The sequence below is a fragment of the Gossypium raimondii genome, chromosome 12, assembly GCF_025698545.1.
Source record: "Gossypium raimondii isolate GPD5lz chromosome 12, ASM2569854v1, whole genome shotgun sequence".
Classification (NCBI taxonomy): Eukaryota; Viridiplantae; Streptophyta; class Magnoliopsida; order Malvales; family Malvaceae; genus Gossypium; species Gossypium raimondii.
In genome coordinates, this window is record NC_068576.1 from 20,231,802 (window position 1) to 20,303,890 (window position 72,089).

The window sequence follows — 72,089 nt, forward strand, 5'->3', positions numbered from 1 at the left end:
AAAATTTTAAGTAAAATTATAGTTATTCATTTAAGCAAACCTATTAATTATTAATTATTAATGAAAATGATCTTAATTAAAATATTATTTTAATAAAATGATTAAATTTAATGTGAAGAAATATATTAATCATATTTTATTAACTGAAAATAATCTTCAATAAGTGGAATTAAATATATCAATTCAAGAAACTATTAAGTTTCCTAATTCAATATTTTACTATGAATTTGGAACATCATAAACTTAGAAATTGATTACTTGGATTTAGTAAATCATTATAAATTAATTTAAATTGATAACTCATATTGACTAACTGAACTTGTTAGATTTATGAACTTTATAATTAATCATATGAAAGAATGTAAAATAAAATATGCATAAGAGCAATAATACATGCACCTATTATCGTTTTTTAATTTTGCTAATTTGATTCCCATTTTCTTTCTTTTGGAATATAATTCTCCTTTCTTTATTTTATGAAAATTCATTATATGAATTCTATGGTAAGCTTACAACAATTATCACTCTATAACAACATGTTGTTATAGGAGTATAACAACCACCTCTCAATAACAAGCAAAACCTTGGCAAACAAATGGATTGTTATAGAAAGGATTGACTGTAGTATCTTCCAATTTTACTTTTTGTTTACACAAGTGAAATAAGATATGAGAAATGTTATCTTATACCATTATTTAGACAATTTAGTTTTTATTGTAATACATGCATTCTTTACATGTATGATTATTCATTTGGGTTTTATGAGATTCATGTTGAAAAAAAAATCTGGTTCGAAACCAGTTTTCTTGCACAGCAGAAAATTAAAATTTTGAAAACCGAGTTGGTTTGTGATATTTATAGCAATAAACTTTACCAGAAATCGCACATGTGTTTTTGGCTAGACGAATCCTTTTCATTCCTGGCTTTCAACCAAATGACCTTCTTCGCTATTCTCTTACTAGGGATTACTTCGAATGTGGGCTTAAACGAATTTGAATCAAACACAATAAAAAATTATTTACTTTACTTTCAGTGAGAAAACAAAAATCTCTCTTTAATAGAAATTCGTAGAATTGTTATTTTGAAAAATAGAATTTATACTTAAAAACAAATTCTCACTATTTTCGGGCATAATAACAATATCTCAAAGTTTGTGTAAAACTTATTATGTATTTAGCCTTACTAGTTCCATTTATTTATAGGAAGAAGAAGTGAAACCCTTGTTAAATTAGAAGAAATCTATTTAATAGAAAATAACTTCCTAGTTGAACTAGAAAAGAGAGGGGTTAAAATGGTGTGCTTCTCCTCATATGTATTATGATGGAGATTCGGGCTTTTCTTGTATTAAGTCCAATTACAAGTGCTTCCTAAACTTTTAACTCAACATTTTATAATTTAATCCAATTCAATACATGTTTTTCCAATTTCCAAAATAAACATAATAAGTTAATTTAAATAAATAAATAAATAAATTTCTCAATTAAATAATTTTCAACCCGATTCTTATTCATTAATATCATGACAACTTTACCATCAAAGAATCTATGAGAAAATATATTTAATTTTCTACATTCAACGGATTCATAATGACCGATTAATTTAATTCCATTTTGAACTTTAATTAATTAATTAATAATTCAAAGAATTATAAATTAATTAATTAACTAATAATTTTAAAAATTATAAATTAATTCTCAAGTCATTACTTTACCTAGTTAGAAAACCACATTCATTTTCGAATGTTTCCCATTTCTCTAATTGTACCCATTTCTATCTATTTTTGTTCATTTAATTTAACATGCAATTCATTTTTTTGTTTCAATTACCTAGCGGAGGGACCAATTGGACATATGTGTGACCTGCAACAATTTGTTGTGGCAAATTAGACTATTTCTAGCACTTAACGAGCTTGTTTTTAGGCCATTTTATATTATTTTAATACATTTTCAGTTTTAGTAACTTAGATTTAATTTCTAGCAAAATAAGCATTTTTATACATAATTTAAATTTAGTTGACCTAATGGGCCTATACATGCCTAAGGTAGTTTTAACGAGCTTAATTGAGTGTGCAGTACACCTATTTTCAGGCCTAGGAGCATTAAGAACGACAACCAGGTCGCAACACGAGCTTCTAGGGTCAAAACATAGTAGAATGAGCTCTAGAGTTTAGGTTCGAAGTTGTGTGTCGCGACACAGCTGTGATAAGGGCCAGAAATTAAGCAATGGTGTTTTTGTCTGCACAATGGATTTTTATTAGAATTAAGGCCTGTAATTGACCTAATTAGAGCAACTAATCTTGCCTATAAATAGCAAGGCATATGCTAAGCTATGGGAGACTTTTTTTAGAAGAGCTAGAAGGCCATTAGTTTTTAATTAGGTTTTTAATTCAGTTTTAAAATAGTTTATTTTCTTGTTTCAAACTTGGATTCGATTTGAGTCTAAGCCTTCATTAATTTATTATTCAATATTTTTCTTTTACTTTTCTCTTGCAATCGTCGATATCTCTCTAGTTGCTAAAGGAATTTTCGCAACCAAGGACATCCAACATCTTAAACGGATCGATTTCTATTCTCCTCTCGTTTTAGTTTAATTTGTGTGTTTTGCATGATTAGATTATTTTTAGGGAAAATGGCGTTTAGATTCATAAGTAACTAATTCCTTTAGGAAGATTAATGAGTGGATGTGAAAGTAATTAATGAGAAAACGAGGGTTTATGTCATAATTAGTTGGCTTAAATTGTCTGTGCTTAAACCCTAGGATTAACAACCCTAGGGAGTAATTTAGGTAGATAGGCTGAGAGGATTAGTCTATCAAGCACCTCATAATTTATCTCGATTTTAAACTGTGAGGTTGAAAGATAAGTGAGTTTTATCGATTAATTAATCAATTAGAAGCCGAACGGTAATAATTGGCTAGTTATTAGCTAATTCACTAAAACCCAAGTTTTAAAGTTAATTACAAACACTAAAACGAGTTAATCTTCTGCCTGTTATTCGAGATTTCATTAATATTTAATTTCTTTTCAGTGAATTTATTTTATTTTATGATATTAAATTTTGCTGTTATTTGTCGTAATATAATTTTCAGTTGTTATTATTTAGACATGTTACTGTAGAAGATAATATTAAGTTTAATCCATCCTCCCTTAGGTACGATCTCAGAGTACTTCATTTACCCTGTTGTACAATACTATATTAAAATTTGACCCATATACTTGCTGACACTGTTGCTTTAATTTCATATCTTTCTGTTACAATATTTCCAATCCAAACGTTTGCACGTTTGGCAATGGTCAATGTGAATAGTTTTTAAAACAAACAGAATGCCAAAATGATATTGATTTTTATATGAGTATCGATACTTTTCTTAAAATATCGATACCAAAAAAAAATGTCGATACCCTTGTTTTGCATAACAAACAAAATTGTGATTTGGTATTGTTATTTAAATATGGTATCGATACAGTATCGATACCCAACAATTAAATATTGATACCAACTTTAAAATTTTAAAACTTTGAAATTTTAAAAATCAATCCTATTTCATGCCTGAATATCACAATTAAGTCCTTGTCTTCAATTTATTACATTGCAATGTATGTGAATGATATTTATATAAATTGTATGCAATTGTCTTCATTTTGCGTGTAACATCCTATTTTTCGAGTTCAACGATTGGACCGGGTAAGAGGTGTTGCATTTCACCTCTGCTTTCATAATTGCTACCGAATCGGTCACCATTGAACCTTATAGATTGTATAGGTTGTCTAATTTCTGCCCTCTCATAAAAACAAGAGCTCTATAAGATGCTTTGAAGTTATTTGACTCGATGACAATCTTGCAACCATTTGAGTCTAGAATACTCAAAGAGGCGAGATTCTTTTTTAAACCAGGCACATGTCGGACATCTGATAATGTTCTGGTTATGTCGTCATGCATCCTAATCTGAATGGTGCCAATGCTGGTTATTTTGTAGGGTGAGTTATTTCTTATAAGCACAACTCCACCTTCAACCAAATTGTATGCGAAAAACCAGCTTTTGTTGGGATACATATGGTAGGAACACCCTGAATCCAAGATCCACTCGGATGTAAACTTAGACTTTCGGTCATTGGCACTAGAAATAAATCATCACCTCTATCCTCAGCTGCATCAGCTCTCTGCTTCCCTTTCACGTCGTTTTCAGCGGCCCTCTTATTTTTACTGAAGTTTGTAACTTTTTTCCTTAATGTGACCCATCTTTTTACAATAGCCACATTGCTTGTCGCGATTTCTTAATTTCGATCTCGCCTTAAATCTTCTTTGACCTAAATCCTTAGATTGTTACCTTCCTCTAGCAACCAATACCGAGGCTTGCCCATCTGATTTTTCCTTTGAACCTAACTCATTGTTAAGTTTATCCTCGCTTAATAAGTTTCCCTTTACGTCCTCAAATGAGAGTCTCTCTTTACCATAAATCAAGGTTTCCCTGGAAGTTTTGTATGAAAGGGGCAAAAAATAAAACAATTGCATAATCTGATCTTCATCGCCTATGTTGGCCTCGAATTCTTCAGGTCATTAAGTAGAGTAACAAATTCACTGATGTGAGCCTTAATAGACTCACTTTCTGCCATACGAAACGTGTATAATTGTTGTTTCAATACCAAGCGATTTGCGAGAGATTTTGTTATGTAAAAGGTTTCCAATTTCCTCTACAAGGCTGATGTCGTTTTCTCTTTAAGTACCTTCTACAATACATTGTTCGTGAGGCACAACTGAATTGTTGACAGTGTCTTCTTATCAAGCCCCTCCTATTTGTTCTGATTCGCATTCATGGGCCTTTGCCTTGTAACGACCTTCTTTAGACTGTTCTGAACTAGAATTGTCATCATTTGAACTTGCCACAAACTGAAATTTGTGATCCCATTGAACTTCTTGATATCGTACTTCATTGCCATCTCTGAACGAGTTGAATGCAAAAACTGAACCAAGCTTTGGTACCAGTTTGTTAGGGTAAACCCGAGTTATGTGACGAACAAGAATGAAAAATGAGAAAATTGGACACAAATATTTACGTGGAAAACCCTCTTCGAAGAGGACAAAAAACCACGAGCAAAGAAAACTTCAATAAAACGACAAGAACCGAAAATGAGTACAAGATGGAGAAACAAACAAACTCGAACCCGAAAATACAAAGTTCTCGCAAAATTCCCACAAAGCTCTCTTTTAATTTTGTTGTTGAATCAAACTCTATAGGATTGCTGAAAGCCCTATTTATAGTCTAAAATCCGTAACTAATCTGATTAGAACATCCTAGAGTTATTAGTGTTCAACTGGGAAAAGATAACAGAGTTTAACTAGAAAAAGAAACCCGATTCAGTAGGGAACACGTTGGCACGTTGAGATGTCATTCATCGCGTTGTCGGGACGTGGCGATTCTTCTCGTTGAGACGTCGACTCTGTTTCATCCGAAATGGGAGACACTCCACAATTAAAATAATTAAAATTGACAACTCGTGCATATTATTATCATTATTAACAATTATATTAAATGACTGGATAATTATTTTATTAAAGCTATCAACTAATCAAATTTTTTATTCATATTTTTTTGGTCATGCGCCCCCATAAAGAATGCTTTATTTTCTGTAAAATTCCTCTATGGAGTCTTACTTAACAACTTCATTAATTTACATAGCATTGATGCAATTTTCCCAATTGTCTCATCCACCTACAATACATATTTTAAAATAAAAAAAATAGAGATGGAATTGGCCGCCGTGTAAACAGCTTGGGCCATCATGTTCCTTTAAATGTTTTGAAGAAAATTGAATGAAGCAAAGCAAACCCTATCAAAAGAGATCCTTATTTATTCTTCACCAAAATCATTCTCACATCCTTTCGATAATAGACAATCCTTAGTGGGTTTTCAGTGGTCTTATCCCAACACTTGGAAGATGATGCTTTTACTTGATTAGGCATTTGAAATTATTGGAATAAAATATCATTTTTGGTTATTAATATTTTTAACGCCAAATTTTATGGTGTATACCCTTGGTAAATAATTTTAATATATATTTTGTTTTTAAATTTGTCCATTCTATTTATTTCATTTTTTATTTAGTTGATATCATATGAACTTATATTGCATGTGTATTTATTTGATTTTTATTTTTTAATTAGTTGATATCATCCGAACTTATATTCATCACACAATTTAGTACATTCGTATTTGTTTGATTTTTATTTTATTTAGTTGATATCATTTGAACTTATATTTTGTCACGTGTAATTTAGTACATTTGCACTAACACTGCTATTTGTGTTGACATGATCTTGATAGTCAATATGGTGGTAACATATGACATCCTCCAAAATATCACATGTCAAACATAAATAAAAATAAATAAATATTTATTTATTTATTTACATTTTAGATGTGTTTTTAGTAATTGTAATATTTATATATTTTCTATAAATTTATAAAATACATATTATACATTTTATAAATTAATAATTTTATATTTTATATATTTTTCAAAATAATTATAACCTAAATAAAATGACTAAAAACACATCTAGAATGAATCTGGACAAATAGTTATACTGGGTTTAGCGAAAAAGCTGTATTTTTATTGATTCAAAGATTTTAAAGATTTTTTATTTATGTTTGATACATGGTATTTTGAGAGGCTATCACTATCAGGATGGCTATCAAACTAACGAATACCAAATTGTGAAGCGAAATTCAAGTTTAAATAAAAAGAAAAAAAGAAAAGATTTTAAAAAAATCCTGGAGAAAAACCGTCATATCATATGGCGAGTTCATTGTATGTTGACACATGTTATTTTGGAAGAAAGAAAAATCACAAGAAATGTTGGCTGGCATGATATTTTCTGTAATCACGAGAGACTGACATGTGTTTTGAAACAAGAATGATACATACTTATTATTATTAAAGTTGAACTGGACCATTTAAAAAAAAAAAAAAGAATTTGGGAGGGCTTTAATGATAATTACGCAAAAGAAAATCTTTTGAGTCTTCGACTAATCAATAACATTACAAGGTTATTATTTTTATTTTAATCATTGTAAAAAGCAATCTTTTGATTGAAAAAGAACACACCCTTAAACTTTCTTTTAAAATGTCTTAATCAGGCTTAAATAAAATAATATTTTCTTCATTTTCCCTACTATACATTTAATTGCCCATTACTGTAAGTTGTATTTTGTGATGTTCATGTAATCAATGAATTTACAACAACATTTTTGAAACTCTATCATTTTAATTTATAAACTTTTATGATTTTATTACACTTAAATAATTCTTTAAATTTTAATCTTTAATTGAATTAATATATATATATATATATATAAAATTCAATTTTATTTCTTTATGACCCTTTATTAAATTTAAAAAATTTGTGCTTTTGGCCCTTTCAAAAATAATAATATTTTTTACCTTTTCTTCTCCTTTTTCTTAATTTTATTTTGGCCCAATAAAATTCTCAGTTTCACCCCTAAAATAATAGGCTCTTTTAAAAGTATAAAATTATAAATTAGTACAATAATAAAATTACACTTTATCTCTCAAAAATTATAATTCAATTTTCCTCTAAAATAATTTTCTAACTTCACCCTACATAAAATAATATAAATTTTATCCAATAAGCTCCAATACTTTGATTTACATTTACATTAACTCTTATTTCAAATGAAATATTGATTTATATTAAGAATTTTATTTTGATATAAATAAAAATTAAAAGCTTATTTAAATACAAATTAAAGATTAAGAACTTATTTGAGCGTCAATTAAATTTTAAGGGTTCATTTGAATATCAATTAAAATTTAAGAGTTTATTTGAATATTTTAAGTATAAAACTTATGTAAATAAAGTGATCATAAAGTCCAAGAGCTTATTACAATACTCAATATCAAAATTGTCGCTACATATAAGTTTATGACTATATTACAAATACATAATAATTTTTTTCCTCCAATTTTTTTTTAAAAAAAATCATTTTACTTATTCATTTAATTTTTTTTCTCTTTTACCCCTTAAACTTGCATTGTTTGTCAAATCACCCCAAAATGATTTGAAAAGTTAATGTCTATTACCTTTGCTGACGTGGCATCCACGTGTATGCCACATATATCCCACGTCAACAATTAATTTTTTATTTTTTTAAAATTTTTTTATATCTTTTTGAAATTTTAATATTTTTTTAAATTCTTTTTGAAGTTTTAAATATTAAAATTAATTATTTGTTGAATATGCCACATCAAAATTAACATACATTAACTTTTCAATCAATTTTGGGTGAATTGACAACAATACAAGTTGAAGGACTAAAAGAGACAAGAAATTAAATGAAAGACTAAAATAATTTTTTTTTATAAAATTGGAGGGCCAAATAAATCATTATGCCTATTTAAAATTGTGATAAATTTGTTACTATCATTTTTGTTTAATCTACCATTTAGCAAGAAAACCTAAACCAATGAAATAATTTATGCAACGTATGTAGAGGTGTCCGTGGGCTGGGCCCAACCAAAATTTTAGCCCCATTTGCTAGGTTTGGGCCCGGCTTGACTCGAAAGATGGACATAACATTTTGCCTAAGCCTGACTCGGATAAAATTGTTAAAACCTAGACCTGGTCTAATCGTATTAAATTTTTTATATTATTTAGTATATAAATTAAAAAATATAATACATCAAAAATACTAAAACAGTAAAAGAAACGTTTCCCAACAAATTGAAAATAATTTTTTTTAAAAATATGCATACTTAAATAACACTTAGATTGATACAATTTAACAAGTAAATACATCTAGAAAACAACATTTTTTTTTACATATTCAGGCTGGGCTCAAGCTGAAAAAACATTACCCGAGGCGTGACTCATTTTTCTAAACAGACATTTTTTTGTCCAAATCTATTTTTCAAGTCTATATTTTTATTCAAACCCTCTAACTTTTCATATCAACCTTCACCCTACCGACCATGAGCAGGCTGCATGCTATACATCTTCATTATTATTATTATTTTATATCAGAGATCTCTAAAATATAAATAATGTTTAGCCACATTATCAAACTGAAAAGGGAGAAGAGAATGCCCCCAAATGAAGTCATGAATGGTTAGGTTTTGGCTGCAAACTCTTGAAGGTGATGTTGATAGTGGGGTTCCAAAAGCACAATGTTGCTCAGCAAAATCAATCAATCAAGCACAGCTAGCTGCATACATGAAGACTTGTTGTTATAGTGGAAATCCCTATGAAAAGTTAGGTACGAAATTAAATTTATTTTATTTTATATCGCGTTTAAAATTATCCAAATTTATGCAAACATCTTTTCCTTTTTCTTTTCTTCATGTTCCTTCAATTTTCATGGCATAGACAAGTGGATTAGCTAAATCAAGGCTTTTGGTTCACCTAAAATTTTACTCAAAAACCACTCAAATTGGCTTCACATGTCAGCCTGGAGGATACACTAATATCTTATAGTGACCATTAGGTTGATGGTTAGATTAATACAAACAATTTTGATGTAAGGGTAAAGCTTTTCAAGTGGTCACCCAATCATTGTCATCTTCTGCAGCTTTTGATCAAATGCTTGTTTATTATATTAATATGCTGTTGCAGGCAAAATGAATCATCATCGTTTCAAGTTGCATTGTCCACGTTCCATCGTCGGTTGGTTGGTTCAATTAAGTAATTATTAATTATAAGAATGATACATACTTGATTTTGGTATTAATGTGATAGATAAATAAAATTATATTTCTAAGAAATTGTATTTTTAAAGTTAATAATAAAGTTTGTTCGGAATAAGTAAAAGTGTTATTTCACTTACTTCAAGTTTGGTCGGGAGGAATAGAATAAGGTTGTAATGAAATAGAATTGTAATGTAATAGAAATCTAATCAGTATTTCAGTTGTTTGGTTGAATGGAATGGAATAGAAGAGAGTTGTAATAATATTCTTTTGTTTGGTTGAATGAAAGAGATATTGTAATAACATAAGGAAAAAGACTTGAATAACCAAAGTACCCTTAGCAAATTTTTGTAGTAGATGATTATTGTTATTGTTATTAAGTTTTAATAAGATTATTATTATATATAATTTAATAAAATAATAACAAATAATTTAATAATATTTTAACATAATTATTATTAAATACAATATAATAAAATAATATATAATTTAATAAAATTCTTAATATAATTATTATTAAAATATGAATTAATAAAATCATAATATATAATATTATAAAATAATATATAACCTACTTTATTATTTTTAAACTGCAATGCATATTAAATGTGCTAAAATATCATTTTTATAAACATATCATTTATATTTTTATATAGTTAAATTAAAACACTTGTTCCCTTGTCAAATAACTGTAAGGAAAGTCACTCCAAGCCAATGTGCTATACTATAAACAAGCATCAAAAGAGCACATAAAATATATATTTCAAAGTTTCATCTCATATTGGATTATCCTCCATGTTCATGCAAGCATTGCAAACGACACACACATCTACATACATAGTTCATTGTAAATACCATTCAATTTGATAGTACTAAAGAGACATCACACAATTCATTGTTGTAGAAGAGGAGGATTAGATACTTTTGCCAACGATAATCACCATCAATTTAAACAAATAAACCTTCAATGATCAAATATGAGAAGCAAAGAAAAATAACTAATTTGTTATTTTGATTGTATCTTTTCTGCATTTTGGCTACAACCATTCTTACAAGTCTCAAAACTCCAATTATCAAAGCCAACTTCATCTATACACCACATAACAATATACATTCAATTCCTAATCACTTTCATAAAGAAATCAAATAATATCAAACATCTGAACCTAATCAATAAAAATGAATTTATATGGGGGTGATTATCTTATATTTTGTTCTTTTTGTGAAGTGCAACCCTTAATCCCTATAGTCCTTGGTATGCATTTTCATGTTGGTTTGATTCACAAATTGAACTTGTGTAAACAAACTCTTATTTCAAGTATATACTACAAATCTCATCTAAACAGTTCTATCCTCTAAATCTAACAAGAACATAAGATATGTCATCTTTACTCTCTCTTTTAACTGCTTTCGCAATTAGTTGTTTCAAAGCCTTCTGTGGGTCTTTAAATTTTTTTGCAATATCAACAGCCTATTGATTAATCATCACTTGGATTAAGCATAAGCAAAAGGAAAAATAATAAGTCCTATAAAACTATTTCCAGCTCAACAAGGAGACATCAAAGTAAAGTGTTTTAACTTTCAAAGACCATCACTTGTAAAAATTAAAATATTTGTACTCTTATCTATGTTGGTCCATTGAATGTCAGGATCTGATCGTAGATGCGATTTAAGGCTCTTATCATCGAAAGTACATGAAACTGCCAGTTGTCCATTAACTCTAGGGACATCTCCTGATAGTATGCACAAACAACAAATTTAACAAACAACAAATTTAACAATCTCATCATTTTAGAAAATTAGAAATGCAAGGTCGTATTTTACACAAGGAATATGATGCATATAAATCAACCAAATTAGAACCAAGACCTTAATACCACTCAATAGTAGAAGCCTGAAGTTTTCAAGCATCGATTTCTTTCTTAGTATCTTTATCATGTAGGGCCAACAAACAAGAATCAAAATGATAAAACATAATGGCGATCGACAATTTTCTTTTTGGTCGGCAAGACCAAGATTCTGAATGCAATGGAACATGACATTTCAAATTTGTAGTGACTTTAACATGCCTGATGCATTTGTACTTCATAACCAACACAAAGACATACCTTAAGAGACCACTAAGTTGTTATACAACAAGGAACAAAAACATAAAACAGAGTGCAGAACTTCACAAGTGATTGATATGTGAAAAAGGAAAGACAAAACACTTTATAGTTTACTACAAGGTTAAAAAAACTAATAGAGATGATCTCTCGCTATGATTGCAAAGAGGCTAACAGCTAAATACAAGCATTAAGTATTAGAAGCTGCAAGACCACTTAAAAACACTTAGCAAATATGACCAAAAACATTCGTTGAGTTATTAACTTATATGAGTAGATGTGAACGAGCTCAAAGAATTAACTTCTAAAAATTGGAAGTAGTAGAAGACCTGACATATTTGAGACAAATCCACATCTGTTCTCAATTCTGCCTCATTCAGTGTTGGGTTCATGATTTATCATCATCTCTATTGCCTGACCCACTCTACAAAGAAAAACATGTGAATCTCCTACACTTTCCACCCATAGTTTTATTCCATTTATCAATATTGCAGTTACAATAGTGGATCCACCACGCAACCCAAAACTCTTCCTATAATAAGTGAGAAAATGTAAGCATATGATGTCCTAAAAATAATAAAAGCAAACCATTTGAAAACGATATGACACATCCCACCTCCTTTAGGATATTGGCAAACAAATGCTTCTATAGGTAGGACGGTATAGTATCTCCTAAATGACCATCGTAGATAACAAAAAGCTCTATCTCGTGCTGTTGAATTTACATGAACTTAGCCACATGATAATCCTCCATAAGATGACTAGCTTTCCTTTTTACTAGGCTGAAACCAAATTTTATTATACCCTCATGGCTTTTCCCCTTACCAGAAGTCGAATACAAATGTCTTTCTCCAAACTAAAATAAGGCCCAATTAACCTTCTAAATAGAAATCAAAGATCAATGGATTAAAAATCCTACAAAACCTTGGTTCAAAATCAAGCCTAAACACACCCGAAAAATTGGCAGAGTAAAAGAAAATGAAAACCTCGGCTATGACAACTCTACTAAGAGAAAGAAAAGGAAATCAGAAAAAGAGCAAAGAGTAAAGAAAGAGGGCAGAAAAAATGATAGAGAGGAAAATGAAAGGAACGGAGGGAGAAAATGTTTACCTGAAGAACGTTGTGATGAAGGGAATAAGTGGTATGGTCAGAGTTGAAGGAAGCAAAGGAGTGGTTGTCTGGCTGAGTAAGAGAGTTTTTGAGGTGAAAAAGGGTAAAATAGAAATAGCGCAAGCACTGAATCAGTAATCAGTGAGGAGGAGACGGTATAAAAACGACACCATTTCTATGCATAAGCCCATAATGGAATAAACCCATAATAGGGCATTCCACTGAACCAAATAACTGTTTGTGGTGGGCTCGCGGAATAGACTTGTAATGCCTATGCCATTACATTGAACCAAACAGGGTGTTAATCTCTTTTTGAAGAACAACATTTGTTTATAATAGTTGTTCAAAACATTTTTTGTTCGATAATAGCTATGTTTGGAACGACTATGTACATAACAAGATTTAGTTTAGAACTGTTGAGATCTAGTGTCCTTAGTGCAGTAATTTCATCAATATATACTTGTATTTTTCGAACAAACAGGTTTTATAAAATGTTATTGATTACATTAATATTTTTTTTGTATATTTTCCTTAACGGTTTTTACACGCAAAGAAAATATTAAAACAAATATTGACTCATTGGTTATCTAAGATTTAACTAATACTAAGCGGTATTACGTGGTTGGATCATCATACAGAAATACAACTTATATTAGTAGATAATCTAAACACTTAGCCTAAACGAAAATGAGCAAATTGATTGAAAGACTAACATGTCGTCTATCATGTCTAATTAGGAAGATACTTTGTCTTGAGCATCGGAGCAGATGACTCCCAAAAGATAGATACCTCAATATGATTGACTAGACGAACAATACATCAGATAAGACCTAAGTAGAATAGATCCTAAATTTTTTTATGGATTTATTGACTTGTGACATTGATTGTGTGGCACACCTTAATCCTGAGTGGATGATAGGCTATTTATGGGTGACTCGTATACTTTTATGTAAGTGAAAGCTTGAGTTCTAATATGTAAGAAATTGAAAGATGGTATGTTGGGTATATGACTTTTGTAGTAAGTACCATCATTCTAAAATAGTGGAATTCATAGCCCAACTAAAGGGTAAATGATATCATCTCATCGGTATTACATGATAGATGAAAGGTAAACATGGCCACGGGTCATTTGTCTTTGTGATAAATGATTTGATTACTATTCGATAGTAATTGACTTTTCATAAAAGAAGGCGTAATGGTTACCATGAGATAAAATAGGATCATATTAGGAGAACAAATTTATCCCAAAGAGATTAATGATATCCTATGAGGGAAACACACTTATGATAAGGTCATTAGACGAGCACTTATGAAGTAGCTTTCATAATGGTATATAATAAGGGAGAGCTCAGTGATGATACTTTAGTGGAATGACTTCGTGACTAAATAAGTTTTTAATTAATAGACGAAAATTCAAAACTTAATTATAAATTATTTAAGCCCTAATCATATATGTCCAATCGGTCCCTCTGTTATCTAATTGAAACCGAAAATGAATTGCATGTATAATTAGATGAATAGAAATAAATGAAAATAATGAACTAAGAGAAATAGATCGTATTTGTAATGAATGAATTTTCTTGCTACGTACAAAAATGACTTGAGAATTAATTTAAGGTTTGTTAAATTTTATTTAATTAATTATAATTAAATAATTGAGGTTAAAAGATAGAATTAAATTAATTAGTCATCATGAATTTGTTGAATAAGAAAATTATATATATTTTCTCATAGATTCTATTACGGTAAAATTGTTATGACTTTAACATAATTGAAATTGGGTTGAGAAAATTATTTAATTGAAATTTTCATTAATTTGATTAATTAAATTAATTAATTAAATATTATTTAGTTTTGAAAATAGAAAATAAATATTGAGTTACTTTAAATTATAAAGTGTTGGGTCAAAAAGTCAGGAAACACATATAATTGGACTCAATACATGAAAGACTCAAACTTGTTCCTCATGCAACATGAGGGGTGACAAACCTAATAAATATACTAGGGTGTGCAATTCATTTCCAATTTCAATGAGATAACGGATGAAAAGATTGAGCATGTATGATAAGGGCTCAAATAATTTATAATTAAGTTTCTGATTTTTGCCTATTAATTATAAACTTATTTTGTCACTAAGTCATTCCACTAAAGTATCGTGACTGAGCTCTCCTTTATTGTATACCATTATGAAAATTACTTTATAAGTGCTTGTCCAATGACCTTATCATAAGTGTTTTTCCCTCATAGGATATTTTTAAATAATATTATTTATCAAGGACTTATTCAACCAGGATTCTTGTATGACTCATTCTAAATAAAGAATACTAGTTGACCTAAAAAAACACTTCATACAATAATGAGATATTGTTATTCTACCATAAAGTAGTGGTAATTTATTTATTTAGAATAAATTTTATTTTTTGAAAATTACGATCTTTATCGGTTTTTATAGAGAGAACTTACTTTCCTACTAAAAGTAAGTAAATCGTTTTCTTTTTTGTGTTTTGGTTTGTGTTGCTCGAGCCCACACTCGACGCAATTCGTGGTATGAAGATAGTGGATAAGGTCGTTCGGTTGAAACCCAAGATCGGCTAAATCCATCTCGCACAAAGAACAAGTACTATTTGATTTAGAATTTATTGCTATAATTATCATAAATGGCTCGATTTTTGAAAAATTTTAAACCTTCCGCTGTAACAGTTAAAACTATTTCGATAACTAATTTATCCAACAAGAACAACTATTATTTAAGAGCAACTCTTATTGAGAAAAACTAAAGTTCGAAATAATGCTTGTTTGCTCAGACCAAGCCAGAATAACCCTTGTTCAAGAACAACCCTCATCTTACATTCTAAGAGATGTTCTATGAAAGTTGTTTTACAGTACCACTTCACCAAAGTATAACAAGTTAAAATATCCCCAATGTAACACCCCTCACCTGTCTCGACATACAGTGTGACTAGGAGGTGCTACTGGAGTGCTTTGCAAACCATGGTAAAATTTTATTTTAATAAAACACCATTTGGTAACATTATAAATGTTCTTTAACAAAAGTTCTCAACATTCAAGAAAGTGTAATATACAATTTTGAAATCATTTTAGGTCATTGAATACATATTAGGACCCATTTAGATCAAAAATCAAATGTTTAAGGCCTATCAACTTAAATTAGGGTCTTTTGAGTTGAGAGAAATGTGAGTTTTACTGAGATTGAAACTTTAAAACATTTTTATAAAATCATAAACCCAAGTTTAGGACAATTAAAAGAATTTAGAGACAGTTTAAATTCATTTTGAAGATGCTCGGGGGTGGTCAAAGGTGCTCTTGACCCAAAATGATTCCCGAAAAACCGAAACAACTAAAACAATGTAGTTGCTTAAGGTTGGGGGCACTTTTTGCGGTAGAAGTGCTTAGATGTACTGATACAAGTGCTCCATGCAACACATGGAGGCATTTTGCCTCACTTATGCTGATACCTCTAAGCCCAAGTTTCGAAACCACAATCTTTAGAGCCAAAAATAGACCAAAAAACACTTTAAAACAATACAAATAAACATTATCATATCATCTCAACATGAATCAAAACAATACAAATAAACATTTAAACCCACTTGGGCATAAAAACTTTGCATAAATACATTCAAACTGGAATGACGAGAATTTTTGCTAAACAAAATTTTAAAAAAAATCTAAACCATGTTATTCACATTACAATCTTTATATTCAATATGAGAATATATATTCCACTAACCTTTTACAAATTACACTTTAACATTTGAAAAACAACTTTAAAGGATTGTCTAGTGATGTGATGCTCCGTAGAAATCATAGCAACTTCTCGACAAGTCCATACCTACGCGTTTTAAACAACTAACGTGTGAGCTATAAAGCTCAATGAGTTAAAAGGAAAATCAAACTTTATCCTAAGTCTTTATTAACCTTAAGCCATTTATATGAATCATCGTTTTAAATTTATTTAAGCCACATTGTTATTATTTTAACCTTTACATGTGAGTTTGCAAGTTAAGCCTCAACTTATAGTTTGATGATTTATTAACAATTCCCATTAAGCATTTGTTCCTAGTTTTGACATTTGATTCATTTATGAATCTCACCATTTAATTTCAATTTTCATCTCTAATGATTTGCACAATTATTAACTCACCTTAATAATGTATTAAGGGTTTCAATTAGACCATAATTTTTTAGATGTTTTATTACACCACTTTCTTGAAGGCTTACTTTTCCATTCAATTTATTTACAGTTAATACTCATTAAAATAAAAATTTAGACTTTATACAATGGTTTATAAAACATTTAAAAGTAGCGCTAATAGTATCTATTCAATGATTCAGAAAAGAAAAAGCAATTTAGTTCCATAAAGGTCATAATTAAACAATAACATCTGACAGTTTATATAATGACGAAATCAGTTTAAAATCAGCCCTCAGTAAGCCTAGAAAAATAAAGACTGGATACTAGGGATGAATTATCCAGAACTACAATAACTAGGATTGCAGCGAAGCACGAGGAATAGGAGCACTTAAGTGCTTGCAATAGGAGTACTGAAGTACAAAACAAGAGTCCCCTATTAGCATGCCAATTGTATCCTAACTATTTATCTAAGCTACCAAAGTCTTGTTTCAAGATTTTCAAAATATCAGTAAACTCATTTATTAAATCAAATTACAGCTCAATATCAGTATTCATGGCGTAAACCACCATAATTTATATCAATAATTTAAATCATAGTTGTAACACCCCTAACCCGTATCCTTCACCGGAATAGGGTTACGGAGCATTACCGGAGTTTACGTTTCAAAACTATAATAAAATTAATCATTTAATAATTCAACATCAATCATAGTAAAGTCAAACAATAAAATACATATGGTTTCTTATACGAGCCCTCAAGGCCCTAAAAACACATTAGAAACAAGTCAGGATTAAATCAGAAACTCAGGGAATTTTTCAGGAAATAAGGAAAATTTTCAAAATTGCAGGGGTCACAAGGCCAAAAGACACACCCGTGTCTTAGGTTGTGTGGACATTCGAAGCAGGGACACACGGCCGTGTCCCAGCCCATGTCCGCGCCCGTGTAACTCACTAACTTGGGTCACATGACCAAACCACACGCCCATATGCCAGGCCATGTACCCATCGAAATAACCCCACACGCCCGTGTGCTAGGTCGTGTAACAGCCTAACTTGCAACCTTTAGAAAGCTATAGGGGACACACGGCCGTGTCACCTGGCTGTGTGTCACACACGGCTGAGACACACGCTCGTTTTTACGAAAATAGGCCATTTAACAAGCCATTTTTCTCACCCAACATTCTATAAACCTACAACCAAAATTTCATATAGGTACAAGCCATAACAAGGCACCAAATTCAAGCATAATCAAGCTATAAACTTAAGGTATACAAACATACAACAAATATGCCCATGGAGCACCTCAAACTCAATATTTAATCTAGTGTAAATATAGCCTCAATTTGACTAAAATGTTCAACTAAACTTAAACTAATCTTACATCAACAGCCAACCATTGAGTTCACCTATTAAACATACTAATTGGTACCAAAATTTCCATTCAACAATTAGCACCAAAGTGTACATTTATTTCATATAAAACAAGGTACCAATTCATCACATTTCCAACACATCACAAAACATTTATAGCTTCCATTTTAGACTACCATTTCATCCTTAATCATCCAAGCATCATGATCAAAGGTAACAACCACTTTAAGACTAAATATTTACATAACAAACTAAGTTCACATTAATACACAAAATCCTTAATACAAGCCAAGCATATGGCAACTTCAACAACCAAAAAGCCTATACATGCCATTATAATTGAACTTAAAAACATCCATAGGTACCGATATAGCCGATGGATAGTGTGATGGATTCCTGACTAGCTTCCAGCTCGATTGAGCTTTCGTTAATCTGTAAAGTAAGAGAAAGACAACCACGTAAGCAATGAAAGCTCAGTAAGCTCGCATAAACTTTAAACATAACATTTCATTTCAAATATGAACTTTATATGTCATGAATAAACCTATATTAATGCTCCAAGATTTACCAATCTATATAAATATCATCTAGCAAATGAATAAGTCAATTAATAACCTGAACACTTTCGATTTATAACATAATAACGTCTCATACATTGAATTACATAATCATCTCCCTTTTCTTAAAACGGGAATCCATTTTATTTACTTACTTTACATTTCATTCGCCTATTCTCAATCATTTAATTTGTATAACACACAAGACATGAGCATAAACATCAATTATAACCACAAACTAGTGCATTTAAGTATGACTCTTTTAAAATCAACTATACAATAAACCAGTTCATAAGAAATTGAATACTTCGATTCTTACCACCCTTTCATGCACCTAAGCATCTTTTCATTTGGTCAATTACCATTTCAATGTATTTCTTTAAAACTAATATAATACAATCCAACCAATAGTTCGACACAATCCTAAGTATCTCAACAACACATGTTAGTTCATTTAAACATGATTCATATGAATTTGACCTCGATAACTATTACACTTAAACATGATTCAGTTGAATTTATTATTCTTCATAACATATCATGTTTTCTATATAACACCATTTCAATAAGTTTCATACACACATGTCTTGGTTCATATTGAACATTTACCATAATCACAAGCTAGTGATTAAACACATAACTTAATAAAATCATCACAGGGTAAGATATGATACATAAATAGAGCATCACTTAAATCATACCTTTCATAATCATGAATATTCATACTTTGATCAATGGTACATCATACATTTCCAAATTTTTCGTAGTGAAGTCACTCGGAATCCTTGTCGAAGCTCGTACGAAGTGTGCTAAACGATGGTTGTAACCGTCCCTTTTCATATTCGATGGCCGAAACCATCCCTTTTCATTAATCGATGGTCGTCACCATCCCTTTTCATAGCTGATGGTTATCACCATGCCTTTTCATAATCGATAGTCGAAGCTATCCCTTTTCACATTCGATAGCCCAAGCTATCCCTTTTCATATTCGATGGTCGCCACCATCCCTTTTCATAATTGATGGTCGTCACCATCCCTTCTCATAATTGATAGCTGAAGTTATCCCTTTTCACATTCGATAGCAGAAGCTATCCCTTTTCATATTCGATAGCAGAAGCTATCTCTTTTCATTATCTGAGGTTTGTCGATACATGATATGATAATATAACATAATAACATTTAAAACAAAAATTTAAAATGCTATTTAAATATGCAAACTTACCTGGCTAAATTATAAAAATACCAAAGTTTAGGGGCATTTTGGTAATTTTAATTTTTCTCGATTTTCCACCTGATCTTGATCTAAATTAATAATTTCGTTCAATTTATCAATTTAGGCAGTAAAATAATGTATTTCGTGCATTGATCATTTTTGACATTTTTACAAAATTTCCCCTAAAGTTTTACTTTTATTCAATTTAGTCCCTACGCCCAAAACATGCAAATTAACCATTTTTTCCCAAAATTTAACTTAGTCGAATATTCATGGTATCCAAAACAGCCCATTTGTGCAACAATTTCACATTAAATCCTTATACTTTTATTAGTTTAATAATTTAGTCCCTAATCAGTAAATTCATCAAAAATCACTTAATAAAATACTTTTAAATATCATTCAACCTTCTAAATTCATCATTTTACATCTAAAATCACAAGGTTCATCAATGGCAACATTCAGAATCTTTAACAGTTTCAAAATCGAAGGTACGGGCTAGATGAACCTAGTTGCAACGATCTCAAAAACATAGAAATTAAAAAAAATAGGCCTAAAATCACATACCGTGCAAAGATAATACCGTGGACGAAAGCTTCATCACAAAAATGGATTTTTTCCTCCATTAGAATTCGGTGAAGATATGTTGCAAAAGATGACAATGGATTTTGGTTTTATTTTAATTAATTTAATTACAAAATTACCATTTTGTCCACATAAATTATCATCCAATTTCATGCTTTTAGTTGCACAAAACCGTCCACTAACCTCTTGATGGTATAATTACAATTTAAGTCCCTTTTCCCTTATTTAATTAACCATTTAATCACTCAAAATAAATAGTGATCAAATTTTACTTCATTTACAATCTAGTCTTTTTAATTAATTAACTATCGAAACGTTAAAATTTTTCAATGAAACTTTAATACCACCTTAATGATACTCCGTAAATATTTATAAAAATATTTACGGCTCAGTTTATAGAAACAAGGTCCCGATACTTCATTTTCTAAAATCACTTGACCTTAGGGTCTTACAACTTAAACATAACAAATCACTTATAAAACAAAAATCACTATATAAAAAACCTTTTCAAAGTCACAATTAACTCGTAAATATAAAATATAATATTTATGAACTTACTTGTCGGATTTGGTGGCCCCAAAACTACTGTTTCTGACACCACTAAAAAACAGGCTGTTACAATAGCATTATGCCGCTACACAAGATTTCATAGCTTTCGTTTTCATCTAAAGAAGGAGACATCTTACAATGTTTTTTTCTTAAAGTCATTTTTCATGCCAATAATCAGGATTCTAACATCGTTCGACATAGTTGAACTTTACTTGTTTGAAACCACAAATTTTCAAATATACAAATATAAATTTACAATATTATACTTGAATAATTTCAATAAAGTCAATTAAACATAAAATAAGTATTTACAAATATTTCCATAATCTTTCAGTGGATTTAGTATTTTAAGCTTGTATCAACACTTGTCAGTTTAAAGTAGGATTTTGCTGTAACACCTCAAACCCTACTTAGAAGTTTGAGCCGAATCTGGATGAGTTACACCAACGTATTAAAAACTTATTTCAGAAATCATCTAGAAAACATTCAAAACTTTACTTGATTCGTGGTGGAAAGTATTTTCGAAGTTTAACGTTGAAAAAGAAAATTCGTTTTGTCGAGTTGAGTGGTTTTGTAGTTTCGCGTTAAAAATTAACAATTACTGACAAATTTAGCAAAAACCAAGACGAACTCAGAAACACACTACAAACCCGAAAGATTAGAAGCATTTTTACATTATTACGAAACAATTCGAGGTCCCACACGTCTTTCAGTCCTAAGTCAGAGATTTACCTGAACATACAAATCTAAAACCAAAAAGTGAGCTATTAAGCCCAGTGTATAACCAACATCAATTACAATTAACAAACCGTAGCATATAAATCAATGTAACATAGAAAACTTAATAGCAAGTATAAGACCATAACGGAACAGACCAAAGTTTCACGGAGATTGCCATCATGCTAATATAACAGAACAACACAAACCCACAAGAACAGGACAAAGCAGAACATGACAGAACAAAGCAAAGCAGAACGGAACAGAGCAGAACTGAACAGAGCTACGCAGAGGATGTATGTTTATGCAGATGTGGTATTTTTCAAAACAAATCAAAATACAGATTTAGAAAACATCCTACCCAACTCCGCTACACACCAAAATAGAGCTCCCCTTAGAACTTGTCCGGCCAAATCAAGCCAACAGATAATTGTGGATAATGCCACCAGAATTTTACAGTTAAGACTGCCAAATTAGATACATGTGGTTAAGCCACTATATTGTAACCCAAGCTGCCAAAATAGAAACGTGGTTAAACTACCAGATAATACAGATAATCAAACTATCAGAAACCTCCTCATTTCACATCATCCCAACTCCCATGCAATGTGTCATGGCATGCAAATACAGAAGCAAAATGATAAGCATGTAAGTTATGCTATCGTACAATAACTAAGTCAGTAAGCATGAGAGTCCATGCGTTATAAAGCAGATTTATCAAAACTTAAAAAATAATATCAAATTTGCCATGAAGTCACATGCACGGTTACAAATCAGAATAAGTACCAATCAATTCAACATATTCGGATATCACATGTTCTTAAGCAACAGAGTCACGTAAAGGCATACTAATAAACTTAACAAAATATAGATTGTACCTGGATAATTCGCACACATCAGATAATAACACATTATGTTTCGACAGATCCTACTTACTTAGGTTCAAACATAGCAGACATACGTACAGATCACAAGTTTTTCACCATCAAATCATCAGATATCAAGTTATATAGCCTAATTCAGATCATACAGACCCTACAATAGGCCTATGTTATTTTGAACAATGTTTGTAGACCGAGGGAAAAATTTTAAATCTTGGTCCACACACTCGTGTGGTTTCACACTGCCTAGATAGTTGGCCCGTGTGCCTCCACACGGTCTAGCACACGCTCTGTGTCCCACACAGCCTGACACACGTCCGTATCACCTGCCATTGTAGTCTTAATCCGTAATTAGTGAGTTACACGGCCTGGACATACGCCCATGTCATTGGCCCATGTGATCCCTACATAACACATAACTACACACGACCTGGGCATACACCCGTGTGCCTAACCGAGTGCCTCTAATTTTCATGAATAGTGAGTTACACAACCTGACATACGGTTGTGTGGCTCACATGACCTACCACACGGCCTGACACACGGCTATGTGGGGTCAACAGTAAGTTTTTCGACGATTAAATTCGAAACAAAATTTGGGTTATTAGTACTCACGTGATACAGTTTTGACGTGGCAGTAACAGAGATGATTACCAGGCCTAAAACAACGTTACAGTAACCAAATCAGACAATCAAACCGGAACAGATTGCTTGAATAACATCCAAACCGAATCTATGTCAAAGAACTTTCGGCACAACACTCCAAATCGAAACTTACCGACAATGAATAGCGGACACGCGATTCCTACATCACTAAAGGAACGCTAGACGTTGCTCGAACCTCTCCTGATTCAAACAACCAATTAACAAACTCCCAAGGAAGAATTGTCTTTTGCTACGGAACTCAAAAACCGACAAAAAACCACATACTAACAACGTAATCAATTGAATCTTATCGACATTAAGAATGGAACCACGAGAGAAAGTCGAGCCCCGCACGTAATCTAATTCACGCCTAATAGCAAAAACAAAGGTAATTCGGAAGCAAAGCAAAACGAAAAAGAAAAATAAACAAAAGGAAGGGAGAATGTTTTCTTTTTGTCCCAAAAACAAAGAGGAGAGAGTTACCAACCTCTTAATTAACTAAATAAATTAAAAAGGAAACTAAACTGATTTACAGATTAGTATAAAAATATTCTCATTATGCACGCAGAGATTCAAACATAGGACCAAGGGGTCTATAGAAGCTTAACCAGTAAACTAGCAGGCTCATTCTTGATATCAGTTGACTGAATTTAACTAATAACCTACATGTCCAAAGATAGGGATTTAGACAAAATTAGCAACATTTTAAAAGATGGGATTCGAACCCAGAACCTTATATACATAACCAGAACACTTAACCACTGGAACAAATTAATTTACTTATCAAAATTTTTCAAAATCTAAACTTAGAATCGAGAGATTTCCACTCTTGGTCTCAAAACTCAATTTCTTCTAACTTAGTTTTTAGGATGTTACATTTGCACTTTGACATGTTTTTTTTGCCAAAATCACCTTTTCTAATCTTTCTGCAATAGTGACATGATTCATATATGTCCACATATACTTCCATGGCACCCCAAAATTCTTACGTCATAATTTCAATTCACAAGCACTTCATGGCTATATAATAGTACCTTCACATTTTAATTTATTATTTCATATCTTAATGCCATGGAATTTCACACCAATATTAGCACCATTAAACACTTATTTATAATATTAATTACATAAACACTAAGCTTACTGACTTTGGAGAAAGATCAGTATCCATGATACTTAAATTGATGGATGCTTCTTAACACTTAATCAAGCTTCCATAAACACCAATTTAGAAGTAGTTAAGTTTGGAACTCCATGAATCAACATTTCCCTAATTCTATACAACCAAAAATACATAATAAATTAATATAAAATCATTCTAAGTATTCTTATGACAAATCTTAGTATAAATCAAATTAATGGAGGTGTAGGAAACTGTTTTTACCGTTGTTGAAGCTTTCTCACTCTAGCTTCATCTTCTCTCACTAAAGCTCTATAATCCTAAACTAAAATTGGTGAAATTGTTAATGGTAATGAGTTTAGGAGGTGATTTCCATAGAGATAATAACAAAATCTTAAGGTGGGTAATAGAAATCTTGAAAGAAAATGGAGAAATAATCAAGGAAAGTAAAGAGATAAAAAAATGACAACCATGATTGCTACAACTAGTTGGGTAGGGAGAAAATGATGATTGATGAGTTCTTTCCCATCTAAAATTATCAACAATTAGGCCCAAGGCCCAAGTCCACATTCTTATGTCTATTTTTTTTATCAAATTAAGGCCTAATTCTTTAATACGAGGTTCCAACAATACAAAATGATTCCTGATATCAAATATCATATTTAAAATTTATTTTCATCCTAAACATCTCGAGAATTGATCAAATTATTCTTTTTATGGTAAAATTATCATTTTCCTTTGTGTGATTTCTTCTCAAAATTGATACTTAAACCAAATCAAGTTCATAATTTATCATATATCTTTATCATAACTTTATGAGTAATGAAAATTACAATTTGGTTTTTAAGATAAAAATAGGAATTACAATTTAGTCCTTATACTATCAAAATTTTCCAATTTAGTCCCAAAAGTAAATTCCATCTCACCACATAACTTTCCAACCCATTCCATTTCAATTACTCCATCACAATTCATGTTTTCTATTTTTGTTTAATTTTGCAAATTAGTCCTCATACTCTTTAAAATTTACGATTTGGTCATTTTTATCATATTTCCATTGTTGCAACTCTTTTTACATATTTCCTTCTCTAATATCAAATTTCTATCATAAAATTCCTTATTTGCGTCATTCTATAAGTTTCCTCATAATTTGTCGATATTTGAGCTTAAAATTGTGCCAAGTGTCATATTGGAATTTTCAAGGTATTACACCCAAAATATTATAAAGTTGTTGGTTGTTTTCACTCTTAGGATGTCCTAGAGAGCTTGGTTTGGAGGAGCAAATTGGTAGTAGTTAAAAGGTTTCCTCTTAAACTTTTACTGTAACATTGAATGCTTCTCCCTTTTGTTCTTTCAGAAACATGGTGAACTTTTATTCATTATTCACCAACAAAGCCCTTTATTTATAAAATGAATATTAAAGCCTTTGTAACTTAAAATATCATTTATTACTCCTATTAAATACTTAGTTTTGTAACTCTCATTTTCTGATATCTATAAACAATAGCCCTTCACTAGTACTTTTGTCATTTTGACTTCTTAAGTTCTCTCTAACACTCTCTCTAGTTATTTCTTTGCTTAGCTTTATTGTCGGCCACATTTGTCTTTCTCCACCTTACCAGCCACCACCTGCCGCTACACTTAATGTTATCGGATCTACTCCAATATTCTTCTCTGTCTTCTTATAATGCATCTCATTCACTTGCTTGCAACGATTCTTTTCTCCAACAAAGAACTCTCTAAATTTTGACGACTTCATAGGGGAGAGTGATTGTATTAGGTGAAAAATTTTAAACACATATTTTATCGAAAAACATGGACAGACTACTAGAAATTAATGTGATCTTGATCCTACATACATCCAAGAATTGATTAAGATTCAAGCCTTTTCGGAGAGATTGCAAACCTTGGAGAAGAACAACATTAAGATGATGAAAACCATTTCCAAGCTTGTATCTTCTTCTCTTGCTCCACAAGCTTAACTTATGAATAGAGGTGGGAATACTTCTAGTGAAGCAACCCTTCTGGACAATAACAATAGCAATAGAGGCAATACACCCATTAACCTTTTTATCATTTGAAAACACCAACATTGATAATCTTCTATCATTATTACTGGAGCTACTCTCACTATTCCTGGTGTTTCTTTTGGTGTTGTTAGTGCTTCTAACATGGCTGCTTTTGAGACTACTTTTTAAGGTTATGTCACTAAAGAAAAACATCAAATGTTACTTAAGAAGAAGGATAAAAGCTTGAACTTCTTTGAGTTTAATCTCAAGCTACAATACCTAATTAGGGTAGCCATATAGCCATATCCTAAGGACTAAAGTAGTCCAAAGTTCAAGCAATTCAACGAGAAGACCTGTGATGATCGTGAGCATGTAATAAAGTTTATGGAAACATATGTAGTATTTGGGTTGGATGATGATCTATTGAGTTGTGAAGCCAAATATGTAGGACGTTCGGTGAAAGTTCTTTCAACCCAAGAGAAGGTTATTTTGATTGATTTGGGAAGAGAGATCTAAAAATCAAGAGAAGATCTTATGGAGTATATTAAGTTTTTTAGGGCAAGGGTGATGAATATTCAAGATTCTCATAATGAGAAGGAATTGGTGAAAGTATGCATCCAAAGAATGTTTAATGTGTACAAGGAATTGGTGAAAGTATGCATCCAAAGAATGTTTAATGTGTATAGGGTGCATTTGGAGAACTTACCTCTTCTAACCTTTGCTATATTAGTTAAAGCTTTTAGAAGAACCAACGATATAGTCCAAAGGAAAAGAAGAGTTAATCGCTTTGCTAGGAAAAATACTTCTACAGTCAATGCAATTCAAGAAAGAGGAAGAGAAATAAAATGCCTACCTCTACTTAATCTGCATCCTAGAAGAGATAATGTGAGAAGATGGTAGAATAATGATGTTGATTCTTCACCGTTTCTAGTTTAATTGGATAAAGTTAAGCATTTCTTCAAGAATAGACTAGAGATGGAAATATTAATTTACCTTACATTTTAAATCCACCAACAGCAGAAGAGAAATCCAACCTAAGTAATTGTGATTATCAACAAAAGATCAACTATCCACTTTCTAAATGAATAAATCTTCGTAGGATATTCCATCGAAGAACGCAAATAAGAGAAGTTATTGCGAATAATAGGGTACAAAAAAAATTCTCTTCCAGTTCACTAGAATCATCAAGGGCATGTGAATTTACTCACTTATGCTCTCACTAAGATGATCCTTCTCATTTTACCACTCAATTTGAATATGTACAAGAAAATTCCATGGCTACTTCCTCCATATTAAATTCACTCATGAAGAATCCAAACTTTAAACACTTTTTTATCAATATAGGGTTATGAAAGAATCAAAGGCAAGAATTTGCTATTGCCCTTGTTCAAATAAAAAAGGAACAATATAGAGCTATAATACGGTTGAGAGGCCTATAGGAAATATTGTAGTTAGGTATGAAAATTTTATTATTTTCACAAAGGTGTATAGCTGCATTTCTTATCCTTACCACAATAAATCGCTTTATGTAGAGAGTTCTATTAATGGATTTCCTATCAAAAGAACTTTCATTGATGATGGATCCTCTTTGAATCTTATTCTTTATTCTACTTTAAAGGCAGCAAACATGATGTGAACTTTAAAATGGTGTTAGTTCAAGACCAAACTTGCTTCCATGTGATTTATGTTGATGTGGCTTATTGTTTTCCCATGGGAATAAAATTATTACATATTCACAATATCATCCATCTTCCCTTCAGCAATGTATCTGAGGCTATTGAAAGGGGAAATGGACTCATTCTAGCTATAAAACACCATTTGAACTGAATGAACTGAATTATACAGAAGCATCTTTCTTTAAGGATCCAACAAAGCATGGATAAAAGACTATTTTTAGGTCAATAAGTGTTCTACTACCCAAATGGGAAGAAATATCTATGAAGAAGGATGAAAATAAGAAGAAGAAGAAGAAGAATTGTCTAGGGTGGAAAAGAAGACGTGACAATGCTTCTAGGAATGAAGTAAAAAGTGAGGTCAGAAAAAATATTGGAGTAGGTTCTTATACTTGTGAAGATAAGAAACTGTTTACTATTTATGATGGGATGCGAGGTCCAAAGAGACACCTTTTTTGGCTCAATTCCTTAGGAACCTTTAGATGTATAATAATTTTGTTTCTAAGAAGAGAAAAGTAAAAAAAAATACAAAATGTTGTACTTCCTCTAGAACTATAAGACCAACAAAAGCTACAAAGAGATAAGTTAAAAAAGATAAACATGATTCAATGAGATACATGAAACCACTCTTCATTAGTAAGAATCTCTCAAGTGAGAAAGATCTAGCTTCATTAACCTTTTGAAAAAGTTTCGAGGTGTATTGCTTAAGCATATGAACAAATGCTTGGACTGAAAGAAAATCTTGTCACTCATGAGCAATATATTTCTCTAGGAAGTAAACCTGTAAAACGACATGTCTGAGTGTTTTGACATAAGATTGAAAACAATATCAAAGAAGATGTTGATAAGGTTCTCAAGGTTACTTTAATAAAACCAATACATTACCCAACTTGGTTAGCCAATATAATTTTATTGAAAAAGAAGAAAGTGACAATTAAAGTTTGCATGGATTTTAGGATTTGAATAAAATATACTCTAAAGATGATTTCTCTTTTCATAAAATTTATACTTTGGTTGATGTTATTCTTGGTCATAAGATCTTTACATTCATGGATGGATTCAACGATTATAATCAAATCAATATGGCTTCAGATGATGAAAAGAAGAAAACTTTTTAAACTCCATCTGGTAACTTTTATTATATTGTCATGTCGTTTAGGTTGAAGAACTCTGGTGCAACTTATCAATGTGCCATGATAGCTATTTTTCATGACATGATGCATGATTGTACGAAGGAGGCCTACTACCTATCCTAAGTAATAGTTGAATTGCCTTTTTTTTGTCTTATATCATATATCCTGATGGCTATCTTGGGCCCTTGTCCTCTTGGCTACTTAGTATAACAATATGTCTCTCATAAGGTCCAAGACAGGTTATAAAGTGACCTTGTGAGGGCTTTTGAATGATTCTAAGATGCAAAATGCATTGTTATCAGAGAGGGATATATTCTTTTAGTACTTATGTAATTCTAGGAAATTATCCTTTGAATTTGTATTTTTATGAAAGATTGATTTCCTATCCTCTAAAGGAGGTGAGGTGTTAGATTCATATCCCTTGGGCTAATTTCCATCCTCTAAGGTTTTTATCTGCATCGTTTGAGGGATTAAGCTTTATCCATTGAATATGAGATGAAACAACAAAACCATGGAAATGGTGGTGAAGTGTGATGAAACATTTATTTATATCCCTTGCAGATTATTTTATATCCCTTGAGGGATTAATTCGTATGCTTTGAGGGATTGTGTTATATACCATGAGGGATTAATTTGTATCCCCTAGGGGATTGAGTTATATCCCTTGAAGGATTAATTTGAGTATACTCATTAAGGGATAAATTTGAAATGACGTCGCAAAGTTTGAACAAGCTAATTATTATAAAGGTGTTTGGGTCACGGGCCACAGTTCAAAGCTTGTGACCATTGCATAAAGAGCATCCCATGGAGGTCAATCTGTTAAATGGGGGCTCATTTAACCCACTTGAACTGAGCTGATTCGAAGAACAAGTGACAAAGTTGATCTACTTGAAGCCTTTATGGCCCAGTGAAGTACTTATGATAAATTAAGACTACATTGGTAAATATAAAAAGTAATCTAATGAGATTTGATTGTATAATCTTTGGGGGATTATGTAAATCTCTTAATTTTAGTTAGGCTTTGATCTCGTTCATTAATGTAAAGTTAGTTGTACTGTTGGATTTTGGGGAGCTCCACTATAAATAGAGGGTCTCCTCCTTGAGCTTTCTTTGAGTTGAAGAATATATTGAGAGTATTTAATCAAACACCTTGCGGGCATTGCTTTTTTGTGTCTATTTTGTTCTTTTGAGCTTTCTTTTGTCTCTGAGTTGCTTTCGCTTATTTTCGGTGCCTTAGAGAATTACTATTAAGAATTCTCACTTTACGAGAGTTAGACTGATTTAGGTGCATTTGAAGCAGAAAAATCACCTAAGATTACACGAATTGCAAGACTAAAGTTCTAATCCTGCTATATTTGTTGATGAATAATGCTAATGTATAAATTGCATTTGAGAAATGATTCGTTTTAAATGCTAAGCAGGAAGCACGCGAAAGGCCAGTCTTTTATATGACGTAGGTGAATCAGCACCGATTTTATTTTTTGAAGAGAGGTTACCTGTCATCTAGTGCTTGAAAAATAAAAATAAAAAAAATGAAATGATAAAAACATGACTAAATAATAGGAAAACAATCTAATAATCCATGTACATAATCAAACTATTTATAGTTAAACCATAAAATTTTATTTTTAAACAATTTTAACATATGTTTAATTAGTTAATTATTGAATAACGGTAATGAAGTTTGGTCTTAAATTTTAAATTTTAATTATATAAATTAATGATTTTAAATATTTCATTACTGGATAAAAATATTTATATTTATATATAGGTACATTATTTAATTTTAAAACTACCTTTTAAAAATAAGTAGTAATTGGTTTTTAAAAATGCTATTTAATTTTTCTTAAAACTTTTATAAAATTTGTAATCCATTGCAATTTAAATGTTAGTAAGTAGATGAGATTAAGTACATGAGATTTTTAAACATAAAAATTACAGGATGTTACATATTTTCAAAAAAATTTAAACTTAATTGAATAAATAAATGTGAATTTTATTATTTTATATTAATTAGATAATTAGTTTATAAATAAATTTAAAAATTAGATAAATAAATAAGTAGATAAATAGAAATTAAAAACGATTTATCTATTTAATTTAACCTAAATAAATTTTTATTTAATATTTAAAATATACATAAAAATTCATTTTAAATTAAAAAATCTTATCTAATGTGTCAAAATAGAATTTATCCACGTGCCATTAAATATAACTATCTCCGTAAGCACATGTCTTATTATAATATATACCATTATTTAAAAGTTTGATTGGGTTTGTGTCACCCATCAATTGGATCCCAATTCAATTATGAAATTAGAAAAATACTAATATTCTTACAAAACAATAAATATTAGTTTGAGGTTATTTTTCTTTTTAATATTTTATAGAAAATCTAAAAAATACACATAATGAGTTTTAATCTCTAAACATCATGACCACAACTATTTCAACCAAAGTCATATTTAATTTTGTATCAAATTTTCTTTGAAAAAATCACAAAATTTTTTTACCTACATCTTAGATGTGGCATAATTATATAGTAATATATACTAATATTAAATTCTTGTGCGGATTAATATTACAAGTCAACTCAATACTAAAACTTCTCAATAAAACAAAAGAGAAGATATTAAAGTCATTTAACGTGATATAACAACTTTTTTAACATTAATTTTATAATTTTAAATTTATCATACTTTTCCTTTAAAATATAATTATTTTAAAAATAATTTTTCATCTACATGTCATCAATTCTAGTTTTTGCTTTAAGTGAGTAGTTTTATAGCATTAAGGCTTTATTTATAATTGAGGTTAATTATAATTGAGGTTAAAAAGTAATTTTCAACCCAAATTTTAATTTCAAATAAAAGTTCAGTAAACATACCGTTTTCAAATCAAACCTTGATTTTAACCCAAGTAAAAATTTTAGCTTTTGATTTTAGAAAAGTGCTTTTCAATAAAACTACTTTTGTATCCCTCATTAAATTTTCTACTCTAAAATTGTCATTTTATTTTAAAAATACTTTTTGACAACAATGATAAACATTATTAAATTCTTTTAAAAGCACTTTTAAACATTATTTTCAACCTTAAATATAAACTAACCTGATTCTAAAGTTTTAAAGTAATATTGTTTGGACTTTTTGTCCATTCTCAATCAAGTTAGTGTGATTAAGTTATAACATATTCGATCAAAAGTTTTATAATAATATTTTTAAATAAATAATAAATTATACTTATATTTAAGTTTTTATTAAGTTGGTGTCGCAAGTCCATCACGTATCAACTTAATTGAAAAATTAGTAAAAACTTTATACATTGATACTTAAATTTAATTCTTTATCCGGGTTGGTGTCACAATTCAACCAAACATTAATTTAATTAAAAACTACTAAAATACCCATCTATATACAAAGTAATTTATGTTATTTTGAGGATATTTTTATCTTTTATAGAATTTTTATATAAAATCAATAGAAACTCAATTTTAACGAGATTTAAACTTGTGATAAATCAATTTTAAATATTTAGCTTTACTGTTCCAACCAATTCCTCATTGAATTTTTATATCAGATTTTTAAAAATATATTTAATACATAAATTTTATTCACCCACATTGTAAGTATACCATATAATTTAATAAGAATAACAGATTTTGAAAAATGTTTTCAACCCAAAATTATATTTAAGCAAGGCCGAGCCAACCACTGCATTGGTCCCGAGCCCAAACGTAAGATATTAAATATTTATATTTAAAAAAATATTAAGCATTGAAAAAAGTAAAAGACACAGTTGAGCTTGACGACGAGATATCTTAGATTAAAAGATTATAACAGCACGTATGCTATGCAAAAACAAGGCCTTCTCTTCTTGGCCGCTTAAACAGGCACTGCCTTTTAGCTGTTAATACCATTAATCCAGACTACTTCTTCAAACCCAACTAGATTTAGTATCTCTAGGCTAAGCTTAGTTTCTAATGTGCAGGATCCATTATATGGCAAGCACAGAGCATACTTCTAAACTCACGGGAGATTTTCTTTCAGTGATATACCATGATCAAACAGGAAGAGAATAGAGAGGCTTTTAGAAAGACATGATTTTACAGAACACACTAGTATTTTATTTTCTGAAACTCGATATATCTTAGAACTGAGATTTTCCTTCCTTATATATATAGAGGAGGAAATCTGAGCGAGAGGATTAAAGGATAAAGAGAGATGATAAGAAGGAATCTACTTTTCCATCTTAGTACAATGACTCAGCAAGCTTTTAAAAAGTAAAAGTACAATAATTTACATGAATCAGATAATAAGACAAATGACTCAGCATCCTTTAGTCAGTATCATATTTTGTGCTGATGTCAGAGGTGAGATTTAATTCTTCCACTTTTCTTTTCTTTTCCTCTCGTGCTCTGTAACATTTCAGCTCCAGCTATTCAATTCTTTGTTCCAAATCATCAAGTGGTGTCATTTCATAAACATCATTCCATTTTGATATGTCTTCAACCACATCTTTCTATGCTGGTGTGTATTGAGTTGCTTGGCTGCAGTACATTGGATACTCTTGTGACCACTCTTTTGGATCTGGTATGTTGGAATGATATTCTTTTAAAGCTTCTTTCAATTGTTCTTGATAAGGTGTCAGTGGATCTCTTTCTACATCCCATGGTGCCAATGTCTATCCTGAGGGTCATATTTCTGAAGGGATAATCTTGTTAATTTGGCATAAATACTTTTGCAAATCCTTATAGTCATAAGGGTTTAGACTCACTTCTAAGAAATGGGTTTTATGGATCCATGCACTAGGGAAAGCTCCCAGTTGTGTGGCCGGACCATTTTGCATGAAGTATTGGGGCTTATAAAAAATGATCAAGATCTATTGGACTCTTGTATTCTTGAGAAATTTAAACATGATCATATCAGCCCATTGTTCTAAAGGATAGAACCATTTGAAAAAGTTTGCCAGATTTTTCATTTCAAGACTAATTTCATCTTGTATTGCCATTGTCAGGAAGTATTGGAGATCTGGGATAAAGAACTCAATTCCTATGTGGAATAAATGAGTTAAGTACCAAAACAACCATTTTAATTCTTCAGGGAATTCCTCAAACTGGAACTTTAGTGGATGAATGAATGGGTATTCAGGATGAAGACCTAAAGGTTTTAGAAATAATCCTGCAAAATCTTGAAAAATGCTTAACTGATATGAAAGTATCATATTCATGGCTTCTTTGTGAAATCGTTTTTCTAAGATCAGACTTAGAACTTCTGGAGGATGATCAGGGTGAGAATTTGGTTGGCAGGGAATAGAAAATGGTGAGGGTGGATTTTGAGGGATTTTCTTTTTACCTTTTCCTTTGGAGGAGAATAAAGGTTGGAACATGAAGATTTCAGGTGGTCTGGTAAGGATGTCAGCAATAACATTATTCTTTCCTTTTATGTGCTTGACATTAAAGGAAAACTTTGAGAACTATTCAGCCCATTTGAGAAGTTGAGGATGAGGTACTTCTTTCTGTTTGAATTGTAACAGCTTAGGAAAAGATGACATGTCCATCTCAACAAGGAAATTATATCCTACCAAATGAAATTCAAATTTTGAAATACCTTTCTTAACAGCAAGAATTTCTTTAAAAGTAGAATGGTAATGCATCTCAGCATTTGTGAATCTTCCACTCTTGTATCCGCATAAGTGTCTTTTGCTGTCATCTTCTTCAAATAAAATGGCTCATCAGTATTTGTCACTTGAATCTTTTTGCAAAGTTCTTTCTCCTTCTGAAGGGATTTATAAAGGTGGCAAGTGTTGTAGTTGGCTTTTCAATTTTTGGACTGCTAAGGATTGTTTAATTCCCCATGGAGGGGGATCTTTCTTCAACATTTTTCTCAAAGGATTTGTAAATTTTGAGATTTTTGGAACAAAATCTATAAGGTAATTTACAATTCCTAAAAACTGTTGAACTTACTTCTTAGAAAGATCGTCATCTGGAAATTTATTCAACTCTTCCGCAATGTTGGGATGAGCTTGATATCTACCATCCTTGATAATCCTACCAAGGAATTCTATTTCTTCTTTGTTAATCTGCATTTTCCTTTCAGACAACATTATCCCTTATTGAAGGATAATTTGTTTGAATTTTTCAAGAAGATGTGCATAACTTTCTTGGTCTAGGCTGTATAAGAGGATGTCGTCTATGTAGATCAAGGCTTGGTCCATTATGGGTTGGAAAATCTTTATCATGGCCTTCTTAAACAGTGATGGAGCCGTCTTTAGACCAAAAGGCATGATTGTCCATTGAAAATGTTTGTTTGGAATGCAGAATCCTGTTTTGGGCCTATCTTCTGGATCAATTCCCAATTGCCAAAATCCAACTTTCAGATCAAACTTGGAGAATACACGGGCTTTTTCAAGGCTTGAGAAAATTGAATTTCTGTTGGGCAAAGGGAATTTATCATCTTGTAAGAAATAATTAAGAGGCTGGTAATTGATCACCAGTCTTAATTTTCCTCTGGCTTGTTCTGATCTCTTGTTGACATAGAATGATTCACAAGCCCATTGTGAATCTGATGCTTCGATCAATCCTTCCTTCTGTAGTTGTTGACTTTCTTCTTCAACTAGCTTTAGATGATCTGGGTTCATTCCAATATGACTAGCTCTTGTTGGATTGATATCTTCATTTTTCTTGAAGGGGAGTTTGATAAAGAACTCAGAATTCTTCCACAAGGGATTTTTACATTTCTGTAGGAACTCTGAATGAGACTCTGCACATGACTTCTCCCTTAGTTCTTCTATAATCTCCTGGATCTTCTCAGAATATACTGAGAATAAAGTTTTAAACATTGCTTGTACCTTAATCCTCCTGGAAAAATTCCCAAATGTTTGGCTTTGGTATAAAAATCAAAACCAACAATGAGATCTTTTCCAAGGAGTTTTGATCCCAAAACAGTAGTGGTTACTCCTCAAATAGGTGGTGAAAATCTTGTCTGTTGCTGGATTAAAATGTCTGGTATGAGGTTCCCACCATCCTAGGGGTAGAACTTCTGGATTCATGATAGTCTCTGCAGCTCTAGTATCAATGAATGCAATTACAGTAATTGGCTTATTGTATTTTTCCAAGTAAATAGAGACTGGAATGTGTGGCACCAAAATGTCAAAGGTTGAGAGACTTTGAGCATTTGATAGCATAGAATGTGAGTATGTTTGAGACTGTGCCATGAATATCTTATTTGATGAAGATTCAGAATCACTGTATTCAGCACTTTGAATTACATACAGTGATTGTTCATTGGGCTTATCATCAATGGAGAATAGTGATTCAAGATCATCTTCTTCAATAATTTTGATCCCTGATTTTTGTTGTATCTGCTGGATCATCTTGGCTTATTTTTTGTTGTTTAGGCATGATTTCGCATAGTGACCCTTCTGGTTGCAGATGTAACAACGGGCAGATTTTGTAAATCTTGAAGATTTCTTCTTTTTCTTGAGATATCTCCATTTTTATTTTTCTCCTCTTGGGAATCTTTGGAGAAAATCTCTTCATTCTTCTAAAGTGTTTTTTCTTTTTGGTAGGGCAATAACATGACTTGTCCTTTCCACATTTGATCCTGAGGTGTGATTCATTACAGGCCTTATCTAATATTCTGTCACCATGGAGATAATCCTTGAAGACCTTTCTCCTGTTGCACAGATCTTCTAAGGCAATATACGTCTCTTGCTGAATTTCTCCCATGGTTAAGTTGAGAATGTTTTTGTTTTTCTTGTAAAGATTTTGATTTATTGCTACCTGTAGAGGATCTGGTATAGACGCAAAAACTACTTGCTTGAGGCTAGTATCTAGTCCAAGGGCACAAAAAAGCTTTGTCATTGCATAAAAATGCTTAAAAAAATCTTTTTTCTTATAAGAACAACATATTCTCTTGAAAAATTCTCTTCTCTTAAGCGTCAACAGATCATCAGGATTTCTAATGTAGTGGTTATGGATAATCCTAATTGCTTGAGATAAATCTGTTAACACTAAAATTGCATCTGATTTGTCTCATCAATGGAATTCCACCAATCTTTCAACATTCCTGTGAATCTAGAGACAAATTCAACAAGAATGTTATAATGGCTATCTTCTGTTAACCTTCTCGTTTCAAGCAATGCATTGAATTCCTGTAATCTTTCTGGCCATTTGTTTGTTGGAATGTCATCTAAGGTAAAAATCATTTTTCCTCCCGAAACATGGGACGTAGATTTCACATTTGAAGGCTCTCCAGCCTCAGTGGTTTCTTCTTCTGACATCTCATCAATTTTAACTTCTGGTTGTGCTGTGGATATTATTTCCGGTGCTTCTGACTCTGGTTCAGAGTAACTGGTTGATGTCTCTGAATCTTGTGAGATGGATTCTGAATATTCTGATACTCCAATTGGAGATTCTGGGGATTCTCCAGCTTCATGTAAATTAGATATCTTTGGGAGTATCTTTTGACTATAATTCTTTAAAAATTTTGTCAAGAGATTATCATAAGACTAGTTTTCTTTCCGGATCATCAAAGATTTTGATATCTGCCTTGGTGGAGATGGAAGAGGGCTTTCTTCTTTTTCTTCTTTCTCTACTGGTCTTTTCCCTAGAGCTTTTTCTTTTTCTTTTTCTTTTTCTTTTTTTTTCTGCTTCTTTTTGAGCTTTGATTTGTAAATACAAATCATATGTGCTTGTCTTTTTCTTCTCTTCAAGCGGAGAAAATTCTATCTTTAAACTCCCAAATGACCTAGGCTTGTCCAGCTGTTTTACCGAAGAGAATAGTTCAATACCATTCTTTGAGGGTTAAGGAGATGGTATTTTCCCTGATTCTAGGACTTTAATATGCTCTTTGACTCTTTGGATTTCTTTTTCTCTTTGTGCAATGTGAGAGAAAAAGTCTTGTCCTGGAGCGACTGGTTCAGTGGCAACTTCTTTAAGCCTTTTCTGAAAAAGCTTGAGAAGGTTTTTGATCATCTCAGAATTTTCATCAGTTTTATTTTCAATCTTTGAGACCTTGGTGTCAATCTGGTTCACCTTTTGGTCTATTTTTTTAATGCAGAATTCTGGGCCAACGCATTTTCTGTTTGCCAATTCAAAGTGGCTTCTGCAATATTTACTTGTCGGCCTTCTGCATCTGCTTGTAATTTTGAAAGAATTTTTGGTGCATGAAGATATTCCTTCTTTGAAAATTCTTCCAACGGCGAGAAATTTTTTTATATGAAGAGGTTGCCTCATACATAAGGACTTCTGGAATTTTCTGAACAGGGGCAACAATCTTTTCTTCTTGGGCACATGACTGAAACTGATTGTACTTTTGGACCCATTTGTTGATTCTTTTATAGCACGGTTGCTTCAAATGCTTAACTAGCCATTCTTGACTATCTGGGTCTTTTTTAGGTGGTGATGGTGGAGGTGTAGGAGATTGATCTTCGACTTTAGGAGGCTGTGGCTTTGGCCTTCCTGTAGAATAATCTACAAGATAGAAAAACTTGCCATTGTCTTCTCCTAAGAGACCGATATTTGGATCTCCATTCATCCATCATTCATAAAATTCTGACTGGGTTGACTTCTTACGGTTTTTCTTCCTACGGGATCTTTGGATCTCATCATCTAGATCTTCAAAAAATTCATTTTGGCATCCATCACAGTAACAAATTAGATCCCACATGGTCTTTGGGATCTAATTTGTTACTGTGATGGATACCGAAATGAATTTTTTTGTGCAATGACAAAGCTTTTTTGTGCCATTGGACTGGATCTTAGCCTCAAGCAAACAGTTGTTGCGTCTATATTAGATCCTCTCTAAGTAGCAATAAATCAAAATCTTTACAGGCAAAAAAAAATTCTTAGCTTAACCATGGGAGAAATTCAGCAAGAGACGTATATTGCCTTAGAAGATCTATGCAACAGGTGAAAGGTCTTCAAGGATTATGTCCATGGTGACAGAAGATTAGATAAGGCCTGTAATAACTCACACCTCAGGATCAAATGTGGAAAGGACAAGTCATGTTATTGCCCTACCAAAAAGAAAAAGTATTTTAGAAGAATGAAGAAATTTTCTTCAAAGATTCTTAAGAGGAGAAAATACTAATGGAGATATTTCAAGAAAAAGAAGAAATCTTCAAGATTTACAAAATCTGGCCATTGTTACATCTGCAACCAGAAGGGTCACTATGCGAAATAATGCCTAAACAACAAAAAAGAAGGCAAGATGATATAGCAAATACAACAAAAATCAGGGATCAAAATTACTGAAGAAGATGATCTTGAATCACTATTCTCCATTGATGATGAGCCCAATGAACAATCACTGTATCAATTCAAAGTGTTGAATACAGTGATTCTGAATCTTCATCAAATGAGATATTCATGGCACAGTCTCAAACATACTCACATTCTATGCTATCAAACGCTCAAAGTCTTTCAACCTTTGACGTTTTGGTGCCACACATTCCAGTCTCTATTTACCTGGAAAAATACAGTAAGCCAATTACTGTAATTGCATTCATTGATACGGGAGCTGCAGAGACTATCATGAATCCAGAAGTTCTACCCCCAGGATGGTGGGAAACTCATACCAGACATTTTAATCTAGCAGCAGACAAGATTTTCACCCCCTATTTGAGAAGTAAGCCGATCAAAATCTAATTCTTTCTGACATGCTTAGTAACCACAACTGTTTTGGGATCAAAAATCCCTAAAAAAGATGTCATTGTTGGTTTTGATCTTTATACCAAAGCCAAACATTTGAGAATTTTTCCAGAAGGATTAAGGTACAAGCAAATGTTTAAACCCTTTGTGCCTATTCCAAAGTTATTCTCAGTATATTCTGAGAAGATCCAGGAGATTATAAAAGAACTAAGGGAGAATTCATGTGCAGAGTCTCATTCAGAGTTCCTACAGAAATGTAAAAATCCTTTGTGGAAGAATTATGAGTTCTTTATCAAACTCCTCTTCAAGAAAAATGAAGATATCAATCCAACAAGAGCTAGTCATATGGGAATAAACCCAGATCATCTAAAACTAGCTGAAGAAGAATGTCAACAACTACAGAAGGAAGGATTGTCGAAGCATCAGATTCACAATGGGCTTGTGAAGCATTCTATATTAACAAGAGATCAGAACAAGCTAGAGGAAAATTAAGACTGGTGATCAATTACCAGCCTCTTAATTATTTCTTACAAGATGATAAATTCCCTTTGCCCAACAGAAATTCAATTTTCTCAAGCCTTGAAAAAGCTCGTGTATTCTCCAAGTTTGATCTGAAAGCTGGATTTTGACAATTGGGAATTGATCTAGAAGATAGGCCCAAAACATGATTTTGCATTCCAAACAAACATTTCCAATGGACAGTCATGCCTTTTGGTCTAAAGACGGCCCCATCACTATTTCAGAAGGCCATGATAAAGATTTTCCAACCCATAATGGACCAAGCCTTGATCTACATTGACGACATCCTCTTATACAGCCCAGACCAAGAATGTCATGCACATCTTCTTCAAAAATTAAAACAAATTATCCTTCAATATGGGATAATGTTGTTTGAAAGGAAAATGCAGATTAACAAAGAAGAAATAGATTTCTTTGGTATGATTATCAAGGATGGCAGATATCAACCTCATCCCAACATTGCGGCAGAGTTGAAGAAATTTCCAGATGACGATCTTTCCAAGAAGCAAGTTCAACAGTTTTTGGGAATTGTAAATTACCTTAGAGATTTTGTTCCAAAAATCTCAAAATTTACAAATCCTCTGAGAAAAATGTTAAGAAAAGATCCTCCCCCATGGGGAATTAAACAATCCTTAGCAGTCCAAAAACTGAAAAGCCAACTACAACACTTGCCACCTTTAAAATCCCTTCAGAAGGACAAAGAATTTTGCAAACAGATACAAGTGACAAATACTGGGGAGCCATTTTATTTGAAGAAGATGACAGCAAAAGACACGTATGCGGATAAAAGAGTGGAAGATTCACAAATACTGAGATTCATTACAATTCTACTTTTAAAGAAATTCTTGTTGTCAAGAAAGGTATTTCAAAATTTGAATTTCATATGGTAGGATATTATTTCCTTGTTGAGATGGACATGTCATCTTTTCCTAAAATGTTACAATTCAAACAGAAAGAAGTACCTCATCCTCAACTTCTCAGATGGGCTGAATGGTTCTCAAAGTTTTCCTTTAATGTCAAGCACATAAAAGAAAAGAATAATGTTATTGCTGACATCCTTATCATACCACCTGAAATCTTCATGTTCCAACCTTTATCCTCTTCCAAAGGAAAAGGTAAAAAGAAAATCCCTCAAAATCCACCCTCACCATTTTCTATTCCCTGCCAACTAAATTCTCACCCTGATCATCCTTCAGAAGTTCTAAGTCTGATCTTAGAAAAACGAGATTTTGGAGGTTTATTTCTAAAACCTTTAGGTCTTCATCCTGAATATCCATTCATTCATCCACTAAAGTTTCAGTTTAGGGAATTCTCTGAAGAATTGAAATGGATGTTTTTGTACTTAACTCATTTATTCTACATAGGAATTGAGTTCTTTATCCTAGATCTCTAACACTTCCTGACGATGGCAATACAAGATGAAATTAGTCCAGAAATGAAAAATTTGGCAAACTTTTTCAAATGGTTCTATCCTTTAGAACAATGGGCTGATATGATCATGTTTGAATTTCTCAAGAATACAAGAGTCCAATGGATCTTGATCATTTTTTATAAGCCCCAATACTTCATGCAAAATGGTCCGGCCACACAATTGGGAGCTTTCCCTAGTGCATGGATCCATAAAACCCATTTCTTAGAAGTGAGTCTAAACCCTTATGACTATAAGGATTTGCAAAAGTATTTATGCCAGATTAACAAGATTATCCCTTCAGAAATATGGCCCTCAAGAAAGACATTGGCACCATGGGATGTAGAAAGAGATCCACCGACACATTATCAAGAATAGTAGAAAGAAGCTTTAAAAGAATATCATTCCAACATACCAGATCCAAAGGAGTGGTCACAAGAGTATCCAATGTACTGCAGCCAAGCAACTCAAGACACACCAGCATGGAAAGATGTGGTTGAAGACATATCAAAATGGAAAGATGCTTATGAAATGACACCACCTGGTGATTTGGAACAAAGAATTGAACAGCTGGAGCTGAAATGTTACAGAGCACGAGAGGAAAAGAAAAGAAAAGTGGAAGAATTAAATCTCACCTCTGACGTCAGCACAAATTATGATACTGACTAAAGGATGCTGAGTCATTTGTCTTATTATCTGATTCATGTAAATTATTGTACTTTTACTTTTTAAAAGCTTGCTGAGTCATTGTACTAAGAAGGAAAAGTAGATTCCTTCTTATCCTCTCTCTTTATCCTTTTATCCTCTCGCTCAGATTTCCTCCTCTATATATATAAGGAAGGAAAATCTCAGTTGTAAGATATATCGAGTTTCAGAAAATAAAATACTAGTGTGTTTTGTAAAATCATGTCTTTCTAAAAGCCTCTCTATTCTCTTCCTATCTGATCATGGTATATCACTGAAAGAAAATCTCCCGTGAGTTTAGAAGTATGCTTTGTGCTTGCCATATAATGGATCATGCACATCAAAAACTAAGCTTAGACCAGGGATACTAAATCCAGTTGGGTTTGAAGAAGTAGTCTGGATTAATGGTATTAACAGCTAAAAGGCAGTGCCTGTTTAAGCGGCCAAGAAGAGAAGGCCTTGTTTTGACATAGCATACCTGCTGTTATGATCTTTTAATCTCAGATATCCCGTCTTCAAGCTCAGTTGTGTCTTTTACCAAAGATGAACTTTTCTTTAAAGGAAGAACTTTTATATTATTATTTATGCATTTTTATAATTAAACTTGAATAAATCTTTTATTATTTAAGCAATAAATTTGTGTTAAATGATACCATCTTGGTTACGAAAAGCCAAACATTAGACTTTACCCAAATCACGTTGGATGTTAACATGTTAGATTCATTAATCTGGCCTAAATTGCTTATAATTAATATTTTATTTTAGAGATTTTACCTTTTAGTTTTCACTTTTACTATGTATGTATATCAAGCATTATGCAATTGGTAACAAAGGGTGAAAAGGAAATTGAATAAAGCCTCACTTCTATTTCTAACTTTAAAAAGTATAATGAATTATTAAGTTTTTAAAAAATCATTTTAATCTAATTTTTTACCTTATTTATTAAATCACCCAAAATAAATAAAAAAATAACCTTATTAACTTTAAAAATAAGTAATAAATTTATAAAAATCCTACGTCCTTATTCCATTGGAGACAGACAGAGGTGGCAAAATGTAGGATTTGGATCGGCCTGACACGGTCTACCATTACATTTAGACCCTACTTCGGCTTTGCTGTTTATAATATGGGCCTTGCGGGAGATGATCTTGGCATGGCCATGCTCCATGATGACATAGCTCAATATTAAAACTCGTTCTCAATTTGCTACTACACATAACAAGGACATGATAACGAAACGAAAGGGAAATTAGGTTACTAGACGATGGCTTCAATTTTACAAGAATTCCTGGAAATAACCCATGCTTGATAATTATATTAAACCCTCCAATCAAAATGCAAAACCAGAAACACGTATATAAGTTCTAGTTGGGGCACACTGTGTCATAAATGGACAAGGTTTCATGCTTCGAATAAGCCACCTTTTCTTATAGGCATCGAAAAAGGCCTAATTACCGGAAACTGACTAACCAAATTTAACAGGGTTGGAGAAAAAATGTCAATATTCGAACTCTTGATTTAATATCAATCAAGGCTCCAAAGCAACCCAAGGTTTTTTTTTGTCGCTGCACCAAGGCTTGATTGACAACAACTTGCATTGGACAACCAAGAATCCTCCGTCTTTCACTTATATACATTATACATACACATATATATATACATATATATGTCCAATCAAATTGCTCTTTTACACTTTGATAAGTTTGGAACAAATGAATTTGCCTTCAAATACAACAAAATGCTTCAAACATTCTTCTATATTCTTCCCGTGTTGATGTTAATAAACCCCAAATGAGGTTTACATAATGCAAAGAATCACCAAACTTAGGGCCAGTTCTTCCGGCCGGTTGAAAAGCACTTTTACATATAAAAGTGCTTTTGGGTGAAAAGGAATGAAGAACACACTTCATTTGGGGTCAGATTTCTAGCTTCTGGGAAGTGCTTTTCTGCAGATTAGAGGTGCTCATGGGCCGGGCCGGGCCCATAAAAAATTTTCGGCTCGGGTCCTAGGCCCGGGCCCGGCCTGGCCCGAAATATGGGCCTAAAATTTTGCCCAGGCCCGGCCCGGGGAAAAAATCATAAGCCCGGGCCGGCCCATTTTTATTTTAAAAATTTTAAAAAATTAAAAAAAGTATTTTAAAAATATTTTAAAATTAAAAAAAATTAAAAAAAGTATTTTAAAAATATTTTAAAATTAAAAAAATTTAAAAAGTATGTAAAAAATATTTTAAAATTTTTTAAAAATATTTATTATATCGGTCGGTCAGCAGGCCCTGCTAAAAAGTGGTGCTTGAGGTCTGCCCGCTTTCTAAACAGCCTCATTTTTTCCCAAGCCCATATTTCGGGCTTATATTTTACCAAACCCTCCTATATATATATATATATATATATATATATATATATATATATTATTTTACTTTAAATTGTAAATGCTATTGTAAAATTTTTAGTATTTATATTTGATATATAAATATTATCCCTTTTGAAAACTTCAATCCAAATATATGTAATATTTTAATTTGTTAGGTTTTATGTTTTCTATGTTATGTTTACATATAATATGAGTTATATATTCAAATACATTTTAAAATAAACTAATACAAATGTGTTAAAAGCATTAATTAAAAATAAAAATAATTTTATAACAATACAATTGTGTCAATTTCTAATTACAAATATTTAATTATTATATTTAAATATTTAAATATAGTTTATATATTCTAATTAAATTTAATGAATAATTAATATTAATTACTTAGAAATATTTAAAATTAATATTATATATTAAAATATTAACAATAAGTTATAATAAAATTTTTTATATTTTTGCTAAAATATCATAATATTAACTAATTTGAACATTATTTAAATACATATTTGTTACTTTATAATATTATGTCTAAAATGAACATTTTATTCTTCAAAAACACTTTTTAACAGTAATGCCAAACACTCAAAATTTTCAAAAGCACTTTTCAAAAGCAATGAAGAACTGGCCTTATCTTCTTCTTCTTCACCATCTCCCTATTCTCCTACTTATATTAGCCTAGATTCTTGGAAAATAAATCATGGCTTAAGATATAGTAATCTTTTAAAAATTAGACTCATGGTCGAATCGATCAAATCATTAATTTTCAGTTCAACCAATTTAGCTATTGGCCAACAATAACTTAATTTTCAGTTCAACCAAAATGGGCTTATATAGAAAATACCCAAACTATGCATTTTTCCCATTTAGGTAGCTTAAATTTTTTTATTAAAGTAAGTACCTAAATTTTTATTCTTCTCCGAACCAATCAAATTATAACACGTGACATTTTAAATTAAAAAATATTTAAAATTAAGATCCAATAGAAAATAAATTAAAAAATTATCATCTCTATCTCTCTCCTTCCATCTTCTTCTTCCTTATAAAGAGATTTAACAAAATTTTGAAATAAACTTTGCTTCAAATTTCTCGCATTAAAACAAAAAGAAGAAAATTGTAGAAAAAAACCTTCATTTTCTACATTTAAGACCATAACATGTTTTTATGGGGATTTTATTCCACACATAGCTAAGAATATGAAGAAAGGGAGGAGGGAGATGAATTTTTTATTTTTTTAAATTTAAAATTTATTGAATATTAATTTTAAATATTTTTATTTAATTAAAAATATCACGCGTCATAATTTGATTGATCTAAAGGGTTTTTTTAACAAGCATTAATGGTCGGGTAACAAAATAAAACTTTAGGTACCTACCTTGACCCCAAAAAAACTTTAAGTACCTAAATAGGAAAAGCTGCATAGTTTAGATGTCTATTTTTTAATTAAAATTTTATAAACCGGTTCAAACATTATTTTCCCCCCAAATTTTGGGTTTTTTATTAGTTTTGAGCGATTTGCTCTGAAATCAGTTCAATCCTTTTGTTTGGTTCAATCGATCGATCCAATCTGATTTAACAACATCGATATATAATAATACTTTTCATTTGGTCAAGTATTATTAAATAATTTAGTAAAGGGCTAAAATATCATCTTGAAGCCGAGTTAGGATTCATGGTTCAATTTGGCACATGAATTTGGCTTTAATATTCAATTTGGTAGTTAGGCCAAATGATATTATGTGACCCAATGAATATTTGATACATGTTCTCTAGTAAAAAAATATAAGTATTTAATTGGGATAGAAAAAAATTTAGGTATTAAATAAAACATTGAAATCAAACTCAAGTACTTAAATGAGATAAAGAAAAACTTGAAATACCAAATTGGTTAAAAAAATAAATATTTAAGCCAAAGTGAAGTTGATTAAAAACCAAATCTAAAAATGGGGGAACCAAAAAGCAGAGTCATTGCTAAATTTGGCGGTATGTGTGAGCTGTGGATGAAGTTTAATGCTTGGAATATGCCTTGAGCGACGCAAGGTAACCAACTTAAACCATGATTTTACTAAATTTGGCGGTATGTGTGAGCTGTGGATGAAGTTTAATGCTTGGAATATGCCTTGAGCGACGCAAGCTAACCAACTTAAACCATGATTTTACAAAGTCCATTATGTTATATTAACTTCAATTTGACAGAACATAGAAATACAATCTTCTTATTGTTTTTACTGAAAATAATACATATAGAGCACGTTTGGTTCGCTGTAATGGAATAGAGATGTAATGGAATAGAAGCTTAATGGAATAGAAGCGTAATAGGTAATCCTTTTGTTTGGTTGAATGAAATGGAATAAAACTGTAATAGCATTTTTGTATTTGGTTGAATAGAATGATATTGTAATAGCAGAAGGAAAAAAACTAAAATGACTAGAATACCCTTAGCAGAATTTTTTTAGGTAGATGATTATTGTTATTGTTATTAAATTTTAATAAGATTATTAATATAAATAATAAATAATTTAATCATATTTTAACATAATTATTATTAAATATAATTTAATAAAATATATAATTTAATAAAATATATGAATTTACTAAAATTATAATATATAATACTATAAAATATAATTTAAAATAATTATTATTAAATATAATTTAACAAAAATATATAATTTAATAAAATTCTTAGTATTAAATAATCTTATGATTCTATCAACAAACTTCATCAATTTCTTCTATCAAATATTAAAATATTTGAACTTGACTTTGAATAATGATTTTATGATTGTTACTTTACTATCAGCAACCCAAGTTCAATTTGCTTAACAACATAATGAATTAAGGTTTTCTTCATATTCCCAATTATGTATTCCATTTCCGACCGTAAAGCACCTTTCAACTCATCTCATCAGTGATTTTCTGTCCATTGACAAATTAGGATTCTATTGTTTGTGCATCAACAATTTCGAATTCTAAAATTTAGAACGTAAATTTTATTTTCTCAATTTTATTTTTGTTTCTAGTTTTGAATTGCAACAATTTTGGTCTTCAATGTTGTTTTCTTCTTTCATTTTAACTTCTTTTTTTTTTTGTATTTTCGTAAAAAGATGGATTTTTTATGATTAAACTTTTATACATGTTTATTTTCAATTTTTTCCACGGGCATTTAGATAAGAAAAATATTAAAACTATTCAAAAGCTACTTGTTTGCTTCAAAAAGAATTATATAAGGACTAAATTGCTCATTTTTATATTAGAGGACCCAATTTGCTCTTGAATTTGTAATAGTTTAACCAACAAAAGTCTTACATGACCTAACAAAAAACCTCTCCAACTAAATTGCACGCATAACTTGTTTAGCAAAGTTCATTTTGTCTAAAGATTGAACAGACTTGGATTAACAATTTATATAGATAAAATGTACTCATATTGTTATCAACTTGGACAAATATGAATGGTGGTCATACCATACATAAACTTGACCCAACCCTTACTCACCCTATGACCTCCTCATCAAGCACCCAAGAAACAGAGTAAAAACAGAATATTATGGCGAACTTAAGAAACAAAATGCATCTTATTGTTATACAAGAAAAGGTCAAGTAAAATCAAAATACATGTACTTCGAAAAGAAAAGCAAAAAACTGGTAATTATGACAGAGGTAGGTTATTTCGAATTTATTGAAAACAACCTAAGCATGGGATAAAAGCTGCAAATCTAGACCTTAGCAAAAGTACAGCTTACATTTAACTCTCAGTTGATGCACGGCTTTGCTTCTCCTCTATACCCGATTGAGAGAATCTTCGCTGAAGAACTTCTAGAACATTTTCTATCTTTACATCTTTGCGCCTTAGCAAAACCATAGCATGGTAGATCATAATGCCATTTCTGAGGCAATACATGAACTGTCCTTTTCTCCTCCAGCGTTCGGCACAACTCATCTGCTTCTCCCCTGCATTAGTAAACTGATCACTTAATTTGCTTATAAAAAATTCAACATGCAAATACTATACGCATACTCTTGGATAGACCTGTCCATGGGCCAGGCCGGGTCGGGTTCGGGCCGGGCCTGGAAAAAAATTTCGGCCCGACTCTTAGGCCCGGACCTGCCCGAAATATGAGCCTAAAATTTTGCCCAAGCCCGGCCCAGGAAAAAAAATAATAAGCCCGAGCCCGGTCCGGCCCGATTTTTAATAAACACAAAAAAATATTTTTAAAGTATTTTAAAATTAAAAAATAAAAATAAAAAATATATATTTATTATATTTGAACTTTGCCTGCTCAGCCAAAAATTTGAGCCCGAGCCCGGCCCATTTTTTAAACGTGCCTCGTTTTTTGCTTAAACCCATATTTCGGGTCTATATTTTTACCCGAACCCTCCCATATTTCAAAGGACCGTCGAGTCGTGGCCAGCTTCTTACCATGGACAGGTCTACTCTTGGACATGCTAAAGAGTAAAGACTTCAAAACATGGGACATATACCATATACACACTTTGAGACATGTTCATTAGTGGTTTAACACTACTTTCTTTGTTTTTTCACTTTTTGTAGTTCTTTATGGGACACATACCACTATTGTAGCTTAAGGTAATATAACTTTACCGAATTTTTTAGCACAACAAGTTTTCATCAAGTAAGAGTTGTTTAGTCCACGAAGGCTTTCCATGTTTCCCTGCTAACTCTAATTCTCTTTTGGAAATTGTAGCCTCTAATGAGTATAAAGTTGTCAATCCAAGTTAGTTTCTTCAACCTACAAATACAAACCAAGTTAAATAAGAACTTGCAAATAATACCGTATAAGGTAGTGTAGAAGTAGAACTAAAAGATTGTGACAGCACTTTTGTTAAAGATGAGAGCTGCTTACTTCTTGCTCCTTAAACAAATCACCTATTGATGTGAAATAGCATGTCTCTAACCCCTGTAAGGTGTAGGACCATCAAAGCTTCCCAAGGTAAATTATCTAAGGAGAAGTTTCAATTATGTATAAATTAAGCAATCAATAAGATGTCAATGAGAAAGTTATTTAGAACGAACGAATCATGATCACAATCAACAAATATGTCATAAATGTTGATAAAATTGTTGGAAGTTTCTCCTTTTGTCCACAATGTTGCCCGTGATCGATCAAGAACGTTGCCTTCCTAGAAGTGATAGTTGTAGCTAGTGCATCCTCGCTGACAAAGCCTTGCATTAATATGGCTCCAGTGTCAACATTTTGAGCTATAGCCAACGCTAAACCTTTGTCATCCCATTTGATAACGCCTAACAATGTATCAACCTAAAATTAAAACTTAGATATTTAGGTCCTTATAGATGTGCGATTTTTCAAAATATACGTAAGTCTAAGAGAATATATATACAAAATCAATAAGATACCGCACAAGAATAACAACTTCACTATAACCATGTGTCTACATAGTGCAAAGAACTACCATATTGTATTTTCACTAGTAATAAAACAAATTTCCACAACCAATATAATTTAAACAAATTAGAGATCTAATTTTTAAGAATAAAGAACTGAAATCAGAAAACCATAGAGATAGAGGACAAGGGGCAAAAGAAAAAGGGTTTTGCCAATCACCACCAAGCCCTCAATGGCTTAGTACCTCAACTCATAGTACTAGGCAACATTTGACTCCTTCCAGAGATGGTTACCACTAATCCTATATTTTATTTTCCAGATATGTAACAATTCATACCATAATGAATAAGATTGGGACCTCCCATATTCCAGTTAATTCTTAATCACTAGTCAAAACACATAGATGAAAATAGGGTTAGAGGAATACTAATAACATTATTAGCTGTTTCAGGACTATTTTATCTTGGCCTGCAAATGCCAGGCTAACTTACCAGTAATAATATCAACATCAAATGGTCATGAGTTGTGGCAAAGAAGCCTGGATTCATGGCTAAGGCAAAGTAAGTTATTAGTGCAAGACTGCTTAAACAAATTCGAAGTTCGATAATCCTTTTCTTCTATCTGACATCTCCATTCGTTAATAGCTAATCAATCTAGCTTATCCTTATGTCTTCATTTGGGAAAGATATACTTTATTAGATAGTATTTTAACACTTCTTGTTCAAGGATAAGGGGTAAAGCCGTATAATATCCATGCTTGCAAACCATTTAATCAGTCAATGCCTTGATGGAGTAAAAGACAAGCAGATAATTACTAAAAACAGTTGGCTACTTCATCAAGCAAATGCACATTAATGAAAAAAGTACCTTGTATTCAATGTAGATATCGTTGGAAATTTTCCTCAACGAAGAAAAAACAACAACATTTATCATTTTCTTATTGTTGAATCCACCACAAACACCAGCAGGAAAGAAGCTACAAGCTTTGAAAGGAACTCTTATAGGTTGAATACAAGGGAGAGATGAAATCGCCATTGAAGCTTCAAATGTAAATCTCGGCTATGATTGCAGTTATGTCAAGCTAAAAATAAAAATAGTAAAACAATATTACTAACTAACTAAAAAAACTAGAAGAATGTCGTTAGTTTTAGTGAAAACGATGGTGAACCTCTATAAAAAGATAAAACTTGATTTTTCATATATAGTTGCTCCCTTGTTTGAACCACAACAAGAAGGTAAACCTAGCTAAGGTTGAGATTGAATATAAAGCCACACAGTTTGTAGTTTATATTGCTTCAAGGGATGAGTCATATGAGAATGAATCAAAATTCAAATTTTTTTCAGAGAACAGAATGAGAAGTAAAATGTTAGCAAATAAAAAACCTTTCTTGTATAAGGATGTCAGGCAATGGAGAAGCACCGACACGGATCTTCCCCTCTCGTATTGGTGTCCTACGAAATACGAACTGTTAAGACACTGTTGTCCGAAAATGGACACGGATGACTGGCGACCAGCGAGCGAATGAAGAAGAAGCAGTTGTGGCGGCTAAAAGGAAGGAAAAAGTTATGGAATCAGATCTGAGAAAAACTCACTTGGTGTGGCCGGTCCTCCGCTTTTTTTTGTAGTTACCTTGAAACAAAAGATTTCTTTGGCGACTTACATTTCATGTTGGGAGGGAGAGGGTGGAGGTGGCTTTGTGTTGGGATGGTAAAACAGGCGAGATGAAATTAAGAGTCAGAATGGGAAGCAAAACTGAGCTTTTGGAAGGGAATAGAATGCAGCAGATTTTAAGAATAGAGGCGTAATGTAATAAGCCCGTAATAGGGCATTACACCCAACCAAACGACGGAATAAGTAGAGCCCACGAAATAGGGCTGTAATGGCATACCCATTACACCCAACCAAACAGCACGATAGTGTTATAGGCAACAGGCGATTTTAGCAATGAATTTAATGAAACAAATAAAACAAATAAAAGGGCATTAGATTAGTGCATCTATTATAATTTCTTACATTTATATCATATAAATATTGAGAATATACCATACTTGTACATGATGGAAGGATTCAATGGTTGTCCACCATTTTCTAATTTTTATACAATTAATATTTAAGCAATAGGATGGATCTACTTACATAATGCAAAAAATAATTTTATACAATTAATATTTAAGCAATAGGATGGATCTACTTACATAATGCAAAAATAAAATAGTTTTACACACTTTCGTAACTATTTATATGATTAATATTTTAACGATTCAACCATTATATTTTATGATCTATTCATGTAGATCATGCATGTCAAATTTGATGTAAATTTAAAACTTCAAACTATTTTTTATGTAAAAATTCAACTGTTGAATATATATTAATATATAAAGTATTTTAGATCAATATGATAGAAATATCAATTCATTTCGAAAATTTACATGCATGACAAGTACAATTATATTGATAAATTCAACAGATGGATCGATAAAATATTAATCATATAAATAGTTACGTAAGTATGTAAAACTACTTTATTTTTTACACCATATAAGTGGATCCTCCCCTTAAATAATCTAATCTTTTAATTTATCAAGATATTTGTACTAGTCATACATGTAAAATTTTAAATTGATCCGATATCTCGTCATATTGATTTAAAATATTGTCTATATTAATATACATTTAATGGTTTAAAGTTTCTTTTTACATACAACAAATAGTTAAAATTTTTAATTTATGTGAATCTTGACATACATGATCTACATGAATAGAATATGAAATATAACAGTTGAAATGTTAAAATAATTGTAGTATAAAAAATTACGGAAGTGTGTTAAACCACTTTAGTTTTACATTTTACACTGGTGTAAGTGGTTCTCTCTCTTTATCTATACTAATATTTAAAGTTTCGATTGAGTTGGTGTCACCTTCAATCGGGTCCTAACTCAAGTCTAAATTTACTAAAACCCTTTATTTTTACAAAGTGGTAAATATTGTTTTGAGGGTATTTCTATATTTTTATTTTTTTATATAAAATCTAAAAAATACATACATGACACTAAAAAATAGTCATAGCACGTTTCTGTTTTGCTTCTCTAGCAAAGTTTTTTAGGATTTTTTTTGTTTTTAGTGAATAATTGTGGAATCGACGATGGCGTGATAGGTGTTTGGTTGTAATTGGTTAGTATTGGGATTTATTGGCGATGGAGAATGAATTAGAAGAGCTATTTTTGAATGAAGCAGAGGAGATTCTACAAGTACAGGGGTAGTCTAATTCACCGAAGGAAGCCATTGATTTGTGTCTGGTAAGGTGTTTCCTCACAGTGAGTGTAATCCATTTCCTAACTATGAGATGCATGATGGCGAATCTTTGGCATCTGATAAGCAGGGTTCAGATATCAAATCTAGGGGAGAAGAGATTTCTCTTTTATTTTTATTTCGTAAAATGGATCTCGAACGTGTGCAAAATGAGGCTCCATGAACTTTTAACAATCATTTGTTGGTCTTCCATTGAATGTACGATGGTGAGGATCCACCCAAGGTACCATTGATCTATACATGGTTTTGGGTACACGTGCATGGTGTTCCTCTAGCTTTTTATTTCGAAGGTATAGCATGACAATTAAGAGATTTTATTGGTAAATTCTTGGAGTATGACACTAAAAGTTTAGAAAGCGGCTTACAAAGCTATATGGGAGTGCGAGTTGAAATAGATGTCAGGCAACCCTTGAAGTGAAAGAAGCAGGTTATGTTCACCAGAGGAAAATGTTATTATGTTCATTTTAAATATGAAAAACTGACAATGTTTTGTTTTTATTGTGGGCATTTAGGGTATAATGACTCATTCTGTAAGATCTGGATGGCAAAGGGAAAAGAGGTTGTTGATATGGGATGGGATCTATCGCTGAGAGCTCAGTCAAAGAGAGCATTAGCAATGAATAACACTTAGCTAAGGGGGAAAGGTGTAGAGGTGAAGTTGGATAACTATGATTGGTATGGATTTGGATGGGGATCTTGGGAGGGGGGACGAGGCTCAGAAGGGCGTATAGATCCTGTTTTAAGGTTAAACTTAGAAGGAGATTTGCAACATAGGAGTGGGCAAATGGATATGGAGCACGATTTGGAGATTGCCCCATAGAGAATGGTAAAGGGAAGAAAAGACCGTAGAAGGAATGTGGAAGTATCAGTGAATCACTGGTGAATGAGTCATTGGGAAACTTAGATGGAAGATTGATGGACTGGGATCATCTATTATCGACAATTGTCAAAAAGCAAGTCGACCGATCGCAATAAAAATCATGTGCTGAAATGTTTGTAGTTTGGAGAGTCCACGGGCAATAAGAAGACTTCAGCGTAAACTGAAGATGTATAATTCCCAATCAGTCTTCTTTATGGAGACTAAACTAAATAAAAGAAGGATAGAGGGTGTTAGTTGGAGATGTGGTTTCTTAGATGGCATTGAGGTTTCAACTAATGGTTCAAGAGGGGATCTTTGTCTAGCTTGGAAGGAGTTGGCTATTATTGATTAACTGAGCTTCTCCACGAATTATAATGATGTGGTTATTAAAGAGACTAAGGTGGAACTGGAGTGGAGGTTCACAAGGTTTTACGGTGCTCCATTTGCTAGTGGTAGGAGTGATGCATGGGATGTGTTGAGGAATTTAAGACGTACACGAGAGTCACCTTGGCTTGTGTGTGGTGACTTTAATGGAATTACGTATTCTTTTGAGAAAGAAAGGGGAGTGCCATGGGAGGAATGTCAAATGGAGGTTTTTCATAGAGTTTTAGAGGAATGTAGACTAATGGATGTTGGGTATTGTAAAACGTGGTTCACGTGGGAAAGGCAAAATTTACCTGAGACTAATATAATGGAACGTTTTGATAGGGGGTGGCAAATGCAGATTGGATGACTTTATTCCCTACTGTGAGAATACAACACCTACTGCATTCTTATTCGGATCATTGCCCACTCCTTATACTTACAGAACAAGAGAAAAGGGAAGGGAGGAAGGCGAAGTTCCAGTTTGAAGCATGGACTTTGGATGAATCATTCGAAGGGAACGTAAAACACCTTTGGAATTCTACCTTAGGCAATATCTATGATAAATTGAAATGCTTAAGACAGGGCTTGGGAAAGTGAGCGGGTTCATTCAAGCGAGGTAAAGAAGGCTTAAAAAGGGATCTGGCTAAACTTATTGATACAAAAGTACAACTCAACTTAGAGATAAACAAAGATGAGGTTTTTTTTAGAGCAGAGAACGCATGCTAATTGGTTATGATTGGAAGAAAAAAAACAATTTTCTTTCACAGTTTTGCTTCCCAATGAAGAATGAATACGATTAAAAGTTTGAGGTATAAGAATGAGAGGGAAACTAAGGAGGAAGGGGAAATGGATGAGATTGCGAGAGGATTCTTCTAAAAGTTGTTCTCAACAAATGAGATAGGTGATACAAAGCATATTTTAACGGGAGTAGAACAGTGTTTATCGAGGGAAGATAATCTAAGGCTTTCAGTGAAGTGTATGAAAGAAGAGGTTTGCGTGGCTTTGAAGAGTATGGGTCCTACAAAAGCTCTTGGTGATGATAGTTTCCTAGCTTTGTTCTATCAACGATGCTGGCATATTGTGGGAAACGATGTTATCTCGTATTGTCTGGGTATCTTAAATGATGGTAAGGATCTTAATTTCATGAATGTTACTAACATAGTGTTAATCCTAAAGATTCCTCACCCATCGAATTTAATGCACTTAAGACTAATTAGTATGTGTAATGTTTTTTTATAAGGTAGTAACAAAGATGGTAACTAATTATTTTCAGCATGAGTTAAATGTCTGTATTGATAGTGCCCAGAGTACTTTTGTGCCAAGTTGTTTGATATCAGATAATGTGATGCTAACATATGAAAATTTGCATACTTATTGGAAGAAGAGAACATAGAAGAAATGTTATTTGGCATTAAAATTAGATATGAGTAAAGCTTATGATCGGGTTGAACGAGAGTTCTTAAGGGTAATGATGGAGTGTATGGGATTTGAGAAAGAGTCAGTGGGTATTATAATGAACTGTATTACATCGGTTTCATATTCTGCTATTGTCAATGGGAAGAGGGGAGAGACTTTTAAACCGACTAAGGGCCTTCGACAAGGCGACCCACGAAGCCCTTCTCTCTTTTTAATTTGTAGTAAAGGTTTATCCGCTCTTATGAGGATTGCATTACATGATGGTTTGATAAAAGGGGCAAAAGCAAGTAGGAGAGGTCCTCAAGTATCACACTTGCTATTCGCAAATGGCTACATTTTATTTGGAGAGGCTACTACTAATGGTACTCAGATACTGAAGGGGATCTTAAAGGAGTATGAGATGTGTTTGGGTTAGTGCGTAAATTTTGAGAACTCTACGATTTTTTATAGTTCTAATACTTTTGACGATAATAGGGTTCTGAAATCAGGATTGTTGGGTGTTCGATACTCGAATGACTCAGAGAAGTATTTAGGATTACTTACTATGGTGGGCAAAAAGAAAAAGACGTCCTTCTTAGGCTTGAAGGATTGAGTTAAGAAGTGAATTGATGGGTGGAGTATGAGGTTTGTATCGTAAGGAAGAAAGGAATTTTTCATAAAATTAGTTTTACAAGCCATTCTGACGTATTCAATGGCCTATTTTCTGTTTCCAAAAACTTTGTGTGGAGAGTTGGATAGTATTATAGCAAAGTTTTGGTGGCAAAAAGGGTATAGAAGGAAAGGGATTTATTGGTGTGAATGGGGTCACCTTTGCGAGTTAAAAGTATATGGGGCATAGATTTTCGTAGTTTAGAGAAATTTAATATTGCTCTTTTAGCTAAACATGGATGGCGTCTTATTGACCAGCCTAACTCTTTACTATCATGCGTATTAAAAGCTATGTATTATCCATCTTCTGATTTTTTACACGTCAGGTTAGGGAATTTACCCTCCTTTATTTTGAAAAAAGTATTTGGGCAGCGAGTGGTCTTCTTAAGGATAGGTTATGTTGAAGGAACTTTTATAGACATTTGTTGAATCTTAAATTGCCTATGAAAATCAAGATCACCATATGGAGGATATCGTGGAATTTTATCCGTAAGTTTGCTAACTTGTATTATAAGAGACTAGTGAATAGTAGAGCATGTCCCAAATGTGGTATAGTTGTTGAGACTCTATGCCATACTCTTCGTGAATGTCCTGTAACAATAGAGGTGTTGAAGATTTTAAATTTCGAATACGTTCTGTCTAGATTGGATTTAGATTGCTCTGAATGGGTTACCTAGGTTTTTGAAAGAAGCTGAATACCCCAAAGGCGTTTTTTTTTTGGTGCTCTATGAGCCTTGTGGATTGAAAAAGCCAAAAGAGTTTACGAAGGGAGGGTCCAATCAGACAGTGAGATAGCAACTTTCATCTTAAGGTACATATAGGAGTTTGACGGGATTGAGGCAAAGACCCACACCTTTTTTCGAGTACAGGACGGAAGGAAACCCTCGATTGGGGTGGGCATTAAGGTAAACTTTGACGCTGCGTATGAATGTTAGCAAAATAAGTTTGCTTCGGGGATTGTAGCGAGAGATGCTGCGGGGAAGGTCTTGATCTCGAAGACAGTGCACACGGAGGCTAGGTCTGCTTTTGCAGCAGAGGCTCTCACATGTTTGATGGCAATACAAGCAGGGGTGGAAATGGGATTGAGAGTGGTGACAATAGAAGGAAATTCAATGTCAGTAATTAAAAAATGCCAGACAGATCTAGTAGATAAGTCCGAAATTGGAGCATATATCAGAGATGTTCAGACGAAAAAAAATCGATTTTGGAGTATCATTTTCATACATGCACATAGATCGGCGAACCAGTTAGCTTATATACTGGCAATGGAGACTTTAAAGAACAGAGAACAGGCTTACTTGGTAGGGAGTGTTCCGGTTTATGCTCTCCAACGTATGGAGATAGAGTGGGCTAAGGAACCCAATTGAACCGCGTCTTGTGGAGGAGCGATCTATGGGGGAGAAGAACGGTCTCAATAATGAGGAGTGTGCACTGGTCTTCTCGGTGAACAGGAACTGGTGGAGGAAATTATGGTGAATGGGGAAATGGGTGCCAGTTTTTGATGATCTGACTGGGCGGTTTTCTTTTTGTTTTCTTTATTGTTTCTAGATTTTTCTTCCGTTTCTGCATTTTAGGTCTTGGGCTGTCTGCTTTCCTGGGCCTTTTTAAGGTTTTGTTTTTTAGATTTTTCTTCTGTTTTGAGTTTCTGGGACCTGGGCTTGCCTGTTTGCCTAGGCCACTTTAAGTTCTGTTTTGAAAATAATAAAAGCCCAATCTTATAAATATTCAAAAAAAAAACATAGATGATGGGATTCAAATCCAAAATATGAAGGCTACTTCTATCAATCTTATCATCTTAACAAAAGACATTTAATATGCATGTCAATTTCTTATAAATTTATTAGAAATTTGTTTTCACACACATAGTAGGTGTGTACAATGTAGTATTTATTTATACTATTATAATGTGTTTGGCTAAGTTGATTTCACTCATTAAACAAATCCCAACTCAATTGTAAAATTACTAAAAGTCTATTCCTTTTACAAAGTAACAATTGAGGGTATTTGTATCTTTTATAGTTTGGTAAATCTAAAAATACATATACATGATGAGAATCAAGTGATTCAACCTAAAACATTTTAATCTTTAATATTCCAAATTTATCATTCTAACATTTAATTTTTATATAATTTTATTATAAAATTGTTATATGATATTTTTTCATCTAGTTTATGTTAATATTTGTATTATGTTTTTATGTTATTGTTTATCATGTCTCATATTACCATATATATATTGTTTATCTAGTTTGTATATATAAGTGGAAGTTTTAAAATTAAGAATAACAACCTAAATATTAAAAATTAAAATATATTATGTAAATATTTATTTTATTATTTTGTTTAAACTTAAATTAATAAATATTTAGAAAATAGCATTCAAATGATATTTATAGTAAATTTCTTTATTACGAAGATTATAAAATGATAATTCAACTAATGAATAATAATAGTAGTGAATATAGATAGCAAATTTCATTATTATAGGATTAATAATTATAAAATGATAATTCATCTTATTAATAATAGCAAATTAATTAATAATTATAAAATTACACATATAATCACACATTTATTCATGAAGTTTTCTTTGATTATCTAACTATTAAATGATGAATTTAAGAACTAAAGTTAAAAATATGGAAATTTTCAATCACTTAGTTGTTAGTCACAATATTTGAATGACATGATAATATAACGTCATTGCCAAAATATTTAATAGGCTATGTCGTAATATTTATGTGATTTTCTAAAGTAAATTAAACTTAGTGTCAATTTTTGAAATTTTCTTCTCTGCTTATTTAATTTTGAAACTTTACAATTTGGTTATAAAATTTGCAAAATAATTAACATTTTGTTTTGAAATTAAACTTTTTTTCATATTTTGATTAGAAAAACATTTGATTGACAGTAAGTACTTAAATTTATTTGGGTGAAATGGATATCAAACAGTTCAAGTATTGAATTTTAATGGATTTATTCACCAAAATTTCAAAATTAAAATGCATAATTAACTAAATTAAAATTACAAAATAATTCTAATTTCAAAAATAAAAGGTTGAAGGCTTATTTCTAAATTTTATAAAATTTGAATGCTTATTTGAGTATTATCTCAATATATTTTAATAAAAATAAAAATAATAAATTTAGTTATTGTAGCAAATTAAAAAATATTAGCAGTTAAATTATTATAAAAGACATGGATAATAAACCGTTGATAACAAAGATAAAATATTAATAAAATAAACTTTGACAAATATAAAAATTAGTGAATAAATTATGAATTTTCAAAGTTTGGTAACTAATTTTTTTTTTAACATTTCATTATAAGTTTTGATCATATCTACCCTTTTTGATACAATGCCTAGAATTATCCATAGTTTCTCCTCAACTCATAAATAGGAGGATAATACGTTTCAACACACTTAAACCTACGTCCTCCTACATTGTCAACAATACCTATGTTAATCTAGCTAAGACTCAATCGACAATAACTAACTTAAATCTTCTTAAAAGTTAATGGTTAAAACTATATTTTATTTTTGAAAATTTTGAAATTATAGTAGTACATGGACAATACTATTTGATATGTTAAAAGATGGGATAAATCTAACATGTGTTAAACATTAGGGGTGAGCAAAACTCGATTTCACTCGAAAAAAATTTTAAATTTCGAGTTAAACGAATCGAGTTATTCGAGTCAATTCAAATTTTTTTTCGAATTTCGAGTTCGAATCGGGTTGAGTTTTCAAATTCGAATAACCCGAATAATTCGAATAAACCGAATACCAAACTATAATATTTTACATTTTTACCCTAAACCCCCAAACTTTTTTACTTCCCTGCCATCCCACCCCCCGTCTTATCCAAACTCATTTTTCCCCAAGATTTTCTTTGAATATTTTCCCCCCAAAATTTTACTCCCCAAAACTTTTTATTTTTTCCTAAACTTTTACTTCTCACCCTTTACCCCAAATCAAAAATCAAAATCATCAAAAAATCCCTAAACCTAAATAGTAATAATTTTATTTATATTCTACTATTTATATTATTAAATTAAATTTCATATTTTGTACTATTTATATTATTGAATTATTTAATCATATTGGATCTTTATAAATTTATGTTAAAATTGAATTATTGATGATGAAATAAATTATTCATGTTAAAATTTTATACTGGTATCAATTTCATATTTTATCTTTAAAATAACTTTTATTAAAAATCACATTTTTACATTTAATATATATTTTAATTTCAAAATATATAGTGATAAGAATCGAAGATAATTGAAGCTAAGCAAGCAAAAATGCTAATCAAGATATAAAATATTAATAAATAAATTCGAGGGGATGAAAGTTAATAATAAATTTGATTACAATAGGTGACAGTTGTTACAATGACTCAAAGTTATTTTTTTAATTTAACTAGAACAAATATTTTCGATTCGATTTTCATCTCACTCGACTCGATTTAAAACAATTTCAAATTGAGTTAGGATGATAAAATAGGATTCCACAAGTTGATTAACTCAAATTTTTTTTATTTGATTTGATTTGATTGGATCCTCACCCCTATTTGCGATATCATGTAATCCTTAATTTTTGAGAGCTACGTGAACAAAATTTTTATGGCCTTAATGATGAGCCCAAATTAATAATTTTAATTGTTGGATGATTGAGTTAGACCTATAACATTAATTTATGGTAAATAATATAATAATAAATTATTGATAAATAGTAGTAAATGATTAATCACATAATAGTCATAATTGATAGTATAGAAATAAAACTTTCATTACATATCATAATTTTTATAACATCAAGTGTAATTAGAATTCAAGATTTGTAATATATAATAGGTTAATTCATCATGTTGCGTGTTTAGATTAAAAATTATTAAATATAATTACTAATAAAAAATTAGATATTTAGTAAATGATTGATAATATAATAATAAATCTAATAACTTTAACATAAGTAATTATAAATCAATACGTATAACATAATGATAAATAATAACATGGGTGAACTATTCTAATAGTGACCCAAATATTAGGGCTCCAAAATTTCTAGTATTACGTTGGGCATTATTTCAAGAATTGTGTTCAATGAATTTCAAGAAATTTAGAAATGATTTACATAAAAAGTATTCATAATGGAAATCAATGTAGAAATTGTTGGATGTGAAAATGTGGGGAAAGAGACCAAATTGGAAATGATTTGAAATTATAAGGATTAATTTTTACCGAGAGAAGGGTAAAAGTATAATTTTCACCAACTAAGGATAATTATTAACGGTTAAATTTGAATTATAAGATTTGAATTTGACAAAGTGCCTATGGTTGTGAAGAAATTGTGCGAAGAGGTAAAATTAGGTAAAATAATAATTTTACCATCTAAGGACATTTTGGTCATTTCTCAAGAATTTATCATTAGAAACATTATTTGAAGAGACATTATAATTTTGGGATTGATTTTTAGCCATTAGGTGTGATTAAAACATGGTGATTAAATGTGGACCACACCTTAGTGTTGAACTTGACTTTTTGACTTTGACCAATTTTAAATGGAGGATAAATGAGAAGAAGAAGAAGAAGAAGAAGAAGAAGAAGAAGAAGAAGAAGAAGAAGAAGAAGAAGAAAGAGATTTTCTCATCTCTTCTAAATTTCAACAGCAATGGCCAATCTTCTCTTTCATTTCTAAGTGAAACCCCACTTAAAACCCAAGTTTCTTTTGTTGAATATTGTTAGAAAACACTTTTTTTTCCTTCTTTTCCACCAACACCATCTTCATTTAAGATCTAGGATTTTCATTAGAGAGGGAAAGATTGGTTAGTGAGAGAAAATTTCAAATCAAGGTAATAAAGTATGTTTTCTTCATTTCCACCATGTTTATTTGAGGTAATTAGTATGAGAAAGTTGTTAGACAGTGTATACTAATAATTTTGTTTATATTTATGTGATAAGAAATGTTGATTGGGTGGAGAAAAAACCTTGGAGAGATGAATGAAAGGATTCAAGTGTTGAGAAAGAGTAGCTAAGATTGATTTTGTGCTATAGTGCATCCAAGAGGTAAGTACCCTTGGATTTCTTAGCTTTTTCATTAACATGGTGATTATGGTTTTGTTTAAGCATATAAAAAGTTGAAATTAAATATTTGTGTTGAAGGCTTGTGACCATGGCTGAAAATGTTGAATTGGATAGTTAAAATTATTTGGTTGTTATTAAGAAAGTTTTTCTTAATTAAGTAGAAGTGAATTAAAAAAAAGTGTTTTGAGAATCTTCAAGGCCATGGTAAAAATGTGAAAAATTGTTGACATAAGATGAAAAATGTTTAAATGTCATAATTGAGCATTATTTTTAAATTTGATACAATAAAGCAAAATAGTGGTAAAAGTGGAAATTATTCAATAAAGTGGCAAACCATGTTTTGTAATATCCCAATGTGGATAATGTACAATGTTTATAAGTAAGTAGTAAAAATGAAGATGTACATAATAAGTGTCACTAGTAATATTTTCAAGAGATGCACAGAAAGCCCTGTTGAGAAAAAGGTTAATGTAATTATAAATGTGCATAATTGTTTGAATATGTTTTAACGATAAATTACCTAAGTGATAAGTGAATTAATATAAAGTGCATGAAGTGACTGTTGCAAGGCTTTAAGAGCCCTTGAAAAGTGAAGAGTCCTTGAAATGTGAATTCCCTTATAAACATAGTGAAATAGTTAGGGTACAATTGGTATGAAAACAGGGATTAGCATGCATGCATTGTGTTAGAAGACAACGTTTTGTTTGAAGATAGTGATTTATGCCTTATGGCATAGCACTTATGGTCAAAGTGAGGGCCCTAGTGTTCGGTGTGATGGTCGGATTGCATTTTTAGGCAACAAGTCATAGTGTTAGGTCTAAATTTGGAGTATCTGAGTCTTATTGTGCTAGCATTTTCTAAGGTTTAAGTGCTTAAATTAATAATAATTGGACTTATAAAGTACAATATGTGTGTCAAATGAACATGAATAAAGTAGTATAATTAAAAGAAAAGTGATGAAATGTATAATTAACTAAGAATGTAATTAAGTGTGAAAGTGATGTTACTAATAGGTGAAATTAGTGAAATAAGAAATTAACATTAAAGTTCTCTATGATTAACAAGTGAAGTAAAGTTGAATGAAAATTTTATAAGTTTTGTAATAAGATAAATTTGTAAACGTTGGTGAATAATATGCCTAATTCGACTTAAAGGACTAATGATTTAGTGATTCTATTAGAATGCTTAATAAGTGGGAAAATGAGTTATTAAATCGTAATTACCTTAAGAGTGTAAAGTGAGTAAGTGAACAAACACACTCTTGAGTCTTAATGAATGAACCAATAAGTGAAGAGAACGATACTATTAGTAATGAGTGAGATATTAATTTATATAAGACTCAACACTAAGTTGAAGAGAGTAAAGTAGGATATCCTAGTGCACTTTATAAGCTCTTTGAACTTAATGGGTTGGTGGTTTAAATGCACAGTTGGAAGACCTTTCTTAAAAGCTAGAGACCATGTGAATGAAGGATCATATTCTCATGTGATGTTTGAAGAGACAGAGAAATTAAATTTGTATCATTTGTGTTAGAAGAGTTTGAAATGACATGTACTTAGACTAGGTGTATTTTTTTTTCTAAATTTGTAAGTTCCAGGAAATGTATGAGTGCTTTTAACTTTATTAAAGTAAGGTTGAGTATCAATATGATTTAATCATGTTTTTAAGATGATTTTAAGCTTGAATGTGTTTTGATATTGTTCTAAAATGAATTGATACTTAATGGTATGCTATTGAAATGGTTGACGGGTGTTTTGGTTTAGCTTAAAGTGGTTTTAGGCTACTCTACCATTGTTGTGACATTTAGCATACATGTCGTGGCATTGTCCCTCATAATGTTGTGACATTGGGCATGCAGAGAGAAACGTTGGGTAATACAATGTTGTGACATTATGCAATGTCACAACATCATGCATCACATTGTCTCCCACTGCATTGTTTTGGGCTTTTTAAGCTCTCCGAGTCCCGTGCTTAGCCCCAAGCACCTTTGATCTCTTACATATGGTTGCTAAAGGTGTTTTAAATAATTTTTTAAGCTTGTAAATTGATTTTTACTTGTTCCAATGATTTTATGAAAATGTTTTAAAGTCAAATTTCTTAAATATTAATTCGAGTTTTACTTTTTATGTTTTTCGGTAGCCTTTTGTATTCGTCCCCATCATTAGGACGAGTATGGGGTGTTACACACTTTCATTTTTGTCACCCAAGTATAAAAACTTTAAAATTGGTCACTAGCGTTGGTGTCATTGCTTTTTTGGTTACTCCATCTTTAAGTCACTGGTGACTAGTTAACGTAACAATTGTTTTTGTCCACATAGATCTCCAGCAAGATCATGTTTAATTTTTTTTCCACATAAATTTGCTTTCTTTTTTCAAAATTCTAGGAAAGAAGAAAATAAAGAAGAAGAAAGGGCACTAGCATTGTCAGAAGTTAAACTTGTTCTTGATAAAGTATTGAATTCGTGTCAGTTTATTTGTTTTAATCATATATAAGATTTTGTGGTTAAGTCTTAAATTAATATCCTTATGTTAGAAAATTACTAATTAGAGAGGTTATGTAATGCCCCAAAAATTTTCAGTATGACATCTTGAATTGTTCTTGGATCGGACTTGATGAAATTCCAAGAAAATTTATAGAATAAGTCAGATAGAATATTGTGGATATGAAAATACGATAAAAGGACTACATTGTAAATTTTAAAAGTTTGAGGGCTAAAATGTAATTTGACCAAAGAAGGAAAATGTGAGCTATTATTGATATTTTCACATTATAATAAACTGGAATGTGTATTGGTGTGACAAGAATATCTTTTGGACAAAAATTGGAAAATATTTAAAAGTGTAAGGATTAAATTGTAAATTTCACATTTTACCGAGGAAAAGGTAAAAGTTTACTTTTCACCATCCAATGACTATTATTAAGATTTAAATGTGATTATAAGATTTGAATTTGAAAAATAAATAATTGTTATGGAAAAAGTGAATTTTGAAGTAAAAAAGGGCAAAATGAAAATTTTACCACTTATGGGCATTTTGGTAATTTCTTAAGTATCTATTTTGTAAATATCATTTTGATGAGAAATTTGAATGTGGAATAAATTTTGAAGCATTGTTTATGAATTAAATGAAGAGATGGAATGTGGAGAGAAATTCTTTCTCTTCTTCCCCCAATAAGCTATGGGTCTCCTTGATGGAGGAGAAAATTCCTTTCCTCCCTTTTTTATATTTTCTTCAAGTTTCTCAAAAATCTAACACCTGAACCTTGAGTTTTTGCTAAAATCAACTAGAAAACCCATATCCAAGCTTGAATCCACATTCAAATCCTTTATTTCAACTAGGGTTTATATGGGTTTTGAGAGATAAAGATTCATTAAGGTAAGTAATAGTTTTTTTCACCTTTCCTAGCTTGATATTTGAGATTTGTTGTATAAGAAAGCTTGGAAAGCTTATATGCTAATATTTAGTTATATTTTTGTGCATAAGAAAACGAGGAAATGATGGAAAATGAATTTTCAAGCTAGTGTGAGGATGAATTCAAGTGTTTGGAAGCTTGGTTTTGAGTAAAATTGCATCCAAAAGGTAAGTACCTTGAATACTCTTACTTTTTCTACTCCAAAATGTTTCAGGAAATAAGAAACTTGTAACACCCCTTGCCCATTCTGATCACCTGGTCCGAGCTACAAGATGCTACAATCGTTGTCAGAGTAACTACAGTCAATTTTACATCATTCAATCATTCAAACATGTAAATAACCATTAGTTGCATTCATAATATGTTACACAATCATTTACGGGTCTCATACGAGCTTACGAAAGCTCTTTTGCTAACTCGGGTATGAATTAGGACCAAAATGTAAAGTTTTAAAAATCTCAGACGGATGCCGTGACTTCATATTTCCCTTGTCATGATGTCGTCAACTTAGTGAGTTACATTGCGACGACATGTGTATCGACATCGTGGCATCATTCTCTGTTGGACGAGGTTGTGACATCGGGGACTCATAATCACAACGTTACCCCTGTTATGTGTTGTTATACTTATTAATTAAAACCGTAATTTGTTTACATTTTAAAAAAAATCGAATAATTTGTAGCGGAAGTTACGTTTTATTTTGGAAAATCAATTTTGTTTTCTCGAAAACGATTGATTGCATAAAACAGTTGTTTTCGTAAATTCGTTTTACCAAACGTCACACAGAACATTTCCTCCACATAATACATACCCTGCCCCATAGCTAGATACAAACAGAATAGCAGATATAACAAAATAATAGATACCAGAATATATATATCATGCATGCTCGTATAATAGATATTAAACATGCTTATACATAACGGATCAAACATATCGCATCACATTAGATGCATTTAGGCATTATTTACGTCCAATTCGTACAAACAGATTAGCAGAGTTCATACTTTAAAGCTTATATAACACATACCGACCACCGGAAGGCCCACAGTCGATCGGGACAACATGTATGACCGTAGGGAAAAATTCTAAAATAGTAAAATTGCGAGTTAACACCTCACACAGGACACTTCCTCCACATAATACATACCATAGCCAGATACAAGTAGAATACCAGATATAATAGAATAACAGATTCCAGAATATATATATCATGCATGCTTGTATAACAGATATTGAACATGCTTATACATAACAGATCAAACCTATCACATCACATTACATGCATTTAGGCATTATTTACGTCCAATTCATACAAATAGATTAGTAGACTTCATACTTTAAAGCTTATATAACACATACCGACCTCACGGAAGGCCCACAGTCGATCGAGACAACATGTACGACCTTAGGGAAAAATTCTAAAATTTAGGCCTACAAGCACAAATAGCCTTGCTCGTGTGGCCCACACGGCCCAAAATGTCCTAGACCATGTTGCGCTGACACGCCCTAATTTCGGCTTACGCTGATCGTTGTTTTTCAAGTTTCTCGTTACACATCTAATTTGATTCTGATACGGAAGCAACTACGAGACCACCAATACCTAAAATTGGCAATAAACACTCCAATTAGCCACATTTCCTCAATTTAACAAAAATAATCCACTTTGTCACAACAAAAATCTCAAACATAGAAACACTTACCCAACTTCCAGAACGATTCCTACACCGCTAATCCACAAGGGGTAGTTCCAACTTTCACGATTCTCCGCTATCAACTAACGCAAGAAGATAATCAACACAAAGATAATATTGTTGATTCCACAAGGAACCTTGAAATTACCCCTAAGCCGGATGAATCCCCATAAACCCTACTTACTAGATCGCAAGAAGAACCAATTGAGCAAAAAGATCTTAGAATTGAAGCAAGAAAAAAGAGGAAGAGACTTAAGAAAGAAAAAGAAAAAAAACTAACGTTAAAGGGAAATTTTTACAGAGAGGCAAAACGTGGGAATAGAGGGAATTTTAGGAAAAATAAATTGAAAATAAAAATAAATTTTAAGATAATACTCTCAAGTCCTTACTACCCTCACTACCAACCACTCCCACAAAATCCTCATCCAACGACCACAGAATTTCAATTCCACCAAACCTTTACTACACAACTGACAAACACACAGAAGCAAAAACTATTAGCAAACACTCACTCGAGGATTTGAACACAGGACCTTAGGGGCAAGCTAACACTTACCACTTGAACCAGCAAACTCATTTTAATATTAGTTGACCGAAAATAGAATATAAGTCAAGCAATTAAAAATAAGGCTAGGAACAAAAAATAGTAGAATTTCCAAAAGTGGGACTTGAACCCAAGACCTCAAACACACACCCACATCACCTAACCACTGAAGCAAATACTTATTTATGACAAAATTCATAAAAATAGAATTTAATAAATCAGGGCATTACAGGTGAAAGGTTGGAGTAGCGAAGAAGATAACAAAAATTCCACTAACATTAATCTTTTATACTATAATTAATCATTAATTACTTAATTTAAGTAGTTTAACAATGTTTTAATTAACTTAATCCATCGTTAACTAGCATAAGTGGAATCTTCCATCATCATCCATTAATTTCTATAGTAAAATGGTTTAATTACCGTTTTAAACCCTTGGCCATTTACTATTTAAGTTCCTAAACCTTAAGCCAATTAAAAACTTATAGCGATTGGACTTTATGATTTAGTCTCTAAACCTTAATTAACTATTAATTCAGTAAAATTACTAGACCAATATTTAATATATTTTGTATTACCTCCATAAATATTCATATTAAATATTTAGACTCAATTTATAGAAATAGAATTAAAGCTGTATTTTTCGATACCATTGAAAATCATATCGTTACAAAACTTGTGTATAAATAGGAAAATGATTATGTAATAAATGTGTAAGTTTCATAGCTTAAAATTGTTGAAAATAAGTAAATGATAAGTTGTGTTAATAATTCTTGGTTATGAAATGCCATATTAACTAATAATGTATTATGAAATTTTGTTGACATGGAATAATTAATAAAAATCATTTTGTTATATGTGTATGAAATGTGATATTAATGTGGAAAATGTGTTAACATGTCACATATGGCCAATTATATGGTTAATTTGTAACTTTTGCAAAGTTGCCAATAGAGTTGACACATAGTTTTAAACATGAATTTAATATGTGGTAACTTATGTGTTGCCTTAATTAGATCTTTGGCTATACCTAAGGTCGTAATGACTCATTTTAAATTTGATAATGTTTTAGATAACAAATAAATGGCATTGTGTCCTTCCATTTGTTTGAATTTGTAATAAGAACACAGAATATGGTTATATGACCTATGGTAATATATGAATATGAAAGTATAAGTGAAAGCACTTAACATGCCTATATGTGTAACTAGACAAAAAAAATTGTCTAAATATTCTCAAAACTTTGTAAACTATGGATTTCTCTTTGTATGAATAATAAATAGGCCAATGGCCTTACCGATATAAGATATTTGTGAATTTAATGTTCCCTAGGAAACTTGGTGTAACATCTTGAAACTCGGCCTAGAAGCCCGATCATCTGGAGCATCACTATGATTGCTAGATCAATCTTTCATTTAATCACATTAAAGCATAACAATTAAACATACACATAACAAATCATTTGACGAAACTTGAACAAATCCTCAATAAGTTCCAAAATAAAAATCAAAGCTCCCAAATTGACCAATTAACAAATCGTAAGTACATGTCAAACTATACTATTTCAAGGATATTTACGAAATAAGCATTGTAGAGACTCTTTGGTGATGTTGCTCGATCATGAACAATTCGATTTAAATATTACCTACACACGAAATTAAAAACTCGAGTGTTGAGCTTTTTACAGCTCAACAGTGATCCAATAAATTTTAAACTACAAATACATATAGTTAAAATGAAGCATTCTAATAAGAAAAACTATATATAATTATGGAATGATTTGAGGAGTGAAAGTCATTGCCAAACCTCTACTACACAACCGACACACACACACACAGAAGCAAAAACTATTGCCAAACGCTTACTCGAGGATTCGAACACAAGACCCTAGGGGCAAGCTAACACTTACCACTTGAACCAACAGGCTCATTCTGATATTACTTGACTGAAAATATAATATAAGTCAAGCAATTAAGGATAAGGCTGGGAACAAAAAATAGCAGAATTTCCAAAAGTGGGACTTGAACCCAAGACCTCAAACACACACCCACATCACCTAACCACTAAAGTAGATACTTATTTATGAAAAATTCATAAAAACAGAATTTAATAAATCAGGGCATTACAACTCTACCCCCTAAAAGAAATTTCAACCTCGAAATTTACCTGATTCAAACATATGTGGATACTGTTGACGAATTGATTCCTTAGGTTCCTACGTGGCTTCTTGAGTGCCATGATTCCGCTACAAAGCCTTCACTAAAGGGATAGATTTCCTCCTCAACACCTTATCGTCACAGTCTAGAATCTGAATTTGCTCTTCCTTGAATGTCAAATCCAATCTAACCTCAATCTCCTCAACCAGAACAATATGAGATGGTTCAGACCGATACCGTCTCAACATAGATATGTGAAACACATAATGAATACGATCTAACTCTGGAGGTAACTCTAACTGATACACAACTGGTTCCACACGTTTCAGAATTCGATAGGGCCCAATAAATCTAGGGCTCAACTTACCCTTATGTCCAAACCATAGAACTTTCTTCTATGGAGATACCTTAAGGAACACATAGTCACCCACGGAATACTCAATATCCCTCCTTTTCAGATCCGCATAGGACTCCTATCTATCAGAAGCTGCCTTAAGACTATACCAAATCAGTCTGAATTTGTCCTCAGTCTCATAAACTAACTCAGGACCCAAAACCCATTGCTCACCCAACTCAGTGCAACATAGAGGAGTACGAAACTTACGACCATACAGAGCATCATAAGGTGCCATCTGAATACTGGAGTAGAAACTGTTATTGTAGGTGAACTCGGCTAATGGCAAAAAATCCTCCCAACTACCTCGAAAATCAATCACACAACTCTGAAGCATATCCTTCAGTATCTGAATCACCATCTCAAACTGACCATCGGTCTGAGGATGAAACGTAGTACTGAAGTCCAATCTCGAACCCAAAGCCTCATGATGCTTCCTCTAAAATCGAGATGTGAAGCGAGGATCTCTATCAGAAATAATCGAGACCAGTACCCCATAAAGTCTTACGATTTCTAAAATATAAACCTTGGCCAACTTTTGAAGAGAATAATTTGTCCGAACAGGAATGAAGTGGGCAGACTTGGTCAACCGATCTACGATGACCCATACAAAATCCTTCTTTATAGGTGTTAGGGGTAACCCACTAACGAAGTCCATAGTCATCCGCTCCCAT

At 31.5% G+C, this 72,089-nt stretch overlaps 2 protein-coding genes and 1 pseudogene across 2 annotated transcripts; 1 reads left to right on the forward strand and 2 right to left on the reverse strand.

Moving 5' to 3' along the window:
* Positions 1–10,678: 10,678 nt before the first annotated feature.
* On the reverse strand, positions 10,679–35,626 carry LOC128035465 (probable protein phosphatase 2C 10; annotated as a pseudogene).
* A 14,476-nt stretch (positions 35,627–50,102) lies between these two features.
* On the reverse strand, positions 50,103–58,572 carry LOC105763505 (histidine biosynthesis bifunctional protein hisIE, chloroplastic). Its single transcript, XM_052625661.1, is given in 4 exon segments — positions 50,103–50,285; positions 50,288–50,435; positions 51,390–51,603; positions 58,423–58,572. Coding segments are annotated over 3 exon segments (456 nt in total). The 5' UTR covers positions 51,558–51,603; positions 58,423–58,572; the 3' UTR covers positions 50,103–50,145.
* Positions 56,484–58,491, forward strand: LOC128035466 (uncharacterized). The gene is made up of 2 exons (XM_052625212.1): positions 56,484–56,886; positions 58,088–58,491. Exons 1-2 carry the CDS (start codon positions 56,484–56,486, stop codon positions 58,489–58,491), a joined length of 807 nt encoding a protein of 268 aa, XP_052481172.1.
* Positions 58,573–72,089: the final 13,517 nt, after the last annotated feature.

What these genes read in the sequence shown, in the direction of transcription:
- LOC128035466 (XM_052625212.1), top strand. Translation starts at nt 56,484, where the DNA reads ATGAGTAAAGCTTATGATCGGGTTGAACGAGAGTTCTTAAGGGTAATG. An exon ending in GGAGTATGAGATGTGTTTGG is followed by an intron (nt 56,887 to 58,087) that starts GTTAGTGCGTAA and finishes CGGGGATTGTAG; the next exon opens with CGAGAGATGCTGCGGGGAAG.